Below are 72,089 nucleotides of genomic sequence, written 5' to 3' on the forward strand. Positions count from 1 at the left end.
TATTCCTTCAAACCCCAAAACACTCAAACCTTCACCGATGGTTTCCTTTATTTCCCAACTTTCCGACGAGTGCAAGAAGTGCAAGGATTTCATTGATCGGAGCTCCATCAAGACCTTATGCTTTAAAAGTGATTTGAGCACCATTCACCAAATCTTGGGGCCACTCTTTAAGGACGCAGTACCATCGTCCATCACTGCGCTCTTCAAGGCTCACTGCCTGGCCCCTTTATTGTAAGGATTTGACAGGTCAAAATGAGACCTGATAAGACCTCAGGGAGTATGGCCCACGACCAACGCAAACTGGGTGGCCTAGGTTAACCGAATAGAAAAATTCTTCGGCCAAGAATGGAAAGCTCTTGGCATACATGACGCCATCAGACTCTCGACTGTGGAGATCGCAATGGACAAGGAACTCCTTATGGCAGCACTAAGCCTCTGGTGCTCGGCCACCAACACCATGATCCTCCCTTTCGGCCCTCTTAGTCCTACCATCCTCAACATCTCTGCTATCCTCAGCATTTCCCCCTTTGGCATCCCAGTAGATGCTACCCTTCTTGGATGTCCATCGAATCTGGATTTCAAGGCGTTTTTCGACGAACGGGCCGTCAAAACGCTGAGTCAAGACGGCCAAGAGCCTTCAAGAGAAGAAGTTCAGAAGTTACATAAGAACTTCTTTAACTACAACACTCACATTCTCCACTTTGCTAGCCGAAGGGAGGCAAATCTACGGAAGGGAGAACACGAAGCCTTCCTATTTTATTTGTACAACAAGTTTATCTATTGTACCAAGTCAAACAAATCCCTGGTCGAGAACATGCCGATAGCCGAAGCCTTGGCTAGCGGTCATAACCTGTCACTCAACTCGACCGTGCTTGCTAATCTCTTGCGCTGCCTAGCTAAAGCAACCATCCATAAAATCAACCCACACCAGAATAGACCCCTTTGGGTTTTCCAACTCTGGTTTCAGGTTTACTTTGCCACTGTTCAGCCAGAGATCTCTAGTCTTCTACCTACTGAAGCACTTGGCCTTCAGCTGGCTTCTTGACCGGTACCTCCTCATGGGGCCGAAGAAGTCTTCAAATACTTCTTCAGTCTAAACGTCATTTCCGACAATGAATTTTTGATATGTTGCTGTCAAAAGTACCCCTCCTCCATCAAGCTTCCAACAACGACCTGGGACGAAGCTGAAGGTGCTGGCCTCCATCGAAACTCGGGTTTGTTCATGCTAACACGCGACCTTCTCGTTGGCTATAACGCTAGTCGAGCAAGTAGGGAGGTCTACCATCCTCACTTTACTGCTCAACAGCTCGGATATCTTCAAAGTTGCCCAATACCTCTACTTACTTCCCGATCTCGCCTAAGTCGAGGGCGCTTATCTGGCTCTTCGAAGAGGGAATGTCAGGATACAAGGAAAAAATTCCAAGACAGATGCTAGAAATTTCACCTTCGGCTAGCTGTTCCCAAATCTCTTGGTACCGACACCTTCGGCGACTGGTGGGAAGAATACACATGAGACTTCTTTGGTGCTTCGATCGAAGATGTGGTTTTGGATCGATCGAGTGTCATTTTGGATGACATGCAAGACTTCTATGCTGTGGAGCTGAAGTCGTTTAGGCAGTCGAGTGTCAAAAAAGGTGGATGTGATTGCCGCAGTTGCGGCCAGGAAAAAATCAATCGCCTCTATTAAAAAGGCGAAAACTGTTACACAAGCCTTGCAAAGCAAACGACTTCGCCAAGAAGCTGATACGACATGTGAAGCTCCTCGACCCCAAAAACGTGTCAAGAAATTGGCAAAGAAATGAGAACGGGAGACACATGTTATCTCTAACGAGACTACGAGAGCAACTGCTCCTAGTGTCCCTCATTCTGCCCTGTCGTTCAGGCTTCGACAGTACGACGGTCCACTCCCACTAGCCAAGCCATCTAAATTCAACCCGTCCCTGGAGTCACGGTTGAGCCACCTACCGTTCCATTGGTCGAAGAGCCTGCCGTTATGCCTGTGTTGAAGGAAACAGCCCCTTTGACCGAGAAAGATCTCCCCAAAAATCCAAACCAATCAACGGTCATCATAGAAGAGGTAAGACTATTGTTTGTAACGATCTTCTTCATTTTATCAGATTTACAAGTTCTAACAGCTTTTTACTTTAGGATGACGAGAGTGACAAGGGTGACGAAATTCCGCTAGCGAGTCGCCCTCGACCAACTAAACCTTCTTCCGCTAATCGTCCCCCTATGGTCGAGGCGACTGTTCAACCAGATCCTCCCGCAGTCGATCGTGGAAAATATCCCTGGTCGAGCCTGAAGCAACGGCGGAAACGCCGCTTCATCCACAAGATCAAAACCTCGACATTCCTCCACAATAAGTTACCTCAGCTTTTGTAAGGCTCGATCCTTTTTTCTTATTAATTTTCCTATAACACGTCTGAACCCAGGAAAATATTAAATGTCAGGTGCCCGACCATTCATTTCATTGACAGATCTACACGCCAAAGGGTGTTATCTATATTTCCTGGCCACCTCAGTGGCCGTCGAAAGTGGATAACCTCCATCGGCCGCGTGAATTAAGGAGCAACCTTAAATACTGGGCTCAGCCATTGAGCTCTCTAAGTTCAAGCAACTAACCAGAGGACATGGCCAAAGTCTCATCTTGACAGGTTTACAGCCAATTCCCCTATGCATCTCATACAATTTTCCTTTTGCTTAAAAATTTTCTTTTTCTGTGCAACCTTCGTGGGAGGTCGAGCTTAATGCTCTTCTTCACAGCACTACTAGCGCGGCTGGCTCGTCTGCTGACTCGGCCAAACTAGCGAAGACCGTGGCCGAGTCCTAAGCTTTTGCCAAGCTGCATGAGCTGCTATCTCTTTCTACCTCTCAGGTCCTTCGGTGCAAGGGCCTTAACTTTGTAGGGGAGTGCTTGAATGACCTCGCAAATTGCGGTTTCTTGAGCATGGAGAATGTCGCCTATTTGTCCGATATTCTGGAGCAGACTCGGCAACATTTTACCACTTTTGAACAAGCTCTCCGGGCCGGGACGACTTGAAGATGATGAAGACTGCGCATGAAGCCAACCGGTCAAAGGTCGAGGCAATAAAAATGAAGAAGGCACAGCTGACTGGTTTTGATCACCAAATTTCTAAGCTTCAGCGTTAAATCGCCGAGCTTCAACAATAAAGGTCGGTTGTTACTTCAAAGCTCGAAATGGATTTTGAGGCGAACAAGGCACGATTAATGACTTTCACAGCCGAAATAAAGCAGATCCAACAGCTTCAACTTAATAAAAAGACGAGGTAGGCTGAGATCATACTGAGCGAAGTAAGGTGGCTGAAGTTGAAGGCCGCTCTTGAAACCTTTCTCTTCTCGTCCCCTTAGAATTTTTAAGAGCCTTTTATAAATGTATTTGTACGTCCTTTTATGAATTCAATACAATGATATTCATTCTCGCATCTCCCACGTGACTGGATAGTATTTCTTTAAAAATTTTCCGTTGATTGGTAGTTTGTGAACTAAACCAATTTGGTCTTTAAGGTGGTATACCTCATTGCCGAGAACTTTGTGGACGATGAACGGTCCTTCCCAATTCGGCGACCATTTGTCGAACCTGGGGTCTTTAATCCCTACAGGCAACACAGTTTGCCAAACCAACTTTCCCTCGCCGAACATTTTTTGTCTGACACGCTGATTATAAGACCGCTCGGCAATTTTCTTCTGTGCTACTAATAAATTACACGCATCAAGCTGAATTTCTTCCAAGTCTTCAAACTCTTGTCTCATGGCTTGACTGTATTCGGCACTGAACAAACTACTTTGCTCGATCACTCGTAATGAGTTTATACTTAGCTCGACTGGTAACATAGTGTCGTGTCCGTAAGTAAGCGCGTAAAGAGTTGCTCCGGTGGCGGATCGGGGTGAAGTTCAATAGGCCCATAATGCTTCACTTAGCTTTAAATGCCACATCCCAAACCTTTCTCTTACTGTTTTTTCACGAATGCCGATCAATACCTTATTGCTTACTTCAGCCTGCCCATTCGCTTGTGAGTAATACGGCGTAGACTGCTAAAGTCGAATTTTTAGGTTCACCGTAAAGATTGTGCCATTGTCAATTATGATCGTTTCTGGTACGCCGAATCGAGTCACAATATTTTCTTCTACAAAACTGCAGACTTCCTGGATGTTAATTCGGCGTATGATCTTGCTTCGACCCACTTTGTGAAGTAATCGGTTGCCACTAATATCCATGCATGTTTTGCCAATTACGTCCATTACCCATCCTCTAAACGGCATGGTTTGGTAACCGAATGAAGTAATTTAACTGGGACTTTCTATGTAGGCCCATGAATCTGACATTGTATGCATCCTCGGGAGTATTTGATGCAACCCTTCAATATACTCAGCCAGAAATAGCTATATCGACGAAGCAACCAATGCATCTTATGCCCGGATTGGTGAGCTCCACAGATCCCTTTGTGTACCTCAGCCATTGCTTGGGCAGCCTCCTATGGGCCGAGGCACAATAATAGTAACCCATCCTTACCCTTTCAATATAATTCATTCTAGTATGACACGTAATTCGTGGTGTGAACCCTCGTCCTCCAGTCGTGTTTATCATTAGGGTTATCGAGATGTCATAAAATCGCCTTTCTCCAATCTTCCTGTAGTGTCTCGACAACACATACTTCTACGGGGTCTCCTCGCTCTAGTAACGATGGTAAAGACATCACTCTCATGTGTATTTTATCACGTGATTGCGCTGGAGTACTTGTTGATTGACCAAGGCTGGGAAAGATCGCAATTCTGTGGGTGTTACCCAGCCTAACTTGCCCCCTGTGAGTTGTGCTCCGGAGGCTATTTGGGCAAGTTTGTCTACATCAATGTTTCGAACACACGAAATGTGCTCAAATTTAATCCGCTCAAATGACTCGGCCAAATAGGTGGCAACCATGTGATAGGGCGCCAAAGTACAACTTATGCAACGAAAAATGTCGTTTAGTTGGTTAATCACGAGTTCGGAATCACCAAGGACGACAACACGGGTTGCTCGTAAGTCGTGGAGGATATGAAGGCTGATAAACTCGTCAGCTGCCAAGATGTACAGTTTGAGAAGCCTACCGCGGTGAGGTGGTATTAGTACTAGCGGCGTGGTAAAAGAGACCTTGATTTGCGTGAAAGCCGCTTGATGTTCTTCACGCCACTCAAACTTATTGAAGTCCCTAAGTTTCAAAAGGCTAGAGAATGCTTTCATTTTGCCTACCGAATTAGCTATGAAACGGCGGAGAAAATTTATCTTCCTGAGTAACAACTGGAGTTGCTTCTTGGTCGTCGAGGGTGAAGCAGTAATAATTACACGGGCTTTATTTTTGTCAACCTCAATGCCATGATGATGCACAAGAAAACCCAAGAAATTACCGGCCGATACACCGAAAGCGCATTTGGCCGGGTTCATTTTTAGATTATGCTGACGCATACAAAGGAATGCTTGCCGAAGATTATCTAGATGCATTCAGCGGCTTTATGATTTTACAACCACATCATCGATATAGACTTCTACGACCGTTCCGATTAAATCATGGAATATCGTATTCATAGCTCGGTTGTATGTAGCGCCCGCGTTCTTAAGGCCGAATGGCATGACGACCCATTCGTATATGCCAAGTGCCCGGGCAACGAAAATTGATCTTGTGAACGTCAGCCTCAACGATAAAGATCTAATTGTAACCGACATGGCCATCCATAAAGGACAACATTTCATAATTGGCTGCGGCATCAATTTATAAATCTAAGATCGGCATCATGTATTCATCCTTGGGAGTTGCCAGATTCAAATTAGGGAAATCGATGCAGATGCGTAGGGCCCCATTTTTCTTTAGCACCGAGATGATATTGGCCAACCATTCGACGTACCGAGCGGTCCGAATAAACCCAGCTTTTAAAAGCTGAACTAATTCGTCCTTTATGCCGAGCTGTACTTCAGTCGAGAATCGACGGGGTAGTTGTCTGACAGGCTTATAACCAACTTTGATGCATAACTCATGTTCGACAAAGTTTTGGTCGAGGCCTGGCATCTTATGATAATTCCACGCGAAACAATCTTTAAACTCATTGAGTAATTTACTAAGCTCGAACTTCATGGGAGGTGGCAACAACGCACTAATAAACAACAATCGAGGTTCATCGGCTGTGCCAACATTTATTTCTTCTAATGGGTCTTTGACTTGGGGCCGATTATCTTCGAGCTCGGCCGGTGCGGCCTGAACTTTGTCTAGCGATAAAACTAGGCCGTTATCCGCTTCGGCCAAAAAATTCGATTAAGTTTATGCCCGAGTGTGGTTGCTTGGCAATGGCATACCAATAAGCTAACAGACGTTCCATAGTGGATGAAATCGCGGCTCGACGCCTTTCTTGTTTGGCGGCGTCAGTCATCGGTGTTGGTAATTAGATCTGCCAAGCCGAGGCATGCCAAATCCTAATGTACAGTCTCAGCGCCAACCTCGATGTCTTTCTGAACTGAAATTAGAGTTGGTCGTCCATCCTCGTTAAAACCCTGTAGGGTGATGTAGCCGGCATGATCGTCGTAATAACAAGCCTGAATAATGTTGGTTTCAAAAGGCTGATTGTTGGCTGGATGGACTACGATCGATTTGCCATCCCAAAAGATGAGAACTTGGTATAACGATGAAGGAATGCGACTTGTTTGATGGATCTAATCGCGGCCAAGCAATGCATTATAATCGGTCTTTGAGTCAATTATAAAGAATGCAATCACATGGTTGCGACATGCAACGCTGACTTCTAACGAGAGCACTCATTTGGTTTGAGACTTATCACCGATGAAGTTGTTCATCGTAATCCCTGATGGTATAAGCTCGTCATTGAAGCGACGTAATGTCTTTATGATGGAAATCAGCATGATGTTGACTATGGCTCTACAGTTGACAAACACTTTGGAAATGGGGTATCCTTCAATATGAGCCGTGAAGTATAACGGCTTTAGATGTTAGAGGTTAACAGAAGGAGAACGGGGAAACAACTCGGCCAAGGCTACCTTAAGTTTGTCGCCTTTACTGATTTCCCCATCTTCCTCAGTAGAGATAAAATCCACTTGTGTTGCTTCTTCGGCAACCACGTCCTCATCCAAAAAATTTGACTGGTGGGTTCTCGGTTGAAATTCAATTGGTAAGACATAGACCATGCTGATTTCCATGTGCTCGAGGACCGAATGACCCATTGGGTCTTGGTCGTCGACTTCCAAATTAGCAGATGTGGTATCAGTCTTTGGAGTGTCTTCTACAGGATTTTTTAACGCCTTGGTATGTACTTGCTCATGGGGCACGTTGACTGAACCTATTTTATTCTGGTTATCATCCTCAAGCCTATTTATTGTCGAAGAGTGATTTTGTTTTTTGTAGTGCTTGACGGGCTCGTTCTTCGTAGGCGATTCAAGCGTTCCTTGTGTCCAGGTATGCATCTAAGCACGCCACACGATTTTCCTCATTGACCGTAAGTCCGAAAATAGACATGACCGAGAAGACTTCGAAATGATATTGCAGGTGCTTAAGGTCTTCAAGTGAAAAAGGTAGCTTGGCGGTGTCTATATCTGTGTATGGGTCGACCTCAAAGCCGAGCACTCAAGCTCACGTATATACTGGAACCTAGCTTTTATTACCAGATCGGTGGTTTTATGAATAATTTGTTCAGCATCAAGGCAAGTTAGTGTTAGGTCAAAGGCTTCCTGACATGCCTTGGGCAGTCTGTACAAGTCATTGGCGGAATATTTCTTATGAAATTCCCGCATGTACTCCAAGGATTCACCTAGGAATAGAGGGTGTAGATTGTGCCAAACTTTTATTAACGGTTCCTGCGGTGGTAACGATGGAAACTTACTTTCGACTTTTTGTCTGAAATGCTCAAGACGAGCTTTCATCTCTATGGGTTGAAGAAGGAGCTTGATGCGTTTCTTGGACTCTTCAATGGTGGTTTCAAAGTCGCGATTGATTGCCTTTTTCTCTTGAAGTAATTCGGCCATAATGGTCAGCGTAGGTCGATCGTCGCTGCTTCCTACTGCCTCTTTTGGCTGCCACCGGGTAGTTGAATTAGCTTGTGCGTCTTGTTGTCGAGCCATGCAATCTATCCGCTGGCAATGACGTTTTTGAGACTTAGATAACGTTGTATACAAGCCAGTTGGAGAATTGTAACTGTACCAATGTTGGTCATATAGCTTAGGTGGCTTGAAGGTTTTTTGACCCACCGATGAACTCAAACTGCTAGAGTTACGCAAGTAATAATCCTTATTATAGAATGGTACGTCAAAGTCAGGACGTCGTCTGACTGGGGTTGGGTCTTTTGCTTGTACATGTGGGCCAAGTCTCTCAAACACTTGCCGTCGTTGGTCGGCACCGAGTTCCTTCAGTGGTTTTACTGCGGCCGTGGACGGCGGACATGAAGTTGGAGCCAGAGATGTTCTCTTTTTAGGTTCAATCCGTGTTTTACACTGGTCGCACAAAACCATTGATTCATCGGTTTCTTTGGAACTAGAACCTGACATGGGTTTAACGATGGTCGACCTTGAAGACTCTGTGGGTGGTGCATTTGAAAATAAATCAATCATGAGTCTCGGCTGACCACCTTGCTTACGAACATGCTGTACCGGGACAAATTCGGCCTTCCCTTTTCCTTTGTTTTTAGGGAGATGAGCATCCACCATACTAATTATCATCGAGGGGAAGGGATTGACGTCTACCGCCATCTATTTCTCAGGGAATTTTAACTTACCCTTCTCAATCCAACTTTGAATCGCATCACGAAACACGACGCAATTATTGGTAGCATGCTTGTTTGAATTATGGTACTTGCAATATGTTTTACCTTTCAATTCCTCGGCCTTAGGAATGTTGTGTCCTAGCCGAAGTTTTATGATCTTTGCTACCAACAACTAGTCGAAAATTGCATTGGCCTTGGCCAAAGTTTATCTATCACTATTTCAGCCACGTCCACACTAGCGTATTGGGGATCCTCGCTTTCGGGAAATGCGTAGCTAACCATGAGACTCTTGTATATCGTTCCCCAGGATGGGAACTTTGATATTTTTTTCCTCTCGGAGCAAATAATCATACTGCTCAACGTGCTGAGCAAGTTCGTACATATCTCGGATATTTTCCCCCAGGAATTTCTTTTTATATTCCACATCCAGGCTGTTTAGGGCAATTCCAACGATTTCAACTTCAGGGAGAAGTACTCGGCACCAATTCTTGGCCGACTTGAACCTTGTTAAGTATTCCATTTCATCTGAAGTTTAAGCCATCCTAGCCAACGATGAAATAGACATTTCCATCCGTGGTCGATAAAATTGTTCATGGAATTTCTCGACCAATTCCTCCCCAACTCTGGACGGAATTCGATGGGAGATTGATGTACCAAGCAAAGGCTGAACTTGTTAGTGAAAAGTTTGAATAGCCGTAGTTTATGGAAGTCGCTATTAACGTCTCCATATTGCGCAGTGAACCGAGTTACATGTTCTAACGAAGATAAGGACGATTCTCCGGCAAAAAGACTAAAGTCGGGGTTCTTGAAGCCTTTAGGGTATTCGAACTTTTCTACATAAGCTGGGTACGGATGGATGAACTTTGGGAACTTCGGCCCTTTTTTTAAGTCTGAGTCGATCATTTTTTGAACCTCGATCATGTTGATGGATGCTACTTCTACTCCCTAGTCAGGCCCATCAGATCTACTACTTGATCCGCCTCTTTTTTCCAAGTCAATTGGTTGTAGCCGAGTGGATCCTTTCTCGGCTTGTAATGGAATATTCCTAAAGGGAGGCTGACAAGGTTAGCCGATGTAGCCATCTTCGAAGGCTTTACTGACCAATAGTTCAAGCATCCTGGTTGTGTATCACTATTGCTTCATATTGCGTCAAGCAAATCATTCATTTTCTGCCTAATCGACTACTCGACCTGCCGAGATTGTTCATCAAGTCGTCATTGAAGAAACGACCTAGTTGGCGGGTTAGAACCTTCCCCATCATCTTCGTCCCAATCTTCCATTATTCCTTCAACGAAAATGCATGTCGTTTGGTTGGGAATTTCTGGGTTGCGAGGCTATCCGCCGAGACAAATTTCCTTTTCTCGGCATGTTGCACTTGTAGCCTCGGGTGGTATAACAATGAAGGGATTTTGTACCTGAGACAAATCTTGTCCAGGGCCTTGTACTGGCAAGTCGGCTGTTAACTTTCCCATGATTGTTTTCTTCTTTACAAACCTTGTCTCAATGGTCATGAACTCCGAAGGTCTAGCACAAAGTCTCACCAGGCGTGCCAAAATGCTGACCCTAAAAATGACAAAGTCTACATGGCGTGCAGGCCGAGTACCAAATAAGCTAACTACGTCCTTCGACCAAGGAGTAAAATTTGTTGATGTTGCTTTGAGCACGTTTCTGACTTCTTTATCTTGCGACTGCAGCTGAGGAAGGAACAAATCTCGGCCTTTGGATTCTCGAGCCTGAAGACAAGGCTGCTAGTTCTGTGAAGTTCATGATTCGTCAACGCCGGATTCGGTCGCAGTGATTATATTCATGAGAGTATAAGCACGTCGAATCAACACCAGACTATATGGACACAAGTATTCAAAGGTGATGCATGTCTTGATGGTGAATGTGGTTCGGCCATCAGAATGCCGAACTCTGAAACTCACTTGTGACTATCCAATCTTAAAATCACTCGGCGTTCAATGTGCCGAATGTCGTAACTCATAACACCTTACTTCGCCGAGAAGGCTAATAAAATGACCTCTGCCAATAAGGATTCGGAAACCCTTCTCGATCAAGACTTAGATAGGTAACCATTCGGCCTCGACGCAGTGCTATTTATCCAAACTGAAGTTGCTTCTTGGTCGATTGATCCTACGGCAACAGTGCTGTTTATCCAAACTGAAAATGTTCGCCAGTTGCCTCCACAGTGCTGTTTATCCAAACTAAAGATGTGTTGGCGGAAAAAGAAAACGAAAAATCTCAAGTTGTTTAAGAAGTTTGCGCAGGGCAATTGTGTATTGAATTGGAGAGGCCTTGAATTGCACACTCCATTCTCTATTTATAGCAACAAGAACAAATCCTAACCATACTCGAACTAGGACTCCTTACCCCAATCCATCTTACCTCGGCCAATCCTACTTCTATTAGGATTTTGAATTCAACCTCTTATTAGGCCATATTCACTTCCACTTTCCGGTATCCTTATCTGGCCGAGAATTCTTACTGCATCAAGACTTAACCACTTCATTCATCCGCTTCGCAATAGGGCCCACCTACTTCCTATTCATCTGGAATATTTTTTTCCAAACAGGGCTTGGCCGACTTCAGTTAGGCGGCCCATGAACCGGCTGGCTTGTAGAAATCCTCGAGCAAAACTTCTAGGCTGAGAACAATTCCATACTTGGCCCAACCCAATAATTTTAGGTCCAAACAGAATGATAGAGTGAACCCTTAAGTTTTAATATGCCATAGTTTTTAGGGTTTATGAGCTAATGGATTTTGTAAGTGCAGCCGCTATTGATTAATACGCAAAGCTGATTAGTGGCCTATATTGGGTCTCCAATATTTTTATTTTCCATTATAAGAACATATGCGGGTGCAGTTAGGGATGGGCAAAATACCCGCAGTTACCCGCCCATTTAAACTTTACGGTTATGGTTATGAGTAACTGTTTAGATAAATAAATAGTTATGGGTATAACCGTTTACCCGTGAAATTTAAATGGGTGGTTATGGGTATTAACCACGGTTATAAACGGGTAACCGTTTACCCATTTATTTTATATATGTAATGTTGAATATTTTAAAAATAAAATTTTATATATATATATATATATATATATATATATATATATGCGGCTGTTTGACGGGGATGGGAACTTGTGTTATTGACCCAACAATCACATCTCTTCAATTTGAATGTTGCATCTTTTGATTGTTGCTGAAAAGACATGATTCACGGTCAACAAGTGTAATCCTTCTCCTAACCATGTTCTCTATCAGACAAAACTTAAATCATTGCTATTGACTATAGTGCAGGGTTTATATAGCTAATTATAATATAATGTCGCTCATTATATATATTATGTTTATACTTTACATTATGGGTAAAATAACCCAAGAATACCATCCTCTAAAGAGTTTTCGTAACCCAAGAATACTTAGTAAATATTATATTACCTTCATTGGTAACAGTTAAAAATATCATCCGTAAACTATTATTTCAATTATTGGAATGGTATAAGGACTTAAAAAATTAAAATACGGAAATGTATGATGTATGTTACTTATCACGGTGTTTAATTGTCAAAAAAAAAATTATATTTTTTTTTAGTTTTCAAGTTGTTAAAAAACATGTAGACGAATGAAAAAGAGGTAATGGTAAAAATAAAAAAAATAAAAATAAAATAAAAAAGATAAATGGGTTAAAAATGATAAATGAGTAAACGGGTATTAATGATTAGGGACACCAATAAAGTTAAACAAGGCCCATGTATAAGTGCGGAAAGAAAAAAATAACTTGGGCCTTGCAGTATTGCTGTTTTTTCTGTACAGAGACGACATATTTTGCTCATAAAATGATAAATACAGAACTCATAGACAAATAACATGACACCAAGAGGAAGTTACTTGCAAACAAAGATATAAAACTATATGATAATAGCAAGTGGCCTTTTATTACAGTGATAGAAAAGTATTGTGTCCTTGCATGACGGTATGGGTTTGAATCCTGTCAGTTGCTAATCTAACATTTAACTACTAACACTATCGCTCAACTCAAGAAAAAAAAAAAAAAAAAAACTATGTGATGATAATTAATGATGTTGCAAGAGAATGCTGAGAGAGACAGTGTGGATACTTATAAGTAAGTAAATACGTGAGATGGGAACTCTCAAAACAATTGTGCAAAAAAGTGAAGAGTATCCTCATATTCTTTTTGTGGGAATCCTTGAATCCGGTACTTCTATTATTCATCGTGCAGTCAACAGTGGATAGGTATAAGTAAGTAAATACGTGAGATGGAAACTCTCAAAACAATTGTGCAAAAAGAAGTTGCTTCTGGCTTTCGTGGGTTGAATATCTGTTTCAAAGAAGTTGACCACAACCTCTAGTCCTGTGTGATAGCAAAAAGAAGTTGCTTCTGGCTTTCGTTTCGTGGGATGGATATCCGGTTCAAAGAAGTTGACCACAACTGCTAGTACTATTTGATAGTGCTATCTAGATGCTGCCATCTGGCACGGTTGGACCATTTGCACAACTTTAGGGCAGAGGAGAGGACCGTGAGCGGTTGGACCATTTGCACAACGTTAGGGAAGAGGATCGTGAGATCCTCTTTGTGGGGATCCTCGAATCCTGTACATCTATCGTTCATCATGTGATCAATTTTTGTCAGCTCTTATTCATATTTAATATTAAATATATATATTTAAAATAATTTATGACCGCATAATGAACAATGAAAGCACATGATTCAAGGATGCTCAGGATCCCCACAAAGAGGATCCGGAGGAGATCCTCTTCCCAACTTTCTTTTCTTTTTTTCTTTCTCTTTTTGTCGGAAATCCGCTACCCACGTGTAGCTGGGACAACTATACTAGTTGTCTATATAGAGCAACTCTGCATACGAGTTTTTCCCAAATATTCTCTCAGAATTCAGAGTATCTACTTACTTGGAGGATGCCAATACTTAGGAGGATGCCAATTGTTAATGTCTGGTATGTCTCCAACAATCATTTGTTCGTTTATGTTAACGTTGCAGCACCACAGGCTAACCGCCGTCACGCACACCGCAACAATATTCTAGCTTTTCTCATTCCGACAATACTGACGTTGGTCCAAATGAGATACCCTCAACAGAATCTGTTCCAAACAAACCCCACACTCACGATGATTTCCATATGGAGCGTTCTTAACTATTGCTTTGCATATTCCTTACTGGAGCTGCTACTACTATTTACGAGCAGGGACACCGCTACTTGTAGTACTAGCACATACGATATTGCAACTTGTTTGTGCCGCACGGCCATGATGGTGTTTGGTTCAGTCTCATTTGCTTCACTTTTATGGCTTCTGCTTTTCCACAGCCCCCGTTCATGGGGACCTGTGATGTATATGATTTTGTGCTTGGCTTTTCCGGCGGTGGTGCATTTGGCCCGGAAAGCAGTGCTGCCGATGCGTAACCTACTCTCTGAGCAAGGCCGGGGTCGAAGTACAAGTCTCTTGCCCCTTACCACAATGGATTTGTCTTTTGGATGATCAGAAGTACAGGTCTCTTGCCCCTTCAGAAGTACGAGTCTTTTGAATTACGATTGTATTTTGACATGGACGTTATTTGGTGTAAAATAAATCTAGCTTTGCTCTGAAAGTCACTTTTAAGTGCTGATTTTTATTTTTTATTTTTTATTTTTTTTTGTTACCCGATCCCATTTAGTGGGAAAAAGTTTTGTTGTTGTTGTATTATTTATTTGGGTAAAATACAAAAAACTACCTCAACTATTAATGTCACGACAGTTTCATACCTTATCTTTTAAAATTGACAATGTCATACCTCATCTTTAGAACTTGGTCCAATGTTATACCTTCCGTTACTTGGCCGTTTACTTTTCAATTAAATGCTGACGTGGCTTGATTTGGGGCCCACTTTCTGTTAAAAATTTAATAAAATATTATTAAAAACTAAAAATACATTAAGTCACGAAGGTTTCCTGATTCCACCTTAATGGGATCTAGGTTTTGTTTTTTTTTTTCCTCCTCCTTCCTCCTCCTTTTGCAAATTCGGGTTTTTTTTTTTTTTCTTCTTCTTCTTCTTCTTATTCTTCCTCCTCCTTCTTCCTCCTTCTTCCTCCTCCTTCTTCTTCTTCTTCTGGGTTGCAGATTCGGGTTTTTTTCTTCTTCTTTCTTCTAGGTTACAGATTCCGTTTTTCTTCTTCTTCTTCTTCTTCTTCTTCTTCTTTTCTAGGCTGCAGGAAGGGGACTAGAAGGGAGAAGAAGATGAAGATGGGGGAGAAGAGAGAGAAGAGGGGCGGGGAGATGGGGGAAAGGTACAAACAAAAGGTTTTTTTTTTTAATAACTTTTTTTTATTATTTTAATATTTAAAAATTATTAAATGATTTTTTTTTAGTTTTTAATAATATTTATTAATTTTTTTTTTATAGAAAGTGGGACTCGAATCAAATCATGTCAGCATTTAACTGAAAAGTAAATGGCCAAGTAACGGAAAGTATAACATTGGACCAAATTCTAAAGATGAGGTATGACATTGTCAATTTTAAAAGATGAGGTATGAAAGTGTCGTGACATCAATAGTTGAGGTAGTTTTTTGTCCTTTACCCTATTTATTTATTTTTTTTTGTCAATTAACGAAAGAAAGAGGTAAGTTGGAGAAAAGAGAGTGAAATAAGTGCATTGAACAATTTACAATTTAGGTAAACATTTAGTTACAGAACATCTAAGGAAAAAGATAAATACATACAATTACATGGGGATTGAAGTTGGAACACCTAAAACACTGGAGATGCAACTTGCTGCTGATTAGTGTTAACAAAAATTACAAATCATGTCTTTTGGCCGTGCAAATAATTAGTGGGCACTGTCCGAAACCCAACCTGAGACCATACTTTGGTCCACTGGTTTTGGTCCGCCGCAAGACCTTGAGACAGATTCAAATAGTTTTTCAATCTCCGGCGCACATCTGATGAAAGCTCGGTTCCAGAACTGGTATCTCGGATTCTGAAAAATTTTCAAATAGCGATTTAGAATGTCTTCAGATTGCAAAGTTTGTGGTTCTTTCGATTTTTCATTTTGGAAGGACGGGAAGTTACCTTGATAAGCTCAAGAAGAGACACCCATGGACTAGTTGCAAGGTACAGTCCAAAATTAACCCGAAGACAATCCCCAATTAAATAAAATTCCAAAAGTGACGCCCAGTCAAAAATAATAACAGCAAGTTCATAATCACAGAACCAAACAAGCATTAAATAAAATTCCAAAAGTGTCGTCCAGCCAAAGTTAGAACAGGTTAGAAGTTCATAATCACAGAACAAAAAGAACATATAATATACCACTACAACCATACAAGCTACAATTTCCTTATCATAAGAACTCGTTTCATTTCCTACCAATGACGGAGTAGTAATAAGTATGACTATGACGCTAACCTGAACGTAGGAACCTTAAGGGCCTGCAAAGCTTGAAATGCATTTTCAAATGCTGTCAATATCTGCAACATAGATAACCAACATTAGTGATAGAGGCAAAAATGACAAACCAAAGCAACAAGGGACCCCAGAAGTCCAGACCTGAAAGTTAGCACCATCAATCACAGGATCCAAAGAACCAAGGTCTAGAAGCCATTTAACAAACAATCTAAAATACGGTCTTGGATTGAAAGATGTTTTCTTCTCCTCTGCATCCTTTTGAATGAATCTCACTGTGACTGCTAAATCTGCCGAGTGTCAAACAATCAGCCAAATGAATATTTCTTTTTGAGAAAATCAGCGACAAGAATGCTTGAATAGGCAATAAAAACAAGATTCAATCAAACGAAAAATTACTTTGTACTCACCTTAGATGAGAAATAGTTTACATTGAGCCTGGAATTGTCATCTCAGAAGATAGGCAATGTGCAACAGATAGCTCCTGAAAAATGAGGAAACAGAAAATATGCTTTATAGCACTACGTATCATTCTGAAAGCAAACCAATTTAGGAATTGAGAACTCACTGTGAGGACATGGAAAAACCGGTCTGTCATATCATCCCCCTTCAGCAGACCATTTTGAAGCAACTGCAAGATAAAATGGGCACAAGCTGCATCGTTTGCACCAGGAAGTTCGCAAATCCGGTACCACTCTGCAAACAGCATAGACACCTACAGGATATCCACAGCAGTCAAACCACTTCAGAGAAACTTTGTATGTACCTGGAAAGATTTCCTTTTGTAGTCTAATAAATTATCTAAGATCTCATCCTTCTATCAACCTAAAAAAAGGTCCACTCTTTTCAAGTGCTCCGTCTCCCAATAATATGTATCAAGCAATAATGTGACAGACTATGTATAAGGAAAAAAGCAACAGGATAACAGCATTCCCACTCCCACAATGAAAAAATTAAAATAATAATAAAAAGAAACGGGCAAACAGGCATTCTTCTGTTTAAATTTGCAACTAATATTTCTGTTTAATATCCTTAACATCTAACAATGTGAGGTTTATGAATATAATTAATGTCTAAAGATACCGCTCACGGAATCCAGCAGGATCTGGTTCGAAATACTCCACATTACTGAAGTCTTCCCTACTCACCGGAGAGTGAACAGAAGGCTGTTACAGCCAAAGCAAAATATTAGTTAGCGCCGGAAATAAATACACAAAGATACTGAAGACATCTCCACCAACCTTTTTATCTTTAGATATTCTGGCCTTGTCCTCTTTTCCTACATTAATAGCAGACAGCGCACCAAGAATATAAGCAGGATTCTTTACCGTTTCAACCAGCTGCTGTAGCGACTCAGGAGATTCAGGCTTCGCAGCGAGCTGTGTAACAGAACAGGTAAACGGACTGTACTTACAATAAACACGAACAATTTTTTTTTCTTATACACAAACCTTTGCCACTGTGTCAACAAGATTATGAAGTTCTGATATAACTTTAGATTCTTCAATCACCAAAGATTGGAGAAGGGAAATTGAAAACTCTGTTGCAGGCTCTGCATATTTTAAGAATTTGGTAAGTTACAACAACTCTAGTAGTATTAATCAGTGATTCAGTATACAACACAGCTATTTTACTTACTATTTCTGCCCCCATCAATAAGTTTTGCCATTTGAACATTGTACTCTGCAAGATTTAGCAATTCACTGTGAAAGAGGCCAACAGTAACATCTTTGTTAAACTTCCGCTCCTCATCCTAATAAATACCCTGCAAGAAGTTGTAAACCAACGTATTATAATGGGAAAAGGTGAAGGCCAGAAGCCTTGGAACAATATCTATATCGGTTTTGTAAGTTTCTAACTAATATGAAGGTGACATGATTATATAGCCATTAGTACCTACAAAATAAAGCTCATCAGAAATTTAAAAAGTTTTGCTCAACTATAAAAGATGAAATATGAGCAAATATGTAAAGATCACCAAGTCAAACAAATTTACAAAGAAAATTTGGTGACCCAATATGACCCCAAATAAATAAGTAGTTCAGTTTGAAAAAGAAGATCAAGGCTTTCCAGTTAACAATAGCTATCGCTGAACAAAAGTACAAAAGCGCATACCCTACTAGTGAGCACCTTAACAACAAGCTTGCAAACATCGTGAATAGCTGCCAGCATTGCAATATGAGCACTGACATGAGTATGGTTCGATGCATTCTCGTATAAACCCTTGAAAACCTGTATCACAATTAAAAAAAGCATTGGTGCATCGGTTATCAGAGATATACAAAATTTGAGAAAATTAGAATTAGATGCCTCATTTTAGACTTTTGTAGGCTAAATATTTATGGTTTTTGAGTTTTTTATTAAGCTTTTGAAACATTTGATTAAGATACTGAAACTTGAATTACTTCAGATAAATTGAAATTATTTTACATTTAAATTTCTGCTATATATTTTAAATAATTTCAACTATATTTAAGTCTAAAAATTTAAACTTTTCAAATCTAAATGTACACCCACATCAAACGGAAACGTACCAACATTAAATAAAAACTTACCAACGTCGAACGAAAATGTACCAACCCCAAATTAAAATGTACCCAATTATAAACTATATTAAAATGAATATTCATCTTTTTGGAATGTTTAAAAATATGTTTGATTCATACACAATGCTCTAGATAGTCTTGTTTTTTTGGTAGATAAGTCTCTGTAACAACTTTTAGTTGATCGGAGATAAATCCTTATTATTGTAGATAATTCTAAATAATAACGATAAATCATATAATTTTAAATTAACAAAAAGGCTATTATCCATTGATTAATGACTTTTTCTATATAAAAAAAAAATTAATTAAAGTAATTTAAACTTTTACATTTTTAACGACTCTTTCTATATAATAAAAAAAAATTAATTGAAGTAATTCCTCATTATTAGGACAAAAAGTAATAAAACTTATGTTTTGAAAACAAACGTACCAAAAATTCAAATGTACCAAAAACTTAAATGTATCAAAAATTCAAATGAACCAAAAATTCAAATGAACCAAGTAACTAAATGTACCATTACAATCAAATGTACCAATATAACCAAATGTACCTAACAACGAATTTTGTACATTCTATTTAATTTACTAGAATAAATATTTTAATAAAAAATAAAAAAAATCTTAAATCACCATAATAAGAGATGCATAAAAATAGGAGGAAAAAAAGGGAATGCCAATGTGAATAGACTTCTAATGAAATAAAATTAAAGTACCAAAATTGTAGGGAAAATGTTTAATCAAATTTGTAAAAGGAATAAATATTTAGTTTATGACATTTAAAAACGAGGCGTCTATATCAAAACGTCCCTACAAATTTTCTTCCCAGGGTTAATCAAAGCAATTTCTTGACATCAGCAGAGAAAACTCCAAGAGCATCCAAGTCAACTACAGTGATTAACTGCTCAAACATAAATAAAAGCTTCACATGAAGGGTAGCACTGACCTTTTGAGCCACAGCCAAGGCAAGCCTGCCTCCTTGTGTATACATGTTAGCAGAAAAAAAACGTTGTACCCGCACCTTCCCTCTTCCTTCTAAATGAAAGTTGTTGAGCTATTTCTCCATCAATTGTTTGTACTGCCTGCAAACAATTATAGAGTACTTAACAACAGAATATTTCGATTTCCATTTTGCTCTCTAAATATGAACGATTTTGTTTAATTATAAAATTATTAGTTACTATTTGCTTATCTAAACTGACTTTTTAATCATTAATTACCAAAGAAAAACTCCATTAACATATAATCCTTAAAAATATTTTTCTGCCACCCGTTTTGCCAGAAAATGGTGTGAAATGTTTTCAAACACAGATTCCAGCATACTGAATTTAACCCACTATGAAGCAACAAAAAATATTTCAATAGTTGTGAGACATCTATAAAAACCTATAAAACAGGTAGGCTATACAATGAATTTTACCAGAGGAATCCCAAGAAATTTACTGTAAGAGGAAATACCTTGCAAGTTACATGAGCTAGACTTGTTGCCAAACTTGCAAACATCAAGTGAGCTGTCAATAATATTCTTGTCTCGTCGGGTTCCATGCCAACACAAGTAATGAGGAGATGTTGGATGAAATAGTTTCTATTCTGTAAAACTTTTAGTCATGAACCCCAACCAAGCCTGACCTTGATTCTCATTACAGATATATAATCCCCAACACAACCAATAGCAACAATGTAAGTAATGAAAAGAGAGCACGGTAAAAGAGATGAATCAGATCTCCATTCCGATTCCTACTTTTGACAAACAACGTATAAAAAATCTTTTGCACCATAAATATTCTCGCAACTTGGTGCCTCACATGACATGAAAACATAGAAGCAAGGCAATGTATAAAATATTGCAATGTGAATTAGGAATGAAATAGCAATCACAAACATTATCTTGAATTCTACCAGGAAGCCAATTACAGATGGAAATGTTAGTCCTAATGTTAAACCTAAGGTGCAGAAATGTTTCCTGATGTTGTACAATTTTTTTTTTTTTTTTTAAAGAAGAAACAATAACAATTTATTCAAATAAAAACATGAATTACAAAAGGGTTATTATATAAAATGGTCTCTGATATTTGTATAATCAATAGAAATGGTCTCTGAGATTGAAAATCAATAAAAATGGTCCCTAAGATTGTCCACCATCCATGATTTTGGTCCTTCCATTAAAAACTCTTTGGGCAATTTTCAAAGCTTCGTAACTCAATCAATTTTTAACTAAATTCGACCCATAATATATCAAAATGAAGATAAGAAAGTGTAGAACAAGATTATACCTATTTGGAAGCCCAATGATTGCCAAAGATGACCGGAAAATAGCCTGAAATGTGACTGGTCCGCGGGAAACCTAGAAAACTCGCCAGAAACTGGGTAAACCAAACGTCATAACTTCTTCAATACTCAACAATATCGAGTGATTCAAAACAAAAATTATACTTCTCGACGAGACAAAGATAATGGTATCTTTATTTACTACTATTTACTACTAACTCGTCGTGGTTTGGCCGGAAAACTGCTTGAAAGTAGCTAACTCGAAAATGGTAAGCCAATTCGAGCCGTTGTCCGACCAAACCACGGCAAGTTAGCCTTCAAAAAAGGTACCATTCTCTTCATCTCATCAAGAAGTATTATTTTCGTTTTTGAATCACTCAATTTGGTTGAGCATTGAAGAAGTTATGAACGTTTAAAGTTTACCCAGTTTCCGGCGAGTTTTCTAGTTTTCTCGTGGACCAATCACCTTTCAGGCTATTTTCCGGCCATCTCTGGCAACCATTAGATAAAAGTGTTTAGGGTTTGAATTGTATGGTTATTCTTCTCTCCAGGAGATAAATATATAGTTGTACAATATCGCACATAACAGGAAATAAGAATCCCAATTATACAAGGAATAAATTGTAGGATTACATTCCTAAACTAAATGGTTGACTCACGCAAACACTCCCCCTCAAGTTGCTGCATAGATATCTCCTAAGCCCAACTTGTCAAGTGAGTCTTAAAACACCTTTGTTGAAACTGCATGAGTTAACACATTTGCTAATTGTTCTTTAGACCTCACGTATGGAATATCAATCAATTTGATATCTAACTTTTCTTTGATGAAGTGTCTATCTACCTCCATATGCTTTGTACGATCATGCTGAACAGGATTATTGGCTATTTCTCTTGCAGCTTGATTGTCGCATGATAATAACATAGATCCTTAAGGCTTGAACCCAATCTCAGTGAGAAGAATCCTGAGCCATAACAATTCACAAATTCCATGTGCCATTCCTCTGTACTCTGCCTCATTCGTGGATGTAGCCACTACATTTTGCTTCTTGTGTTTCCAAGTTACTAGATTTCCTGCTACAAATGTGAAGTAGCCTGATGTAGAGCGATGATCAGTAATGTTTCCCGCCCAATCAGCATCAGCATACCTAATTACCTCCACATGTCCATGCTTCCTGAAGATCAGTTCTCTACCTAGTGCACCTTTCAGATAACTCAGTATACGCATCACTGCTGCCATGTGATCCTCACTAGGAACATGCATAAATTGACTTACAACACTAACTGTATACGCAATATCTGGACGTGTAAGTGATAGGTAAATCAATCGTCCTACCAATCTCTAATATCTTTCTTCATTGGTAGGAACTTGATCTTGGTATATCGCCAAGTGATGATTTTGTACAATGGGATTTTCAACTGGCTTACAAGCCAACATTCTAGTTTTAGAGAGAAGATTAAGAACATACTTCCGCTGAGACAAGTAAATACCATCACGAGAACAAGCAACTTCAATGCCCAAGAAGTATTTCAAGCCTCCTAGATCCTTCATCTCTAATTCTAATGAAAGATACCTCTGCAACCTTTTTATTTCTTACGTGTCATCACCAGTAACTACCATATCATCCACATAGATAATCAATAAAGTAACTTTACCTTCCATGCGTTTGATGAACAGCGTGTGGTCCACATTTCCCTGTCTATAGCCATACTTTTTCATTGCTTCAGTGAACCTTCCAAACCATGCTCTGGGTGATTGTTTGAGTTCGTAAAGAGCCTTTCGGAGTCTACATACTTTCCTATGTATACTTCTTCTTCCAGATCTCCATGCAAGAAAGTATTCTTCACATAGAACTGTTTCAAAGGCCAGTCCATGTTAGCTGCTAAAGATAAAAGGACTCGAGTAGTATTCATTTTTGCGATCGGAGCAAATGTTTCTTGGTAGTCAACTCCAAATGTCTGTGTGTACCCTTTAGCTACCAATCTTGCCTTGTATCTATCAATGGATCCATCCGCCTTGTGCTTTATGGTGAACACCCATTTACATCCCACTGGTCTCTTCCCTTTTGGTAGTGACACTACATTCCACGTTCCATTTCTTTTTAAGGCTTCCATCTCTATTCCCATGGCTTCTACCTAACGGGGATCTCGCAAAGCCTCTTGCACTTTTGTTGGAATTTTAATCCTAGCCATTTATTCACCATGGCTTTGTACTTGGGTGGTAGTCGATGAGTGGACACATATTATACAATTGCATATCTCACTTTTCCTTCCAAAGAAAACCTGTCAAGTGGTTTCCCACGGTTTTGCCTAGGAGGTAAAATATAGGAATTTTCAACAATATCTGGAGTATGAGAACGTACCTCTTGGATATCCACGGGGACATGAGTATATACTAGTGAAGGAGAATAAGGGTTATTTTCTATTTGCACAGTCTCAGTATCACTCGTGGACCCACTACCTTCTATTGAATCCATAAATGGTGTAGGCCTACTATTCAACGATGCATGAGTTATCTGTCGGTCAGGGGTTTCATGGTCAAGATCCATTGGGCTTTGGCTTGCTGTGTTGCGACCCTCTGGTGAGGCACAGTCAGGTGGGTTGCTCATAACACCTAAGTATTCAATCTCGGTCTCTCACGTACCACTAGGAGCATGCCAGCTGTCTCGTTCATATGGAACATCAAACCAACTGTAGCCTTCATCTTTACTATTCAACTCCCCCTGAAGAGTACCGTGGGTTTGATCAGAGATGAAAAACATCTCAGTTTCAGAAAATGTGACATCCAGGGTGACATATAAATGCTTAGTAGGTGGATGGTAACATTGATATCCCTTATGTTGGCTATTAAATCCAAAAAATACACAACGAACAGCACACAGATCCAATTTACTCCGTTGATTCTTGTGAAGATGCACATAAGTCACACATCCAAATATGTGAGGTGATAATTGAAGAGAAGATGGTAGAGTGACATAATCCGTCAAGGTTTCCATGGGAGTTCGGAAGTTGTGAATTCGAGAGGGCATTCGATTAAGAAGATAAACGGAATACGTAACTGCATCTGCCCAATAGGTATGAGGAGCATAAGCCCTAATTAGAAGAGCCTGTGTAGTTTCTAAGATATGTTTATTCTTACGTTGTGCCACACCATTTTGTTGAGGAGTTTAAGGACAAGTAGTCTCGTGAAGTATGCCGTGCTCTGCCAAAAATTGTGATAGTTCAGAATTAAGATATTCTCCACCATTATCGGATCTTAGGACTTTGATAGGAAGAGAAAATTGATTTTCAATCATTCGATAAAACTGTTGGAAAATTTGCTCAACGTCACTCTTCTGTTTAATGGTATAGAGCCAAGTCATTCTGGTGCAATCATCTACAAAGGTAACAAACCACCGAATATCGTGGCATGTTGCTATTGGTGAAGGACCCTATACATCAGAGTGAATTAACTCAAAGGGCAATGATCTTTTATTGAGACTCAAGTGGTAAGAACTACAATGACTTTTTGCAAGAATGCAATCTTGACACTAAAAATCAGAGTCTGAAATGCCATTAAATAAAAACTTAAGTAATTTTCTTAAATAACCAAAAGATGCATGTCCTAGTCGACGATGCCATAACCAGATTTTCTTAACCTTGTTGTTGTGACCACTGCTCACTTGGTTGACTCGTCCCAGTACCACATCATCCACATAATATAACCCTTTCCTTTTAGTACCACGCCCAATGATCGCCCGTGTTTGGATATCCTATAGTAGGCAAAAAGTGGGAAACATGAGTACAACACAATCTAATTGTTCCGTAACTTGACCAACAGAAAGTAAATGGTTCGACAATGAACGAACAAGAAGAGTGTTATGCAGAGATAGAGAAGGAGTAAGTGCAATGGAACCCGCTCTTGTAACTGGAGCAATTTCACCATTTGCTGTGATAACATTCTCCTTGGGTGGCACGGTTAAGTGGTGAAACAAGAATTCATCATATCTCTCGTAGCCCCGGAATCAATTATCTAACCAGAATCTCGTTTACTAGATGTCGTGAATGCAGTGCTAATTTTACTTGGATCATCGGATTGTTCTTGACATACACATAATTCCTACACTGGTGTTCCTGACTTCAGAAACTGGCCCCGCTTGTAGGTCAGCGTATGGTCCAGCATGTGTGACAACATGTTCTGCCAATTGCCCGACTTGGGTTTGCGCTTGATAATCAGCCATGGAAGAGACTGTTGGCACTTAGAGTCTAGCGTCTTTTGCTTCAAGACATTAGGCTTTGGTTTTCCTAGGTTTTGTTGTTTAGTAATCCTTTCTTCTTTCAGTGAGATAAGCAACAATGTCTTTTGCTTCGAGACAATTGCTGGAAGAAAAAAATAATTTCTTTTGGGTTTTAGAGATGTGGCTGGAAAAATTGTTTCTTTTGGTTTTCAGATGCAGCTGCGGTAAGGAGAAAGAGAGTTAGGTTCAAACCTACTCTGGTACCAAGATAAAAGTATTTAGGGTTTGAATTGAATGTTTATTCCTCTCTCTAGGAGGTAAATATATAGTTGTACAATATCCCACATAACAGGAAATAAGAATTCCAATTATACAAGGAATAAATTATAGGATTACATTCCTAAACTAAATGGTTGACTCATACCAACACCATTGGGCTTCCAAATGGTATAATTTTATTCTACACTTTCCTATCTTCATTTTGATATATTATGGGTCGAATTTGGTTAAGAAACGATTAAGTTACGAAGTTTTGAAAATTGCCCAAAATCGTTTTTAATGGACGTACCAAAATCATGGATGGTGGACAATCTCAAGGACCATTTCTATTGATTTTCAATCTCAGGGACCATTTCTATTGATCATGCAAATCTCAGGAACCATTTTGTATAATAACCCATTACAAAATATTGGATAAGAAATCCACCATCTAGCAAAACTAGCTAAGACCTCTCAAGTAGATCTATTTACAAGGAAGGACTATCAAAGAACCTCTGAAACTGCATGTGCAATCCCAAAGCATTGAGTTACGGGTTCATAACCACTTGAGTTGCAATATTAGATATTGGTGTGGGAAGCTGCAAAAGACCAGAGATCCAGCAAGAAGAGGATCAGGGGACGAAAATTAACTAGAAGGTAATTAATTCCTAATAGAACACATACACACACACACACACACACACAGACAAACATCACATACAACTGAGAAGAGAACTGTGACTGGGATGGAGTAGCTGGTAACAGTCCTTGAGCAGGGATCTGATCAGGAAACTTTTCATTCTCTATTAAGGGTGCCTGCTCATGGAAGGAACCTCAAAAGTGGGAACCAATGCATCCCTCTGTACTTCTTGTCATCGATGTTGTAGAATTATCAGAGAGACGAGCCAAGACCCACTTCCAACAACGCCGATATTGTCCCCAACTTGGTAATTACTACCTACACAATTTGTCAGGTGTGGGGTTTTATTACAAAAGGCCTCAATGTTAGTTGGAGTGGAGTTAGGATATTTAAACTTTTTTTCTCTCGTTAATACGGTCAATGTGGGACATTTCAATAGATGCAGCTAATGAGAGATATAGAGAGAGAAGAAATTGTAAATTTGGTGAAAATAAGCAATTGAATAGTAAAAAATAAGAGTGCTGATAAACCTACCCGCTGTCTTATTTTTTTCACCCATCTTTCAATAGTTTATTTTATGTCAATTTTAACCTCTTGTAAAATGACATATAAGAACAAGGTAAAAAACAAGTTGCTTCCAGTGATCTGCAAGCACACCCTAAATTCTTGTTTGGATTTTGTCATTCTACGTTGCTTTTGGGTGTCTCAATCACTCCCTCAAATTTTTCAAAAATGTTGAAGACACAGGTACTACTATGGGGAACCATTTGATCAAAGGCTATGCTCGGAGCAAAACTTCGCGCATAATTTGTTTAATTGTATAAATGGCTGGTGGGTTTAGAGGCAGAGGCGATGGGTTTTCCTATTCGTATGTTTTTAGTGCTCGAGGTTGGTGATAGAAGGGGAATAGGTGTTGTAACGCCTCGCCCCGAAATATTTATTTCGGAAAACAATATTGGTGATAGGCCCAAACTAAACTCTTGTTTAGTTAACTACCATTAATCACGATTCTTTACTTCAATTTCTTAATCCCTCACAAAAATTTATGACCAACATTTATTTACCAAAACATAAGGTTAAATCTCAAATTATTCACCAAATTCCTTTTCTTAGTTCAATTTCTCAACAAAAGATTTGTCTCGATTAATTAAGGCTGTATCTAACTCCTGTTAGACTGCCTACGTACCCTTGAATGAGATCAAGTCTTTCGTAGTTCACAATTCAATCCTAATCCATTTCCGATTATATTCCAAATAAACGAAATATCCAACATTAGTTATAATGATTGAAACACATCCAATGGATAACAAATTCGTATTTAGAATATCTAAATTTGAACAAAATGGCAGCATCGGCCCACTGGCCATGCTCCGCCGTGGGTGGCGGTTTCCAGCAAACGGAAACCCCAAATTCTAACCAACTCTAAAAATTACCAAATTTTACAGAAACAACTTTCATTCCTAGGCCGAAGTCCAATTCAGCCAAGAAACACCTCAAATCGCCCTCGAACCACCGAAAACCATTGATTTTGGTGTTCTTGATTCAACTCCAAAACAACTCCGACACCCCAACCAATGCATGGGCTTTGTTCTAGGCCTCAACAGGAGTCCAAAGCTGGTGGTAATTGAAGGATTTTTCAGGTTTTGACGAATCGAAGCCAAACCCGTCGCACCCACCGTGCGGTTTCTCCTAAAATCAAATCAATTTCTTTAGTTTTTCGGGTGTAAATGGGAGAGGTAATGACTAGTTTCGAAGTGAGGAGTAATTTGACACCGTCCCCGTCATCAACAATGGCTGGAATAGACAAATGGAGTTTGGTTGGGTCAACGGATCGAAAAGGGTCCGTGTTACTTTTCCTTCTCCCTCCTTTCTCTTCTCTCCTTTCCATCTCAGCCATCCATCTCTCTCTCTCTCTCTTTTCTCTTCTTTTCCTCTCATCCTAGCCACACACGTGACACGTGGCACAACTTAGTGCTCCAGATTTTCTGGAACCTTCTAAAATGAAGTAAAATTACCAAAATGTACCTAACTTTAAATGTTAATAACTCCCTTGTAATAACTCCGCTTTACGAACTGTTTACGCCTATGCGCTCACTCTACCCAAATTTAACAAGAGATAATTTCATATATATGAGTATAGAATACATCCTCATGTAATTAAGTAAAACCAACAAGGGTTATTTTCATCTTTTCCACTTAACGATAAATTTTACTATGTAAATTATAATAATTTCCAGAAACAAAACTTTTACATAACCATAAATCGATTTATTTTCGATTTTTCTCCACATATTCATATATTTAAATTTTTAGGGTATTACAGGTGCACATGAGGGTTCTAGAAAGTGGGTTCAGGGGTGGTGTTGAGTATGCACGCCGGTGTTTGATGGTATGATTGAGAGGAGTGCTGTGAGTTGGAATTCGTTACGTGCTGGCTATCTATGATGTCTGGAATTCGCTGCTTGAATGCTATGTATGGTGTCTGGATGTTGATGGTGCGCAGAGAATTTTTTATGAGATGCCAGAGAGGAATATTGTTTCATGGATCAACATGATTGTGGGGTGTGCTCAGAATGAGAGGTATACGCAGGCTTTATGACAAGTTGTTAATTAGAGATTATTTTAAGAATAATAGTGGGTGTGAAAATAACGTTTTAATTTTTTAACTTTTAAAGGTGGATAGAATTAAAATGTGGGTGAAGAAATAAGACAACGGGATGAGTCTAGTAACGCTAAAAAAGAAAGATGCTTTAGCCTTTTAAGAAGATGAAGGCTTGCAACTAATTGGGTGTTGACACCCACACTTATCAATTTATCAATGAAATTGAATTTGAATAATTTGGGCTTCAAAAAAATTGCACGGAAACCCGGAAGAAGATGAAAATTGAAGCAAACTATATGCATTGAGCAATTGAGACTCACCCAAAATATCGGAAATTAAAAGTATTAACGCATTAAGTAAAAATTAAAATTATCTCAATTTGAAGCTCATATCAGGCACATCAAACGAAACCAAGACAAACAAAAGTCATTCACTATGGAAGATTATTACAAAATCGCAGGACTCAGAAAATCTAGAAGCGAGTGGGTTCTACAGGATGAAGATTTTATGGTTTTGATTCAAATTTCAATAAATGAAAAATAAATTATAAAAAAATCATTAAAATTTAATAATGGTGACAAATGTAAATAAAATTAAAATTAGTAACTAACATATCAAGCCAAAGGTCACTGGTTAAGCTCCACACTTTGTGGCAGCGTCCGTGCATCCGCTGCTTTCTCCAGCATTCACGGTGGCGGTCGACGATGGTACTTCCACACCAGCAGTTCTCGGTGCCATATCTATTTATCAATTATTTCTCTCCGCTGTCTGTAGAATAGGAAAAATTGCTGAAGGGAACACTCGGAAATTTAGAAAAATGGTGAGTGTTATAGATTGAAGAATTTGCTTGATCGATACGGTGTGGGTTAAATTAAATTGTAAGGCTTGGGAATCAAATTGTAATAGCATTTAGTTTTATGGATTTATTTTAAAGAAGTAGTTGTTGTTGCCATCTGGCATTCACACACTATGGTGTGGGGATTTGAATTCTTTCCTGAACGAATGAAGAGGATATTCTTTATCAATCAACTTGGACCGTTCGATTTTTATTCAACGGTTATAAACAGGAAATCTCTTTAAAATTATAATAATTATAACTGTTGGATAAAAATCGAATGATCCAGGATGATTAATGAGAATGATCCCCTCCATTAACTCAGGAAAAATAGAAATATAGAAATGTATTTTTCCTGAACCAATGGTCAACCTATGATCAACCTTCTCATCAATCACACACTATGATGTGGGGATTTGGATTCTCTCCTGAACCAATGGTCAACCTTCTCATCAATCATCGTGGACGATTCGATTTTTATCCAATGGTTACAAAAAGGGAGGTAACTTTAAAGTTATAATGATTGTAGCTATTAGATAAAAATCGACCGGTCCAGGATGATTGATGAGAAGAATCCTCTTCATTAGCTCAGGAGAAATAGAAAAGTATTTTTCCTTTTACTGTTCATTGTCTTCCTCCTTGCACCGCCATAGCCATCACAATCATCGGTCAAGGTTGAACCGATCCTCGGCTGAGTCCTATTACTGGTATCTCCCACCATCTTGGTATCCCTTCCGTTTTATGCCTTGACCCAATCCAAACACTCGCATCTCCGTTATGGAATCTCGCATGTCTGCCATTGAATCCACCCCTGCTAATCTTCCCACTCTCTTCGCCGAAGCTATCGACCATGCCTTCGAAACTCGAATACCAATGTATTTCGAGCAATTCTGGCGGGAGCAAAGTGTTCGTAGAGGGAGCGATGCTTCATCGGCTTAGCACCACGCCGATAACCAAGTTTCTCGTGAAATCGATCAGATCCAGGCGCCCCGTAGCCCTCACAGCTCAACTGGAGCTCATTCCCCACGATCGGCGTGGTCTCCTCGCATCCAGATGGTGAGATCCTTCAATAGTCTCATGCTGCGAGGACTTCACTCGAGCATTGTGCAGAGAATTCGGGCTCTCTGAGTTTGAAGATGGTGTTAAAGCACTCTTCAAACTTCCCCAAACAGGTACTCTTCGTGAGTATATTACTGAGTTTAGAAAACTTGCTAATCATACCAGTGAAGTTGGTCATATTTTATTGAAGAGTTGTTTCGTTGGTGGTCTTAAGCGAGAATTGAAATTTGATGTGAAACTACTGAAACCCAAAACTTTTTGTGAAGTTATTGCTACAGATATTCAATTAGACTTCAAATTTCAGGAACTTAAGGGGGGATCCTACAAACCAGCAAACCCTACACTGCCAAAAATTCAGTTGCCAAACACCACAGTGACTACACCTTATGTTCCTAGGCTACATAATTACCCTATTAAGAAACTTTCACCTGCTGAAATTCAGTTGAAAAGGGAGAATGGAGAGTGTTGGTTTTGTAATGATAAATGGGTTAAGGGCCACAATTGTGGGTTAAAACAATTATTGATGTTGGATGTCATTGAACCAGATGAGGTTGGTGAGACTACTATTGAAGCCACTCTTGAATTCAAACAAATGCAACTTAGTTAGTGTGCCTTTTATGGCACCACTTCACACCCAACTGCTCAAACTATGAAAGCACATGGTTCTGTGAATGGTCATTCTGTTAGGATCTCATCGGATTCTGGCAGCACTCACAACTTTGTAGATTCTAGGTTGCTAAACAATGGGGCCAACAAGTACATCCCACTAAAGCATTTGAAGTGATGATTGCTGATGGTGGGAAGGTCCCAAGTTCTGGTTGTTGTAAATCTAATGCGTTGTCTTTGGGAGGGTATGATTGCATTGTTGATCTGTTTACCTCTTTGTGGTTGTGATTTAGTTCTTGGAGTCCAATGGCTTTCTACAATTAGTCCGGCCTTATGGGATTTCCAAAAGCTGATTATGGAATTCACAGGGCACCCAAAGCATTACAAACTGACAAATTCACCATCTCCAAGGCCTCTAATCCAGGATGTAGCCCTGCAACATCTCGATAAGAAGATTTGCAACTCTATTTTGGGATTCTTCCTCTGTTCACTGGAAACTCAAGGGTTACCTTTCAGTGACGTAACTCCCAAGCAACTGCAAGAATTACATTCTCTTCTTGGAGAATTTAATGAGCTTTTTGTGATACCACCCCATCCACCTCCCTCCAGGATTCATGATCACCATATCCCTCTGTTACCTAGTGACAAATGTGTTTTAATGTTTTGAAGTAATATTTATGTGGCAATGTGTGGTATGTGCAAATTTAAGAAAAAAAAATATTTTTCTTAACGGGTTGGGTCACTTTACCCGTTAGGTAAAGTGACCCAACCTGTTAAGGATCTGCTAAGATAACGGATGTAACACGACACGACCCGTTAAGATAACAAGTGTTACACAAAAACCACACAAACACGACAGACACGACCCGTTTGGCAAGCCTAGTCAGTGTAGAGAGTGATAACTTTCTTACAGCCAAGGCAAGAATCTTGCCCTTTCAAAAATGACATTTGTTGATGCACAAAATCAATGAGACTTTGGAACAACGTAAAGTGTCAAGTTTGTGACCTTCGCGAGGTTGCTCCGGTCACTTGATGATAGTCTATGTATATAATGCGAAAAGGACAAAAAGGTGAAATCATTCCGTTATGCCAAAAATGTCCTCACTTCATACACAAAGCTAACGTATAACTGCTCACAAAAACAAGGTCAAAATCCTAACATGATGCAATAAAAAGTGGAATTATATGCTGTGAACAATATGATGCAATAAAATATGTCTCTTGCATGCGCATGAGCGCGTGCAGAGAAGCTAGTAATAAGTAAAGAGATAGAGATAAGGAAGCAAACATAAGATGTACTTGATTCACCCTAAGTTTGGCTACATCCACGGAATAGAGGAGTTTTCATTAATAGCAAAGAGTTTACACAATACATAGGTTCAAGCATAATCATCATTAGTAGCTTCTAATGATGAGTTTCAGTATAGTAGTGACATTATCCCCTAATTGTATGAGAATGGTCTCCTTTTATACATGAGAGTCTCTTACTTTCTCCTTCTTTTCCGACGTTAAGATTCTAGTCCTGCAGGCCAATGAGAATGTGCCAATCTGGAAAGTTATTTGTCGTAAACCAAGGAGTAGCATCTTCTCTATAGCGGAGGCTAGTAGAGCTGGTTTATCCTCAATATTCGCTCTGAGATCTGAAACACCAAATACAATTTATATAGAGGTATTCGCTAGGTGCCTTGGAAGATGGCAATTTATAATGTCATGTATTTCTACAACAATCAGCAGTAGCTGTTGGTCAATGTTAACGTTGCAGCATCACTGACCAACCACCGTCACGCTAACCGTAACAACATTCTAGCATTCGCCATTTCGACAATCCTGACGTTGATCCAAATGAGATATCCGCAACAGGATCGTTCCAAACAAACCCCACACTCACGATTATTGCTTTGCATTTACCTTACTCGAGCTGCTACTACTGTTTACGAGCAGGGACACCGCTACTAGTAGTACTAGCACATATGATCTTGCAATTAGTTTGTGCCGCACGGGCCATGATGTTTGGTTCAGTCTCAATTGCTTCACTTTTGTGGCTTTTGCTTTTCCACCACCCCCGTTCCTGGGGACCTGTGGTGTATCTAATTTTGTGCTTGGCTTTTCCGGTGGTGCAGCATTTGGCCAGAAAAGCGGTGCTGCCGATGCGTAACCCGCTCTTTGGCCCCTCACCACAATGGATTTGTCTTTAGGATAATCAGAACGTCGAACAACTTCGTTGTTTTGACATGGAAGTTATTTGGTGTAAACCCAGCTTTGCTCTGAAAGTTACTTTAAGCGCTGATTTTTTTTTTTTTGTCAATTAAGTTCTGATCTATGCCGCTGATCTATGACCATCAATTAATGAAAGAAAGAGGCAAGTTGGAGAAAAGAGATTGAAATAAGTGCATTAAACAATTTACAATTTAGGTAAACATTTAATTACAAAACATCTAAAGTACAAGATAGATACATACAATTGCGTGGCGATTGAAGTTGGGACACCTAAAACACTGGAGATGCAATTAGCTGCTGATTAGTGTAACAAAAATTACATATCATGTCTTTTGGCCATGCAAATAATTAGTGGGCACTCTCCGACACCCAACCTGAGACCATACTTTCGTCCACTGGTTTTGGTCCCCCGCAAGACCTTGAGACAGATTCAAATAGTTTTTCAATCTCCGGCGCACATCTGATGAAAGCTCGGTTCCAGAAATGGTATCTCGGATTCTGAAAAAATTTCAACAATACCCTTGTGATTTACTCCTGGATAATTTCATGCTGAAGTAAAAAATAACGTCAACAGTTAGAAGATGCAGCTCAATCGTAATTGATATGAAAACAATCCCCCATAAATTTTTCAACAAAAAGAACGACGACTATCACAGAGCAAATATGAAGCATCTAAGTTGTCTCACCTGGTTTGATTCAGCAAACAAGCAGAAAGCAATGAAGGAAAAGTAATGGGTATGCGTGTTTGGATAACGCAGTTGGTTCGCGATCGCATTTAGGAAAAGGTAGCGCCCTTCAGTATCTAGGTCCACTATCAGAGTCTGAAAAATATCCAAACCAGCACCCACCAAATGGACTGTCAATGGAACAGTTTGGGTAGATTGGCCTGAAGCTGCTGGATAGCCTGTAAAATCAACCCAAAATATAAGCACCCGACCAAAACTGCTAGTCTTGTGTCCAAACACAAAAAAGATCAGGATCCTCTCCTGAGCTAAGGGTGAGGATCCTCCTGACCAAGCACATCGGGCCCTTGAAATTTTATCCAACGGCTACAAACAAAGACCCCTCTAAAAGTTATAATAATTGTAACCATTGGATAAAATTTCAATGGCCCGATGTGCTTGGTCAGGAGGATCCTCACCCTTAGCTCAGGAGAGGATCCTGATCCAAAAAAAAGTGGGTTTCGTGACGATTTTGTAGTGGTGAATTAAAAGGTCAATAAGACCTTAGGAAACAACCCACAAGTCACTGCAAATTCTGAAACAATTTTGAGGTATACTAGCAAAAGAGCCCGCGCATTGCTGCGGGTTTACAATTCTGTTTAGACATACTAACAACAATGTTTACATCTCTATTTACTTATATATGTACATTCATATTTACAATCCTATTTACACAAATATACTATTCAGAACTTCCGACTCTCTTCATTGAAACTTCAGAGGTTTTTTCCCCTTGCTTAGAAATTAGAATAAAACTGTAATTATTGAGGTGATTTTTTTTAATTGCTAAAAAATTGGATACTTTCTTCAGTTAGTTTTCAAATACATTTAATAAGAAATGTCAAAAACAAATATATGCTGATCTCCAAATTTAAGTACGCCATGAAGAGAAAAATAATAATTACAACTTACACATGTTAAAGCAAACAAATGAGGAGAAAGTACTCTTCAAATTGCTAATCTCACATTTTCCTCTAAGCTAACCACAATAAACTCTTTTACCACAATTCTTAGCCTGCAGGTATGAATAAAGGTTAGAATTCACATCTAATAGTAAACAGAAATATACTCTCATTCTGCTAAATTGTGAACTGAGAAAAACAAATGCATAGATGTAGGAAAAGATTTATAAGATCTTAAAAAATGTAAAAAAAAAAAGGGTAATCATCCTCTTATAAATGCTTTATTATACTTTGTACCCGACCAAACATTGCATCTATGTGTTAAAAAACATAAGGATAGAACTTGAAGTGTTCTTAAAACGGAAACCCAATGCTTGATGTTTTGAGGCTGCCAACTCATTAGTCATTGCAGCAAATTTGGAAATGAAACAACGACATCTTTCGAACCACAGATATCATGAATTCTCTATAATTGGTGCAAACTTCCCTATATAAATAATAAACACAAATGCATAATCTTGAGTACCTCGTATACAGTTCCAAAACCGCCTCAACCTATCTTATCACTCGGATGAAAATTATCCGTCACGGATCTTAATTCATTGTAGGAGAAAGCCTTGATATTTTCCAGCATATTCTCTATGCAACACACAAAACAATCAATCAATCACAATAACAATGATGATCCAACAGAATCACATGAACAAAAAAACCACAGTACGGAGGTAACAAAACCAGAAAGTGGGAACATTTAACCATGTCCGTACCATCAAGATCATGACCAAATCAACCAGAACCAGAACCAGAACCAGATTTCCTTTTCCTCTCAGCAACCAAAGCACCAAAGCAGCTGCGACGCATATTAACTTGTCCACAATAATCAAATCCTACCTTCTGGGTTCTCTCAAATGTACAGAAAAACAGCTCCCTTCTGATAAGAGAGCCCTCCCTAATCGGATTTGGACCGACCCATGTTGCCAAAATCCTATATTTCACAACCAAATAGTCACAAAAATTTCCTCAAAACACCAAAAGTTCAAACTAATAAGATTTGAAAATTCGAAACAACCCACCTTGTGGATTTGCAGATTATCAATCAAGTTTTGATGTCCTGATTCCCTTTAGCATCTGTTTCTGTCAGCAACCATGGAGAACGAGAGAGAGCTTGAAATTCTCTGTTTAAAAAATATATATATAAAAAGATGCTCTTTTATGCATTTTGGCAACATTGTTATAAATAAGATGTTGAAATTTAAGAGCATTATGTAAAAGATATTTAAAAAAATTAAAAATTTAAAAACCCCATCTATTATGATCTCTGCATACCCCTGCTGTCTCGTAGGAGAAGCTGATGAACAGTGGCAGTAGAATCAAGCAACCAAGTTATGAAATACAAATTTAAAATGTACCTATTTACTGTGTCTAATGAACCTGTGAAATCAAATAGTTAAACCCTAAAAAGCACCACTGCAAATAGCATAAGAAAATTGAAATTAACCCTAAAGAAATTGGGAGAGAATAATATGAAGGGAATACCTTTCGGCCCTTTGAGTTATTGGAAAAAAACCCAACAGAGCAAAAGCCTCCAACTCCAAAGACTGTTGTGGGATTTGGAAGGGAGCAAGAGAGAGAGAAAATATCAGAAGAAATAAAGCAAGAGAGGGGGGAACCAAAAGGGGGAAGAAGAAGCAGCAAAAGCGAAGCAGAGGAAGAAGAAATAAGGGAAAAAAAGGACTGAAATTAAGTACGCAACCATATACTTATAATAGCAACTAATCAAATAGAACTGAAAAATATGGAGGAATCATATCAGTCACACTTACAAAGTATTGAAAGATATCGAGCAACAAAGTCAGTCTCACAGCTAAGTTCAATAATAGCAGCCTTGTTCTCATTCTGAGCTAGAGCCAGCAAGCCCTCAGCAGCCATCCGAGATGACTTTTTCGACGCCAAAACCTTCCCTCTCCTCCTCAATTCCTTCTGAGCTGCCTCTGCATTTCATTAAAGAAACCAACTTTGATAAGGATTCAAAAAATATATATACACACACATAACCGATTCATATTAGCATAAACAAAAATGGGAAGAAAGGGGTTCTGACCAATATCCCAATTGCTATCAATGAGAGCAGCCTTAACGTCGCCATAATTATATGGTTCTAAAGGCATATTCACACTTCAAATAAAATCTGGCAGTTGTTTGCGCTTGTAAACAATTTCTCTTTGCAAAACTACATAAATTGTAATGACCTAAGAAATCAAAATTTGATTAGGCATTAGAAACAATGTTACCTTTAGGAGAGAAGGACACTCAACCAAATGAAAGCCCAAATTTAAAACAGCAACCGAATGAGAATCTGACATTATAAAATCCATAAGAAGCGCTTAGTGTGTCTAATTTAAAAAGCCTCTCACACATATGTAATTGTACATAGCGCGCCAGATTCACAAAAAAAAAAAACACCTTGATACCAAAGGACTGCAAAGGATTGCTTTGTCATAGAAAGTAAAAGAATAAATTGAATCAATTGAATATGCTTCTTGCCAACCAACAAAGTAAAACACAGGGCAACAACCATTTCTTTTATCCCATTTGTCCAACACCACCCGCATTTCAAACAAAAAGGAAGAGTTAAATAACTAATAACTTCAGGCACTTTCCAATTCTCAGCTAGCATGATAAAGACCGTGGATAATTTATTGTGTCCATTTTCCTTCCATCTTAAGTGACCAGAAACTGAAAATTTCTTATCAAATGTATTAATGCTGCAATATATAGGATGACGGAGAAAATTCCAGTGAAGTTTGGTTGAGGAAATTTCTTATCATCGCATACAGACAAAACAATATAACCTTAACAACAGAGGCTCCGGTAGCAAACTTTTTCCCCAATTTTTTTGAAGCATCACTAAGTTTGACACCTGAATTGTAATCAAAGAAACCGTGTTAATTATGGTAGGAACAAAATAAGATTCATTAATATGATTCATTACATGAAAATGAGAAGAAAATTGGAACTTTACACACAAAAATTAAAAGAGCCATGTTCAAAAGAGTTTTCTAATTATCTTGAGGAGAGGAGGTCACCCAACATGACCAAAAACAATATTTCGTTTCCTACAGCTATAAACATCAATTTCTATCTGACAACAAAGCTTAAATTACATGGATAATATTTATGGTTATAAACTGAAAACACAACCTGACGTGATCCATTCGTTGATAATGCACCAATTTGAAGAGCAACGACACAGGTATGGTTATATTTTCTCTCCCTCTTCACAGACAACATAAACCCATTTGTTAGTGACTCAAATAAATAACATAGAGGATGAACTAAACCTATCTGTTCATAACCCTCCAACCCAGCGACGTATCAGATGGCTTTCTTGCAAATAAGGTGAAATCAAGGGGTATTTTCTTGACTGTGGGCATTTTCGCTAATTCCAACCCACAAGTCAACTGCAAACTCTGAATTCTCAAAACAATTTTGTCCTTTAGTATAACCTAAGCGGCGTTTTCGCCAATTCAGAAACTACTTTGAATTCTCAAAATATTTTGTCCTTTAGTATAAATTAAGGGGCATTTTCGCCAATTCAGAAACTACTCTGAATTCTTTTAGAATGGCAATTTATAAATTAAGGGGCATTTTCGCCAATTCAGAAACAACTCTGAATTCTCAAACAATTCTCTGAATTCCCGTACACTTTTGTCCTTTAGAATGGCAATGTATAAATTAAGCGGCATTTTCGCCAATTCAGAAACACCACTCACACTACATATAGAGCTTTAGAATGGCCGGGTCTCTCAATTCTGAAACACCAAATACACTTGATATAGAGCTATTCGCTAGGAGGATGGCAATTTATAATGTCACGTATTTCTCCAATAATCAGCAGCAGCTGGTCTTCTATGTCAACGTTGCAGCACCACTGACCAATCACCGACACGCACACCGTAACAACATTCTTGCGTTTGCCATTTCGACAATCCTGACGTTGGTCCAAATGAGATATCCGCAACAAGATCTCTTCCAAACAAACCCCACACTCACGATGATCACCATGTCGAGCGTTCTTGCTTATTGCTTTGCTTTTACCTTACTCGAGCTGCTGCTACTATTTACGAGCAGGGACACCGCTACTAGCAGCACCAGCACATATGATCTTGCAATTTGTTGGTGTCGCACGGCCATGATGGGGTTTGGTTCAGTCTCAGTTGCTTCACTTTTGTGGCTTCTGCTTTTCCACCACCCCCGTTCATGGGGACCTGTGATGTATCTAATTTTGTGCTTGGCTTTTCCGGTGGTGCTGCATTTGGCCAGGAAAGCGGCGTTGCCCATGGATAACCTACTCTTTGAACGAGGCCGGGGTCCAAGGACAAGTCGACTCTTGCCCCTCTAACACAATGGACAGTCTTTAAGATAATCTGAAAGTCTTAACAACTTCGTTGTTTTCACATGGAAGTTCTATGGTTTAAATCCACCTTTGCTATGAAAGTTATTAAGTGCTGAATTTTTTTCCTTTTTAGCCAATTAAGTTCTGATCCATGATGTTGATCTATGGCTATCAATTAATGAAAGAAAGGGGCGAGCTTTTTTTTATTTTTTTGAGATGAAAGACTTTATTGATGAAAGATTGAAAACGTACAAAGGTAAGGATATGGTGCAAATCAAGAGCCTCAATAAAAACCTTGCCGAGAATTTCAACCCGGACCAAGAGAAAAAGAACGCCACGCACCAAGCAACATATATATCACTGCGATTCTCAAAAAGAATATAAGAGAGTACTCAGGAGGAGCTTCTCGAACCAAGTTACTTGGTTATCAAGTGTCAGACTTAACCTTGATTGAAATAAGTGCATTAAACAATTTACAATTTAGGTAAATATTTAATTACAAGAGATCTAAAATACAAAATAAATACATACAGTAGCATGGGGAATGAAGTTGGAACACCTAAAAGACTGGAGATGCAACTTGCTGCCGATTAGTGTCACAAAAAATACAAATCATGTCTTTTGGCCACACAAATAATTAGTGGGCGCTCTCCGATACCCAACCTGAGACCATACTTTCGTCCACTGGTTTTGGTCCCCCGCAAGACCTTGAGACAGATTCAAAGAGTTTTTCAATCTCTGGCGCACATCTGATGAAAGCTCGGTTCCAGAACTGGTATCTCGGATTCTGAAAATTTTAAAAACAGCAATTTCGAATTTTTCAGATTGCGAAGTTCGTGTTTCTTTCGATCTTTCATTTTGGAAGGACGGGAAGTTACCTTGATAAGCTCAATGAAGGTAATTAGAAGACCCCATGGATGAGGCCGGTTGACAATCAGACGTTCCAACAATACCCTTGTGATTTGCTCCTGGATAATTTCATGCTGAAGTAAAAGAAATAACTTCTACGGTTAGAAGATGCAGCTCAATAGTAATTGATATGAAAACAATCTAAGAACATGCATTCGGGGACGTCCCTATAATTTTTTCAACAAAAACAACAGACGACTATGATAGAGCATATATGAAGCATCTAAGTTGTCTCACCTGGTTTGATTCAGCAAACAAGTACAAAACAATGAAAGAAAAGTAATGGGTATGGGTGTTTGGATAACGCAGTTGGTTCGCGATCGCATTTAGGAAAAGGTAGCGCCCTTCAGTATCTAGGTCCACTATCAGAGTCTGAAAAATATCCAAAGCAGCACCCACCAAATAGACAGTCAGTGGAACAGTTTGGGTAGATTGCGCATGAGGTGTTCTAGCCTGAAGCTGCTGGATAGCCTGTAAAATCAACCCAAAATATAAGCACCCGATTGAGGCTGCTGGATTACATGTAAGTTTCAATACTACATAACAAGGACTGATGTTAAACAAAAAAGCATTATAACAGTTGGATCTCGTAGCACAATCCAGCATAAGAACAAGTACCTGCATCCCAACATAAAGCACAAGGGAGTTGATCAGGGGTACATTGTAACGAGTACCAGCTGAGGCAGCTTCGCTTGGTAAAAGGAGCAACTTTTGCTTCAGTTCAGTCAGAAATGAAGAACCCTGTTGCCTTGTCTGTAAAGTATTTTGAAACAATGTTTAAGCATGATAAAATATTACAAGAAGAAAACCACGATGGGAACCCAATGTGTAATTTATAAAAATTTAAAAAATATATGTTAGACAATAGAAAGTCAGAGCGAAATAGTACAAGATTATTTAACGTCAAAACAAATTAGCTGATAACAAATGAAATAGTAAAAGATTACTGGCCAAAAAGTCCGCGTACCTTGAGATACTCATCCACATCAGCTTTCATCTGCTTCGCTTTTAGAGCTGCATCAACCTCGGAAAGAATACGTGGAGACTGACTGATTTCTGCAAGCAAATCAATCTGCATATATACAGGGGACAAACCAGTCCCCACCAGATCAGTTTTCATAACGTAACAATGTTACAAATACAAAATAAATATGCAAGATCATCAGCCACCTTTAAGTTGGGAGTAGATGGATCTGGTAGCCTCATATTACGGGGAAATGCACTGAGGATGATATTTCGCATTTGAATGCAGCTTGGAGGGATTACATCACAGAAAGTAAAATGATAATCACAAAGGAACTCCGGAAAATCATGAAGTAGCACTAGAAGCACCCTAAGTGTGCCTTTATACATGAAATGAACCTACATGGATAAAAATACCAGAAAACTCTGAGACAGAGAGCACGTAAAGAAATACTGCTGCAAACAATGAAATCCAGAAGAGAAAAGAGGCAGACCGGAACTCCAAGTTCAGCATTCCTCAAAAATGGCTCCATAAATTGAAACAAATGTACCAGCAAACGTTGGACATAGGGCCAACCCTTCTGACCATTTCCAACAAGCATTTTTGGCATGAAACTCCTATGACTCACCAACTCAAGCCATGCAAAGCTGATAAAGAATTTTCTCAGAAACGGAATGCACAGTTCCAAGGAATATTAAGATCAAAGTCTATTCTTTCACATATCATCATATCTAACTTATGTACACCGAGACTAAACTAAAATGTTTACACACAAGAATGTGAATACACAAGCAACAGAGGAAAGAAGAGAGAGAAAAGAAAAAGTGATAAGCAAGAGGCAAAATTGAGGGACAAAGAGTAAGTAACAAAGTTTTGCGATTTCAAAAATATGGATCAAGAAGAAACACCCATGGAGTAGTTACAAGGGACAGTCCAAACTTAACTCAAAGCCAATCCCCAATTAAATAAAATTCCAAAAGTGTCGTCCAGTCAAAAATAGTATCAGCCTAGAAGTTCATAATCACAGAACAACATAAACATTAAACAAATTCCAAAAGTGTCGTCCAGTCAAAATTAGTAACAGGGTAGCAGTTCATAATCACATAACAAAAAGAACATATAACATACCACTACAACTGTACAAGCTACAATTTCCTATAACAACTCGTTTCATTTCCTACCAACGACGGAATAGTATGAAGTATGACTATGACACTAACCTGAACGTAGGAACCTTAAGGGGCTGCAAAGCATGAAATGCATTTGCAAATGCTGTCAATATCTGCAACATAGATAACCAACATTAGTGAAAGAGGCAAAAATGACAAACCAAAGGAGCAAGGGACCCCAGAAGTCCAGACCTGAAAGTTAGCACCATCAATCACAGGATCCAAAGAACCAAGGTCTAGAAGCCAGTTGACAAACAATCTAAAATACGGTCTTGGATTGAAAGATGTTTTCTTCTCCTCTGCATCCTTTTGAATGAATCTCACTGTGACTGCCAATATCTGCCAAGTGTCAAACAATCAGCCAAATGAATATTTCTTTTTGAGAAAATCAGCGACATGAATTATTGAATAAGCAATAAAAACAAGATTCAATCAAACGAAAAACTACTTTGTATTTGTACTCACCTTAGACAAGAGAAATAGTTTACTTGATCCCTGCTCCAACAGATAATCCATAGTTAAATTAGGTCCAGGAATCATAAAGAGCATAAAACATACATACAAAGGAATAATTACCTTCAAAATTAAGAAGACAAGTTTAGCATAAATATCAATAGCAAGGAAGGAGAGATTCTGCACTTGTTGAGGTGCTTGCGGTGAGCTTGGAATTGTCCTCTCAGAAGATAGGCAATGTGCAACAGATAGCTCCTGAAAATGAGTAACAGAAAATATGCTTTATAGCACTAAGTATCATTCTGAAAGCAAACCAATTTAGGAATTGAGAACTCACTGTGAGGACACGGAAAAACCGGTCTGTCATATCATCCCCCTTCAGCAGACCATTTTGATGCAACTGCAAGATAAAATGGGCACAAGCTGCATCGTTTGCACCAGGAAGTTCGCAAATCTGGTACCACTCTGCAAACAGCATAGACACCTACAGGATATCCACAGAAGTCAAACCATTTTAGAGAATCTTTGTATGTACCTAGAAATATTTCCTTTTGTACTCTAATAAATTATCTAAGATCTCACCCCTTTATCCACCTAAAAAAAGGTCCACTCTTTTCAAGTGCTCCGTCTCCCAATAATATGTATCAAGCAATAATGTGACAGACTATGTACAAGGAAAAAAGCAACAGGACAACAGGATTCCCACTCCCCCAATGAAAAAATTAAAATAATAATAAAAAGAAACAGGCAAACAGGCATTCTTCTGTTTAAATATTCATTGCAACTAATATTTCTGTTTAATATCCTTACCATCTAAGAATGTGAGGATTACGAATATAATTAATGTCTAAAGATACCTGCTCACGGAATCCAGCAGGATCTGGTTCGACAGACTCCACATTACTAAAGTCTTCCCTGCTCACCGGAGAGTGAACAGAAGCCTGTTACAACCAAAGCAAAGTATTAGTTAGCACCGAAAATAAATACACAAAGATACTGAAGACATCTACACCGACCTTTTTATCTTTAGATATTCTGGCTTTGTCCTCTTTTCCTACATTAATAGCAGACGGCGCACCAAGAATATAAGCAGGATTCTTTACCATTTCAACCAGCTGCTGTAGCGACTCAGGAGATCCAGGCTTTGCAGCGAGCTGTGTAACAGAACAGGTCAATGGAATGTACTTACAATAAACACAAGAACATTTTTTTTTTCTTTTACACAAACCTTTGCCAATGCGTCAACAAGATTATGAAGTTCTGATATAACTTTAGATTCTTCAATCACCAAAGATTGGAGAAGGGAAATTGAAAACTCAGTTGCAGGCTCTGCATATTTTAAGAATTTGATAAGTTACAACAACTCTAGTAGTATTAATGAATGATTCAGTATACAACACAGCTATTTTACTTACTATTTCTGCCCCCATCAATAAGTTTTGCCATTTGAACATTGTACTCTGCAAGATTTAGCAATTCACTGTGAATGAGGCCAACAGTAATATCTTTGTTAAACTTCCGCTCCTCATCCGAATAAATAACCTGCAAGAAGTTGCAAACCAACATATTCTAATGAGAAAAAGTGAAGGCCAGAAGCCTTGGAACAATATCTATATTGGTTTTGTAAGTTTCTAACTAATATGAAGGTGACGTGATTATATAGCCATTAGTACCTACAAAATAAAACTCAGAAATTTAAAAGTATTGCAACTATAAAAGATAAAATGTGAGCAAATATGTGAAGATCACCAAGGCAAACAAATTTACGAAGAAAATTTGGTGGCCCAATATGACCCCAAATAAATTAGTAGTTCAGTTTGAAAAAGAAGATAAAGGCTTTCCAGTTAACAATAGTTATCTCCGAATACAAGTACAAAAGCGCATACCCAACTAGTGAGCTCCTTAACAACAAGCTTGCAAACATCGCGAATAGCTGTCAGCATTGCAATATGAGCACTGACATGAGTATGGTTTGATGCATTTTCGTATAAACCCTTGAAAACCTGTATCACGATGAAAAGAAGCATTGGTGGATCGGTTATCGGAGATATAAATTTTCTTCCCAGGGATCTTGTCAACTGCAGTAATTAACTGTTCAAACAAATAAATAAAAGCTTCACATGAAGGGTAGCACTGACCTTTTGAGCCACAGCCAAGGCAGCCTCATCTCGACTAACACACCTGAGTATAATCTCAGGAACTTCACCAATTACTCCCTGGATAGACATAAGGTCAAAGAACATTCAACTCGTGTGAAATATGTACGCCAATGTATGCAGGTTGTACATGTAAATATGTATAATGTATGTATGAGTACAGAAATGAAAATACTATCAATCTAGTTCAAATTTAGATGATGCATATCGAGAATATCTTTCAAGTTCACAATCTGGAGGCAGTATATACCACAAGGAAGAACATATGTGATACCTGAATTTCTAACTCTCTAGCATCGTTGGTTACCAAAGCTTCAAGCTGAAATATAAACAGAACATATGTCAAGCTAAGAAAAGATACATTTTCATTAATTCATTAACACTAAAAATTAATAATAAACCAAAAAGGACATCCATAAAGAATAAATCACGAATTCATCCCCAACATAGATACGAAGAAGACAAATATCAGAAAGTCCAGGTCTCAGAAGAAAAGGCATATGAGAAAGAAAGGAGCCACATAGGTGTGATTTTCAACCTTCTGTGAAATAATCTGGTATTTATCCAATGCATCCCTCGTATTGAGAGAAGGTTCTGATATGTTGCTTGCCAGACGTTCAGTTACAGTAGATGACGGTTGTGGCTGTGAAGAAATTCCAGACTCCTAGAATCCAAATGCAATTATGAGAAAATAACAAAAATTGCAACTTACACATTATCAATCATGTAAAAATTTCAACCTGTATAGTATCAGATGACTCTACTGATTGCAGCTCTAGGGCAGAAGCAGCAGGAGGAAATGAACCAATGACAGAATCATTCTCAGAACTATGCTGGGAAACACCATCACCCGCTCCAACATTAATAGAGGATGCACTGAAGCATCACATAAAATTACAAACATTCAAGCAATTAATACTTCAAGTATATGAACAAAAGAACTAACAAACTATAAATCTAATAAAAAGAAACCTTGGATGCAGAGCCGGATTGGATTCAATCGCCTCATCCAGTGGACGAGAAACTGCATCAAATTTGCTTCCGGGGCCTGCTGAGAAGCCTGTGTTAATTTGAGCCGAGGCTGAACCAAATGTGCTATTTAGACCTGCACTTGCAGATGTAGCTGCAGTACTAGCAGGAAGAACATGTGAATTCTGGCTAGACTGGTTTTGCCAGGGAAGCCGCACAAAGTCCTATATGATAGAGGGGGTGCAAGAAGAAACAAAATTACTAATCATTCATATAAGCACCAGACTATGCTTGCCAAAATAGCAAATACCTCATAAACTCGTTGTTGAGAAATGGACAAATGACCAGGTTTTGGGCGAAGGGACTCGGGCACACTGCCTCCTTGTGTATACATGTTAGCATCAAAAAACGTTGTACCTGCACCTTCCCTCTTCCTTCTTAATGAAAGTTGTTGAGCTATTTCTCCATCAATTGTTTGTACTGCCTGCAAACATTTAGAGAGTAGTTAAAGAACAGAATATTTCCATTTCCATTTTTCTCTCTAAATATGAACGATTTTGTTTAATTATTAAATTATTAGTTACTATTTGTTTATCTAAACTGACTTTTAATCATTCCCAAAGAAAACTTCCATTAACACATAATCCTTAAATTTCTCCCTGACCCATTTACCCAGAAAATGGTATGAAAGGTTTTCAAACCCAGGCTCCAGCATACTGACTTTAACCCACTACTGAGCAACAAAAAATATTTCAATAGTTGAGTGACATCTTGCCACCATAATAATCATCACAAAAAGAACTAACACCAAACAAACAATAACATCAAATTCCAAAGCATATATATGTATTATATAAAGCATTCATCCATCGAACCAGACCTTATCAGTAGCAGACTGTTCAATGATTGCACAGCCAAGATCCAGATTGTCATTAGTAACAAGTTGTACAGCATGCTCCAGATGATCATTTGGAATATTTAATCCCTGAAGGGAATTCCGCAGCTGGGTTGATATTGAACTACGCAACGGTTCCTGCTTCAAGAAAATACAAACAGAAGATGAATACCAGGACATAAACGGTCGGTCACCAAGAAAAGGGGCCCACCAAAGAAGTTTACAGCAGGGAAGAATACATCATCAGAAGAATAATAGGAACGCCGCAATTTTTCTTTGTATCAGATACATCATGTGGCATGCGAATAGGTGTTTCAAATGTGCCCAAACTATAACATGTGTAAAAACCCATAAAACAGGTAGGCTATCAATGATTTTTGCCAAAAGAATCCCAAGAAATTTACTGTCAGTGGAAATACCTTGCAAGTTACATGAGCTAGACTTCCTGCCAAACTTGCAACCATCAAGTGAGCTGCCAGTAATATTCTTGTCTCATCGGATTCCATGGCATAATCCTGCCACCACAAGTAATGAGGAGATGTTGGATAAAATAGTTTCTTTTCTGTAAAACTTTTAGCCATGCACCCAAACCAAGCCTTACCATGAATCTTACTACAGAAATGTAATCCCCAACGCAACCCATAGCAACAATGTAAGGAATGAAAACAGAGCACAGTAAGAGAGATGAATCAGATCTACATTACGATTCTTACTTTTGACATCCAATGTATAAAGAATTTTTACAGCATAAATATTCTTGCAACTTGGTGCCTCACATGATATGAAAACAGAGGTGAGGTAAGCTTTTCCCAAATGGTTACTTTGTTGAAATTTTAATGTGGGAAGTGTGACACTAATCTTAACAATACAACAACAACAAAGCCTTTTCCCACTAAGTGGGATCGGCTATATGAATCCTAGAACGCCATTGCACTCGGTTCTACACTAATCTTAACAATAAAGAAAAAAAAAATTTAGTGACAAATATTAATGTGATACAAAAGAATCACAGCCTTAAGTCATTATTTAGAAAGAAATAAAAACACCTATAAATGTTCTATTCAAGCCTGATGGGTGTATGAGACATATTGGAGTGGCAAATGAACTTCAATGTCAACTCTTGATTGTACTGACCTCAACCCCATTAGTACAGACTAAAGCAAGAGAAGCACAGCAATATACAAAATATTGCAATGCTAATTAGAAATGAAATGGTAATCACAAACATTATCTTGAACTCCACCAACAAGCCAATTGCAGATGGAAATGCAGTATTAGTCCCAATGCTAAACCCAAAGTGCAGAAATGTTTCCTGACATTGTACATATGAAGATAGAAGAAAATCACTGAAATAGGGCCGCTATTCTTTACAGAACAGAAACATACACTTAGTACTCAAAATTTGGCATATACAAAGATAAAAGTGCTACCACAACACAGATATCAAATACGAGTAAGCACACATAACAAGATTGACTAGATGAGGAAGGGATGTCATAGAAGCTGTAGCATGCAAAATAGGGGCAAAAAGTTGGTGCCATCAAACAGCAATCAGGGACAAGAAATATTATATGAAGATGATAAGATTTAACAGAGAACACAGCATTAAAGATAAAACAATGGCCACTAGTAACGAGAATTAATACCTCAAAATATGAGTTAACTTACCTTTAAGACAAGCTCTTTAGTTGTCTGAGTAGCTATAGAAACACTGCGCTGAACGATGCCAGTTACTATCTCTTTGATAGCTCTGTCCATTGCAATTGGAACCACCCTGCAATATGAGAAAAGAAAAATGAGCAATTCTACCAAAGAACTGGCTAACACAATATGTAAGGAAGGACTATCAAAGAACCTCTGAAAATGCAAGTGCAATCCCAAAGCACTGAGTTTCGGGTTGATAACCACGTGAGTTGCAATATTAGATATTGGTGTGGGAAGCTGCAAAAGACCAGAGATCCAGCCAAGAAGAGGATCAGGGAATGAAAACTAAATAGAAGGCAATTAATTCCTAATAGACCACATACACAAAAGCATCTCATACAAAAACAAAACATTAAAGTGCATCTGACTAACAGAGAATGGTGACTGGGATGGAGTAGCTGGTAACAGTCCTTGAGCAGGAATCTGATCAGGAAACACCTTTTCATCCTCGATTAAGGTTCCCGGTGAAACATGAACAGGGGTCGCATACTAAATAGAAAATACAACAAAATGTCAAGCTAATAAGAAAAGATGTGTCACATATCTGATCACCCAAAAGGTCTGAAAATGTGTCACAAATGATCACCCAAATGATCTGAATTCCTCAACAATTGGAACAAACCTGAGATATATGTGTATGGCTTGCAGAATTAGATGGACCAACATCAACTGGTAGTTCAACTTGATTTAGTTTCACTTCGGCAACCATCTGTGGTTGGGATGCTCCAATATCTTTGTTAGAGAAATCAGGATTCCCTTCAACTTCTCTGTTCCGGTCCTTGAGTAGAGAACTTGGGGTTATCTCCTTCAAATCCACACCAAGGTTCTTAAATAGAACCTGCAATTCCAAAATAATAAGGTATAAATACAAATAAATATTATAACAATAGATACAATACTATAGAAGTCAAGCTCTTTAGTAGCAAACCAAAAAAAAAAAAAAAAACATGCGATACCTCGATGTCAAACTTCAGGTTCATTTTCAAGTTTGGCATTGAATATATCTCAGCAAGTAATCCAAGAATACCCATTGTCCAAGGATTTGGTGGCTGATATGCCAAGCTACTTTGGCATGGCTCCAGAATCTGCAGCAAAAGCATAAGATCTTCATACATCCTAGGCCAGAGAAAAAGAAAGCAAAACAACCATAACAATACCTTTGAAGTAAAGGGTATAACTGCAATCATCAACCCTTTCTCATATGCCTGCAGAGTGAGGGAGAGAAAGGAGGGTGCATTAGCATAAACCAAATGATAACCATTTAATAAGTAGCACAAGTCTATGCCACAGGGCAAGAAAGACAACATTGATCAAACTATTACCTCTATAATCAAAGATTTGGGATCTATTTCCCGAGCCCTTAAGACTTGATTCCTTCCAATTGTAAGCTTCCCAAGCCAGCTACCTAAATTTTTTAGCAACGAACGCTCTTCTGCACTTGACTTTATAAGCTCAGATCCAAGAAGAACCTGAAAGGATGTGCAGGCATTAAATAATACTGCCATATAATCATACTCTAATGTCCAAATACCTCACATGTAAAACAAGAAACCTTGAACCCAACCACAAAAGGAAAAGACATAATAAGAAAAGACAAAAAACCTTGCAGTTCTCATAAGTGGCTTGAACAATCTCCTTATTCAAACCCTTGGAATTAACTTTGTCCAGAAATTTCAGGTACAAATCATGAAAATTCGGCTCAATGCTTGCCCTGCCAAGAGGTTATGTTGATGCACAAGTTAGTAAAATCATCAAAGGAAAGTGAGATAATCTAAATACAAAAAATATATAAAAAATAAACAAAGAAAATAAAATCTAAAATTATCTTTATATACCTCAGATACAAGAAAGTGTCTTACCTTTTCATAACCATATACTGTGCAAACCAAGGATAGTACTGCTCTTTCATTATTTCGGCAAACTCCTTTGACTTAGCTTCAACATTAGCAACTGAAATATTATTAATTATAAATGATATCTTGTCCTGAATCTCTGATGCTGGAGCCTGTATGAAAGAAAAAACACCTGTAAGCATTAAACTCAGAATCTTATAACATGGAGAGCTCAAATACTTCACCCACAAACTGCAAAACTCTAACATAACATCAAGTTCAGACAATTAAGAACTTCTCAAAAGCACACAGAATAAATATGAGAAACGAAGAACAAAGAAATCCTCTCTCTATGTGCTACAGCCCCCAAGTCATAAACAAAAGATATAAATGATTATAGAGAGTAGCCATCTTTGATGTTCCTCCATCGAAGTCAAGATGATCAAAGCACATAATACTTATGCATGGGAAAAGAGGGTGAAGAAGCGAAGCACCTTGTTAATAAAGAGGAAGTCAAATTTTTTGGACCAGAAATCACATACAGACTTATTTAGTGATTACTGAAACGATGTTGTTAAAGGATACACTGGAACCACAAATCAGATCCATTGCCAAATAGAGATACCACTCACATCAAGCACACATAGGCCAATCATCCCATGAGAGCTAATATTAAGAAAATTCACAGGAGAACAAGAGAAAAGAAAACCAATCGCAATATTAAGATTGGATATTTGCAGTAGGGAAAAAAAATCATCCCACTCTGGTCCCACATAGGCCAATCAGTCCATAAGAGTTGATATGAATACTCATGTTAAAAGTTCACTAATCCAAATATAGTAACCAAGTACGGGAATAAGCTTTGTGAGACAGATACTGGTATAGAAGCTAAAAAACCAATTTGACCAAGTGAAGCTGCGTTCCACATAAGTTTTCAAAATCTGACTGCAATGTGCATATCCATGCCAGGGAGGTGCCAATAGATGGAACACAATACCTCAATAAGAGTATCTCTTTTCTCGGCAGCAGCAACTAATGTTTCAATATTCAAAGCAGAGCCAAACCCTGCATTGATATAGCATAGTTAATGTAAGTTAACATACATCAAGATAATAAATATTTAATGAAAAAGCAATGGCTTGGAGATAAAGTTGAAAATTACTGGTAGAAGTAACTCCTCGCGTAGGACGAACGAAACCAGGGGAAGGAGAAGACAACATTGCCGGAGCACTGAGTGCACTTTGTGACTGCAAGTTTTCAGTAAAAAACGTAGGAAATCAAAATTCCATGATACAATGAGCTGATAGCATCTAGTCCCAACCCCCCTTTTAAAAAATAAAACAATCATGCCTTCTGAATACGAGGAGCATCGCCTACAGGACCAACCGGAGGTTGCACAGCAGAAGATAAAGGTGGCTTTATGTCATTTGATGAATTCGAGGCTTTATGACGGTCATCAAGAGAACTTTCATGTCTCTGTTGAAGCTGGAGTGGAGAAGAATGTTGTTGCCCGTTATGTAAGATGGCAGAACCATTTAACTGCAATAATGTTTCAGCTTATAAGAAAACATAGACAACAATAGAGTAGCTCTACCAATCTGACTACACCACCTACCTCCACATTTCCTGGGGTAGCTTGACTGGGACCATGGTGATGAGCAGCAGAAGCATGGTTACTTCCATCCGAGTCTGAATGGCTTGAAGAAATCCTGGCAAGAGCCTGTTCAATGAAAGCCACAAGCTCTGAATGAGTACTCCGCAGATGGGATATTTGAAGAATATGATTGCAATACTGCGGCCACTCAATCAGACGATCCACAAACTGCTCCAAGGCCTTTGTTCCGAACACAAACATCTGCAAGTAGAGAGACCATCAGCAATATCATAATAGGAAAACCTTATGAGAGAATTCAATGAGAAAAAGTACAAACTTTTGAATCCGCAGGTTTGCGCAATGCATCTAAAACACCACGCAGAGCAATCCCAAGAGTCAGATGAGTTACGAGCTGGTGCTTGATGACAGAGCCTGAAACATGATTATGAAACAACATTGCTTACAAACATTGACAGTTGATGTAAAGTAAACAGTAAACAATAAAAAAATTCAAAAAAAAAGAAAGAGACATCCCTAGTACAAATAATGGCATATTAAAACACATAATTAAATAAAAATAAAAGAAAAGGTTTACAGAAGAAGCATATTCACAACAAATTTATAAAAACCTAAGGGAATCCACAACGAAAAAGAACATCAGATTATAAACAAACTCAAATCTTACGAGTTCCTCCACATATATACAAAAGAATGCATAAAATAACCAAAAGCACATCCAGCTAATTTATTAACAAGTGCATTCTCTGTGTATTTGTTTGTTTGGATGAAAGTGCATTCACTAGACATGAAATATAATGCCCATCAAGACCACAAAATATAAAAATATAACATACAAAAATAAAATAATATAGATTATTCTTACTGCTTCTCATACATCCTCCTTGCTACACGTACCAAAAGAATATACATAAAGAAGATATATGTGGCTCCTCTACCTACCTAAAAAATAATCCTTCATCTCAACCAGAATTATTATACTGAACTCTGTTTTAGATTATTTTTTACAATAGACAAACAATAGTTCTAAGGCAAAGCTAGATATATGTTTTGGACCTGCGTATCGTTAACAGCAAAACTTAGAACGAAACTCACCAAACAGAACTGCAGCAAGTTTGAGCTGTCTTTCAGGATACTTGGGGAAGAATCTATACTCTTCAAACAGATTTGCAATCATACATTCAAAAATTGACTGTTCCCTGTCAATTAACTCAGCACAGGCATGTTAATTAACTCTCAATTCAAAAAGTAGTGTAAAGTAGCCTCAGCAAATTCCAATATGGAGTCTATGCCCCTTCCCTTAACAGACAGGAGAATATCAAGTGCCAAAATAAAACCTACCCCTTCTAAAAGCAATCCTTTTATAACCTTTTACATCATGTCAAAAGTTTGAGTTCACTTACATAATAGTACATCCATATAGCATGTAATAAAATGAAATTATTAGAAAGCAATTTGGCCTCTCAAATGTGAGCAAAAGGTTTGAGTTGGAAGCGGTTGAGAGTCTTGAAACACAGTAAAAAAAGTAGAAACTAAGATACATATTCAGATTCTTTTCAAAGTACATCCTGACTTTGACTGATACCATAATCGTAAATGTTTAAAAAGATGAGAGAACGTGTAAGAAATATTATTAAAGTTACCAGATGAAAAAGCTTTAACAGACATACCTTTTTACAGAAGATTCCTTGAATCGGGCAAGCATTTGGACCATTGAATCAATTGTCAATTGACCAGAAAACATTTGATGGAAGTAAGAGTTTGCTTCAGCTTCAATATCATCTGCATATCCATCAGTTGAAGACTCTGTCGTGCCACCATTCGGGAGCCTTGGAATCGAATCCATAATTGTTACAGACAACCTTTCCATCTCCTCAGTAAGTTGGCTAGAGGCAACCAAGCCAACATGAGCTTTAAGAACCTAAAATAAAATACAGAGAATGAAATTCAGCATGATAGATGATGAAGCTTAACATCCTAGAAAATCGCATGCCAAGTTGTAAAACCTTCGTGAAGATAGTAGCAGTGTCCGCATAAATATTAGACACGGCACCAGAATGTTGGAAAGGTCTGGTGGAAAAATCCTGTGAACCACCAAATTGAATCTCCTTCAAGAACTTTATGCACTCCTGAAAATTTGCATTATGATTATAAGGCGGTTATATTCATGATTCTGATATTCTTGTTTCTAAACTTATAGTAAGGCCACATTACCTCAAAGAAAGTATCCTTATACAAATTCAAATTAGTACTCAACCACTTCTCAAGGTCTACAAGCTCTTTTTTAGAAGCAAGGGCTGCCAATCTGATACTTAAAGAGGAAGGGATCATCTCTAGGACAGATGACAGAATCTACAAAGCAAATAAGACATACCAGAATAAATAGCAATTCCACTAAAATTAGGCAAAACGGACCCCAATAGACACTACATAACTATATTACTTCTCAATAACGCGAACACAAGTGCAACAGACAACTGGTGAGGAGTCCACAAGCAGCTTACCTTTAGCTCTTGACAGATATCCAAAATTCTAGCTATGCTATCTGGATCACAATTGTGAGCATCCACAAATCCCCTCAGCACCAATGAGGTGTTAATATGCCAGAGGTGGTTAATCATGCCAATGCCCATGGCATTTTTTACCATCATGGGGAAAACAGTATAAGACACTTCATATTGCAGCAGGTTATAAGCAGTCTGCAATTTCAAATGTAAATTAATAAGACAAAAGCTCTAGGAGAAACCAGTGGTTTAGAACAACAAAGCACGACAAAAATTCAGAGTGGTACATTTGTATGCGCCATCCCAAGAAGCAGGACTTCAGGACAGTGTTTAAGAGGATACTCAAGCATTGATCGGACAGCAAGAGCATGACCCCTCTCAGCTAGTAGACACAGTACATCCAAAAGGTCAAGACTCAACCATGCATGATTTGCATGTCCAAGTTGAAGCTTATGGCCATGCACTGCATCAATATAGGCCTGAAAGTATGATAGATAATTCATAAAGGTCAAACAAATATAACATAAGGGAACAGAGAAAATGTATATGCTGGATAACTATTGGTTCATACCAGCTGCCTAACAGAGTGGGCAAAGGTAAACACTTCAGGTGGTGCTGACACAGCATGTTTAAGGAAGGATAGCTGACCCTCGGTGTTCTTCCAAACAGACCCGCAGATAACATGGAGGGGGAACAGCTCCTGCACAGCTCAAGTCCGGTGACCACAGATTAATAGACAGAAACATCACAATTTGCAAATGACCGACCTTAAAAAATTCAAGAACGCACCCATACCTGACAGACATGCTGATATACAGACATGAAAAAAGAGAATGCCTCCTGATTAGGAATGAAGAATCCCTCATGATCCAAATTTTCAATAACTTGTATCCAGTTAGTACCGGGAGCCTGTAATAAGCATACTAGACTATATTAGAATAGAAAAGGGTTGCAGCTTCCTTCACTAGGTAACTAGGTCACAAGACTCAAACCCAAAAATGAAAAGGAAAAGAAAAAACACACTAACTGTAAGAATAGAAGAAGTAAACTTACAAGTTGCTTGATTGTATCTACAAGGACATCAATATTCCAGGTGTTCAACATAGGCAGATCAGATAAAGTGCTGTTACCAACCGCCAACCGGAATGTTGAAAATGCATTCTGATTGTCCTCGAGACCAACATGAGTAGAGGCAATCATGCCAAGTATTTTTGAAATAGTAATCTCAGTGAGTGGTAAGAAAAGAGATAAAATCTCTTTGCACTGAGATGAATCAACTGTGCATCCATAACCTAATTCCTTCATTACATCTCCCATGCTGATTTCCTTCGCCATTTCAGCTAAAATAGCATCAAAATCATTTTCTCTGCTTTCATGCAACAAACCCACATTGCTGCAGAGAGTATAAATGCTACTGAGGACAGGATGCATCTGGCATGACAAATGGATAGAGAAAAAAAAAAGTAACAGAAAGACAATCAGAAAAATCACTGCACCTCAAAAAATTGGCATCACGGAGCTCATCTGAAAGCAATGGAGTTAAAACAGAAAAACTGTCATCTTTCAGCTGCAGTAAAGATAACATCTGCATAAAGGAATCCACATGCTTGGAAAGGCCCTCAGACCGCTGGAGGAATATAACAATGTTCTGAATTTGCTCAGACGAATTCATAGCAATAGGACTTTCACACAATTTCTGGATCTGATCCATACAGAAGTTCTTGCCTGAAATCAAAAAGTAATCAACTCTGTGTTGAAATAGGCAGCAAATGAAAAGATACTGGCAGTGGAACAGAAATTTGTACAGAAAAAATATATTATAAATCATACAGTACATCATTCATCCAAGACTTACCACATATCCTGGTGTCTAGGTTTTCAGAATCTGACAGCGCAAGAGCAATGCCAATTTTCTCCGATACAGATAGGTGTAATGCATTAGAGAAATTCTCAAGAATTCCTTCATTAATCTCTGTATTTCTTAGGCACTCACAAAACACCGTACTGAAATTAGGTCTGTCAAGGAGATTTTTGAAAATTGAGGCAAGAACTCGTTCCAATGCTGCATTCTTTAAGTCTGTTCTGTAATTAGTGAGATGATCCAGACAGGTCTGCAGCAGCAAAATGCTTCCCTCAAGTCCATATTCAGTAAACTGCCACGAAATCACAGACTATATCAGCAGGAGATCCAGTGAGGCCTCATGATTGATAAACTGTAAAAAACTGTCATTCCAGCCTACTTGTTTATCAGCAACATTAGAAATATTGAAACCTAGAAATAGATCTAGTGAATAACTCAGGATTTCAGCATTTACTCAAATTTTTAACCTTCGCACCCAGCTTAAAAATAAGATTAAATTGTAGCAATGGTCCCTTAACTTTAACTCAATTGGAGCAATGGTCCCTCAACTAAAAATCCATTACCATTGGTCCCTCAACTCATCAAAACGTGCAGCTATCGTCCCTTAACTAAAAATCCATTACCATTGGTCCCCCAACTTTAATTTAAGTGGAGAAATGGTTCCTCAACTTTAACCCAATTGGAGCAATGGTCCCTCAACTTTAACCCAATTGTAACAATGGTCCTTCCAACATAACTCATTTTGACAAAATTCTAAAGAAGTATACGAAAATGACCATAGCTACACATTTTGACGAGTTGAGGGACTCCAATTGTAGCAATGGTCCTTCCATCATAACTCATTTTGACAAAAAAGACCATAGCTACACATTCTAATGAGTTGAGGAGCCAATGGTAATGAATTTTCAGTTGAGGGACCATTGCTCCAATTTGATTAAAGTGAAGGGACTACTGTTACAATTTAATCTAAAAATACACTAACTTTATAGTGGCCAAGTGTACGAGCTACAGATCCTGCAGGCTACTTTAAAAATAAAGCAAAGAGATCTCAAGCGTAACTAGTAATTACTAATCTAGTGTGTGCTTTCAACCATTCGCTTAACCACAAAAATAAATATCTTCTACCAAAAAAAAAAACAATGTTCAAGTTTCATATATTAAAGCTGTTAGCTGAAGACACTGCCTTAAAATTGTTGTCCACAACCCAATACATGGTCGAGAAATGAATGAGTACATTAATTTGTCATGTAAATCCAATCCGCAATTATTTTACAAATAGAAAACAAAAAAAGATATCAACTTTCGCACATTCCCCTTTTCGTAACCTTCCCCACTTCTCATTCAATTCGTCATGGTACCGAATCCCCACTCAATAAACAAGTCTACACAAAACTTACAGCTGGAGTTGAAATGAGTAGTATAAATTTTCTAGCACAAACCGAGGGGACAGCTAAGTGGCACTGAGAAACGCCAGCTCCCCATCAATTTGTAAACCAATTTTTGCGCAAATTTACAAGACGGAGAAAAAACAACACATGAGTTGCTTCAGTTTCCACACTGCATTCAACCATAATACAGAGACCCAACCTACGGACCTTCAATAATATCAAACACTTCACTAAGTGATCCAAAATTAAACAAAAAGAGACAAATTTCAATCATGTTTTCCTCCTTTTCTACTCCTAGAAATGCAATTAAAGTTCGTCTTAATTCACCAAAAATCCCCAAAAAATTACAGAAAAATCGGCTTCGAATTTAGCACGCAAACAAGGCGAATCAAACCCAAATGGGAAAACAGAGGGGGAGTACCTGAGAGAGCTCTCGGAGAACGGAGTCGGAGGTGGCATCGTTGAGGCTCTGGAGTAGGAAGCGAATCTGGCTGGCGGTGGTCGGCGTAAAATTGAGCATCGCGACGACGGAAGCTAGGGTTTGCTCAGAGAGAGAGGATTACGAAGAAGAAGGGCAGTTTGGTGAATTCGGAGAAATGGTCGACAGGAGTGAGAAGCGAGAGAGTCGAGAGAGAGGGTGAGACTTGTTGGTTTGGTGGCGTCTGATCTGAAACCTGAGTGCGGATTAATATAGTGGTACGATCACCTGCGGGTTATTTTTCATTCGACTGGTGCTACCTTCTGGTGGGCCCACGTGGGTTGGGAAATAAAATATAAAGTAAGTGAACAGAAACATACAATCCAGAGATTAGGAGGTAAAATAAGTGTCTTCCATTATTATTAGACTCCTTTGTATAGAATACGTGTAACTTGGAGGAGAAGCTCGTGAACATAAATATTCACAACACTCTTTTTTGGATGATTGTGCACTAATGAAGTTATGTCCATCGTTAACGATAGTTACCTCGATAAAACTTTGTTTGGAAAATTCAATGGGACAAAACCAAAGCAAAGGAGAAAAATCTAGCACAATTTAAGAAACATTGATAAGGTCTTGGACGACATAGTGCTACCTCACTAAAAAATTGCCAAGAACAACATAATGGGATAAAAACTGGGGTCGAAGGATTATATATCCATTATAGCATATTGTTGAAGACTCTCCTTGATCAATAACTCCTTGATAAGTGACTCCCCTAATGATGGTAAGCCTTCATTTGACTAATCACCATTGTCAAGTTTGAAGTAATGAGACTTCAATTTTCAAGAAAATTGAACTTCAGTATAACTTGATCCTGGGAAGTGCAGGAGTTGACAATAGTTTTTTATATTCTTTAGGTTTTAGGATCTTCATTCAAAATCTTTGATAAAGAATTTCATGTTATTTTCATTCTCTAAGAAATTGCTTCCAAAGATAAAATCTCAAAATGGTTAGTATGCAATTTCCACATGCCATAAGTCTCACGTCTAAAGTAAAACTGTACTTATAGAAATGTGGCTGTATCTACAATGAAAATATATTACAAAGTCTTATGCCATCTTTTGTGATTTTATTTCACTTCCTCATACACTCAAAAATAACCATGGGGGTTTAAACTATGAGTTCACTAATTTCACATTTTCAGTGACTCAAAAATAGAATTGCCTCTTTATGATTTGGCCAACCCTTTACTTTGTCAACATTAATAGTAAAATGTGATTAAATCGCTCTTGATGCTATGAGTAGCTACTATAATAAAAATTATCGATTAACATCAATTTTTTATCCATTCGTTTGCGCATGCACGCTTAATTTATAAATATTTCATTGCTTGGTACAATGCATCTTCGAGGCTTCCATTGGCACATCTAGAATAAGCTTCTTAAGATGAATTATTTAGAAAATTGGATCATAACCTCCTATGGAGCGTCATTTAGATCAGGCTTGAAATCTTTAATCTCCACATTTGGGGATATCAAAGTTTAGAACCTAATATCTTTCATGCCTCAAGCATGTAACAGATTAATAGATCTGATTCATAAGACAAGAACATATATACCAACACTAATTTACGACATTCTTGAAGCTATCATTTCTCCCCTTAACGTCGCGAGTATTATCTCATCAAAGTGACAATACACAAAACTGCAGTAACTATGAGCACAACTTAAAACAAATTGACTTGAATCCCAATTTTAACGAACGAAAATTATCTTTGTCTGTATAATTCCTTATTGTTGGAAAATATATCTCAACTGAGCTGATCATAATGATGCACGTAATCAAGATGCATCTCCCAAGCAAAAATTAGCAAATAATAAAATGCACTACAAGAAAAAGGATCATTTGCGGCATATTTTTTGCAATGAAACTAGTGGGCGTCGCAAATATTTGTAATTTTCGCACAAGGTGTTGGCGCTAAAGTATATGTGACATAAATATAAATAACATCGCAACAAGCATCACAAATGTAGTATAATATGAGTTTTATGCGACACCTTGAAATTACAAGCGCCCTCCCTTTCTTTTCATTTCCCTCTCCCTCTTGGTTTCCTTCTCTCCCTCTGTAAACATTTCTCATTTCAGTTACCATCGCACATCTCCATTAAAATCCAAACCCCAATTCCTACCTTTTTCCCCAAATTTTCCAAGAAAAGAAAAATAAAACGAAACCCACTTTTTCTCGGAAAAATTTTCCAATTGCAGACGACCGCTATTGTAGCAAAAAATTCTCACAACTCTCACAATTGTACACTTCAATTCAGCCCTAAATCTAGTTGTAATCCACAATCAGTCAAGCTTTCAAAATGAGGTAATTCAACCCAATTTCGGTCAAGGTAAGCAATTGATTTTTTTCTATTGGGTATTTTTGTGATGCTTTGAGTTATTTTTAATACTCAGTTTTGTTAGATAGGTTTTCTAATTGGGTAAATTAGTTTCTATGACTACTTGTTAATTTATTAGCTCTGAATGAAATGAATTTTCATATGACATTTCTAATTTAGATGAGGAGTCATTTCTAATCACATATGAACCCTGTTTGAATATCAACAATCGTTAGCACCATTTGTAATCCCATATGAGTTATAGTTCAAATTCATTTGTAATCCATTTGTAATCCCATATGTATTGCAGGATCTTATATTGAGTTTCTATCTTTATGATTGACACCAAGTTTGAATCAAGCCGAGCAAATATTCGGTATGTTTCGGTTTTATTGTTTTATAAACAAATAAGTACTTTGATTATTAGAGAACAAAAATGAAATTTATATGCTATGTATAGGAGTGTTCTTTTTCTTTTTCTGTTTTTTTAAACTAGAAACTACATTCCTACATGCACATACACTTAATGTTTATTCGAATTACTTTAGAGCATTAAAAGTGCATGCTTTTTTCTTTCTTCATCTTTTTATAGCAACTAGGTATGGATAAAAGTTGGATTAGTTTAATAGATAGAAGATCTAATGAGTATCGGGTTGGCCTTGAAAAGTTTTTGGACTTTGTATTTGATAACAATATGGGTGACACAAGGATTTATTGTCCTTGCAAGAAATGTTACAATCGCTACTTTGTTGCAAAGGATGAGGCAATAGCACATATAATAATTGATTAATTGATGAGTTTATGTCAAATTACAAAAATTGGACTCACCATGGCAAAGCGTACCATTCAGTAAATTTCAACCAAGGCACTGCGATAGTTATGGGTGATGATATATTTCAAATGGTACATGAGACATTTGGGCATCAAAATTTTGATTCAAATTCAGGGAACGATCAACCGACAACAAATGATCAAGCCGCAGAAAATGATTAGAAAATAAATATGGTCATGGTAAAGGGCCAAATGCTGAAACTACAAATATTTTAAAATATTACAAGATATAGAATGTCCTTTGTATGCGAGGTGTAAAATGTTCACTAAGTTGTTCGGTTATAACATACAAAAATGTTTGTGGATGGATAGACATGTCAATGACAATCTTGCTAACATTACTAAAAGAAGCATTTTCCAATGAAGCAAATATACCAACTACATATTATGATGCTAAAAAAAAAACTCAAGACTTGGGTTTCACGTACAAGACATGAGATTCATGTCCCAATAATTGTATGTTATTTCGAAATGAGTATGAGAATCTTGGAGAATGTGTCATTTATCCCCAATACAGGTATAAAATGATTGAGGATAAGCCTAATGATGATTTGAATGAAGATTGGTCTAATAATGTTATGAATGAAGTGCAATCTGATAAAGTTCAGAATGTGATTAGAATAATACCAGCCACACAAATCAGATAGTTTCCATTGAAGTTAAGATTGCAAAGACTTTTTATGTCATAAAAAAATTGCTTCTCTTATGAAATGGCATGCAGAGAAGTGTAAAGATGATGATGTGTTAAGGTATCATTTAGACACAAGCATGAAGAACTTTTGATGCAAAGAGTCCAAATTTTGCCAATGAAGTTTGTAATATAAGCCTTGGTTTGGCATTGGATGATTTCAACACATTGAGAACAATGATCATACCTCACACTACGTGGCGTGTTGTCTTAATACCATATAATTCAGTAAATTCCAACCAAGGTACTGTGATAGTTGTGGGTGATGATATATTTCAAATGGTACATGAGACATTTGGGCATCAAAATTTTGATTCAAATTCAGGGAACAATCAACCGACAACAAATGATCAAGCCACAGAAAATGATTAGCAAACAAATATGGTCATGGTAAAGGGCCAAATGATGAAACTACAAATATTTTAAAATGTTACAAGATATAGAATGTCTTGTGTATCCGAGGTGTAAAATGTTCACTAAGTTGTTTGGTTATAACATACAAAAATGTTTATGGATGGATAGATAGGTCAATGACAATCTTGCTAACGTTACTGAAAGAAGCATTTTCCAGTGAAGCAAATATACCAACTACATATTATGATGCTCAAAAGAAAACTCAAGACTTGGGTTTCACGTACAAGACATGAGATTCATGTCCCAATAATTGTATGTTATTTCAAAATGAGTATGAGAATCTTGGAGAATGTGTCATTTATCACCACTATAGGTATAAAATGATTAAGGATAAGCCTAATGATGATTTGAATGAAGATTGGTCTAATAATGTTATGAATGAAGTTCAATCTGATAAAGTTCAGAATGTGATTAGAATAATACCAACCAAACAAATCAGATAGTTTCCATTGAAGCTAAGATTGCAAAGACTTTTTATGTCATAAAAAACTGCTTCACTTATGAAATGGCATGCAGAAAAGTGTAAAGATGATGATGTGTTAAGGCATCATGTAGGCACAAGCATGAAAAACTTTTGATGCAAAGAGTCCAGATTTTGCCAATAAAGTTTGTAATATAAGTCTTGGTTTGGCATTGGATGATTTCAACACATTGAGAACAATGACCATACCTCACACTACGTGGCGTGTTGTCTTAATGCCATATAATTCAGTAAATTCCAACTAAGGTACTGCGATAGTTGTGGGTGATGATATATTTCAAATGGTACATGAGACATTTGGGCATCAAAATTTTGATTCAAATTCAGGGAACAATCAACCGACAACAAATGATCAAGCCACAGAAAATGATCAGCAAACGAATATGGTCATGGTAAAGGGCCTAATGATGAAACTACAAATATTTTAAAATGTTACAAGATATAGAATGTCCTTTGTATCCAAGGTGTAAAAAGTTCACTAAGTTGTTCGGTTATAACATACAAAAATGTTTATGGATGGATAGACAGGTCAATGACAATCTTGCTAACGTTACTGAAAGAAGCATTTTCCAGTGAAGCAAATATACCAACTACATATTATGATGCTCAAAAGAAAACTCAAGACTTGGGTTTCACGTACAAGACATGAGATTCATGTCCTAATAATTGTATGTTATTTCGAAATGAGTATGAGAATCTTGGAGAATGTGTCATTTATCACCACTACAGGTATAAAATGATTAAGGATAAGCCTAATGATGATTTGAATGAAGATTGGTCTAATAATGTTATGAATGAAGTGCAATCTGATAAAGTTCAGAATGTGATTAGAATAATACCAGCCAAACAAATCAGATAGTTTCCATTGAAGCTAAGATTGCAAAGACTTTTTATGTCATAAAAAACTGCTTCGCTTATGAAATGGCATGAAGGGAAGTGTAAAGATGATGATGTGTTAAGGCATCATGTAGACACAAGCATGAAAAACTTTTGATGCAAAGAGTCCAGATTTTGCCAATGAAGTTTGTAATATATGAAGGGAAAATATGAGATTTATGTGGGATTTCTAGTGACTAGCATGCATATACAATTCAAAATTTATATACGAAAGCAACGGAAGCATGTCATACATTTTATCAAAGCTATAGTCATGCAAATCCCCTTCAAGATGCATAGGTTTATATATGATGCATCAAAAACAATTTATTGAAGAACAAAGTTTAGGAGTAGTTTTATACCTCTTGATCTAGATCTTAGACCAAGGATTGACCACCTCCAAGCTCTTTGCTCCTTGAACTCCTTGAACTCCTTGAGCCTAGCCTCCCTCCTTGCCTCCTCCACTTTGTTGAGAATGAGTGCTCCTAGGTTCTCTTCAAGTTTCCAAAGATATGAAAACCTCTAAAGATCCTCACCCACTTTGTAATGAGAAAGATGAAGGAATAAACAAAAGAGTGTATAGATGATTAGCTAAAACACTCCCTTGGTGGCCGGCCCTTTGTGTTCAAGAGAAAGAGCTTTTCTTTTTCCTTTTTGTTATATTAGAACACAAAAAACCCTTAATGATCAAAATGTTATAAAGTTCCTTTTATAGACAAAAGAAACAAGTCAACATTTTAACCTATCTCTCCCTTGGTGGCCGGCCCTTTGTGTTTGGTTTGGGCTTTGGGCTTTTAATTATTTCAAGTCATCCAATGCTTGAATAAAAGCCCAATGGGTTTTGGCCCAATGGGCCTAATTAAACCCGAACGTTTCTTTAAGCCCAAAACGATCTTTATCGCTTTTATGATTTCTTTAGACTTTCTAAATTATCAAAACACTTAATTAATCCAATTAATTATTTCCTTCATCCATTAGTTACTCACTACAAGAGTGTATTGGTGAACAATCTTTTAGGTTCTAATTAGCAAGGCAGTGAGGTGATTGGCACCAATCCAATTGATTATCCAATCACTTAGTGAATTAAAACTTACTTTTAATTCACCTTCCTTTTAATGACTACATTTAATCATCTAGAAGAACTCACAAGCCATGAGTGACATCTAACCATATATCATGGCTACCCAAAGTTATTCGGAGAACCTATTCAGTTGGAATTACAATGTAATTCGATCCTTCTCTAAAACAATACTCTCAATCACATTACTAGGGTATGGATTTATAATGTCAAACCCCTAATGTGATTATTCCTTCTTATACGATTCATTTGAGACGTATAGGAACGCTTTCCTTTATTACGCTCGATACTTCGGCCGAAGATTCCCGAATCATATCTTAGAGTATTCATCCTCTCTTATCGAGGATTAGAGATTCCTTGTTGCGCATTCACTTGCCTTCATGGCTAAGTGGCTTAACCCCAACGATGCCTTGGACACTCGTGAATGGAATGACTTTAACATAATCAAAGATTAAGTACTTAACCACAAGACAACGACGATGCCTCAGGTCAAAGGATTACTTACATTATTCCAACCATTTAGAGTTACTTGCTTGACATGTGAGTAGACCTCCATGCAAGTACTCTCGTTCGATTGTGTTCAGTGAACTCATTCCCTTAATGAGCACCTACATGCTTGTCTTAGTGTCGCTACACAAATGGGATGAGACTTTCCATCCTTCCAATTGAAGCGGACATAGTATGTACCAGTCTATGGATTGTCAGTATCCCTCCGACAATCCTTATGACCAGGAACCTTTTTGGACATGATGGTTATGAGAAGAAGGTCTCTGTAATCTAACATCATTAGGTTACTTCTTCCATCGATCCATTGTCCATGGATACACTATTTAGGACATATTTTGTTCTTTGAGATAGTCCTAATTAGTATCTTTGCCTTCCGATGTATAAGAGTCATATATATACATCAATTCATTGTCCTGAAAGGTTTCTTCCAAAGATTGACTTTCAGGGCATATTTCCAACAATATAAGCCTTGGTTTGGCATTGGATGATTTTAACACATTGAGAACAATGACCATACCTCACACTACGTGGCGTGTTGTCTTAATACCGTATAATTGTCATCATGGATGAAACAACCCGTCCCAGAGTTTTTCGAAACAAAAGGGCATTTATGTAATTTCACAAAAAATGGGATATTTTGAAATAGGTTTACTTTTGGGTCTTGTTTGGTGTGCCCAAAGGGCCCACCTTCAGTTTTTGTCTCTCGACCCAAAGCAACTCAACTCTCTCTCTCTCTCTCTTTCTCTCCCTCACTTTTCTCTCTTTCTCTCCCTCACTTTTCTCTCTTTTTCTCATCTCCCCTTTAACTTTCTCTCTGTGCTCTCCCGTCCGGCGACCCACACCACAACGGTGATGTTACCACCACCCCCACGACAAGCTTCTCAACCTCTCGACGTGGGAAGGAAACCAAACCCAGGTTCCTGACGTGAACCGTAGGTTTTAGATGACATTCCTGGCCAACTTCGGCCACCACTTGGGAAACAAAAGGTATATTCATAAACTAATATTGGTGGTCTTCAATTTGGTGGGTAGATTGTAGGTTAGGGTGGAGAATCGGAGTTGAACAGAGCTCAGGAAGCTCGAGTCTTCTTTTCCATCGAAACCAGTCTGAAATCGAGTCGACCTGACTAGGTAACCCAAAACCCGAAACCCTCTAGGCCAAGCCCAAACCCATTAAACCCAGGCCTTTGGATCGTGCAAACTCGGGTCCTCGACCCACTAAACCCAGCCCAAGTCTAATAGCCCTAAAGTCCAAACCCAAGGCCTTCGGCCCTATATGAACCCAAACCCAAACCTAGGCCCAGGCCCAACCTTGCAGCCTAAACCCATTGAACCCTTGGCCCAAAACCATCAACCCAACCCATGTGAAACCAACCCAAATCCTAAGCTGAGCGTGGGTCCACGTGTGGGCGCATATGTGTCTACCTTGGCCAGCGCATGAAGCACACACACCTTCATAGGAGGTACTGTGCTCTACCACCATCCATGGCAACGTCAATGACTTTTCTAGCGAACTTTTCGGCTACCCAAATCGGGGCGCGACCATCCGGCCGCCACCACGTGGAGGCACGTAAAGGTGCGTGTGGCAATACGTGGGGTACTCGAGGTCCCCCCTGAAGGAAGATTTGTGAAAAACATGTTCATTTAAGCAACATCAATAGCATGCAATTAACAATTAAAGGCGGAATCATGCTTGTATGCACTTAAAACAAAACATTTACCCATGAAATTCAAAGCCTAGTAGATAGGTGAACCAAGACTCAACTCAAAACAAAGTGAGTTGAGAAATCAATACCTTTGTAGATTCCTCTTTGCATAAGCAAAGGCTAATCACCCAAAGAGAGGGCCTTCATTCCTTGCATCTTAGATCCATGAATTTGGATGGATGAAAAGGTTTCTCCAAGTTCCCAAAATTGAGAACCTCTAATGATTCATCACCAAGGCATAATGAAGAAGAAATGAGTGACCTTGGAGGAGTTTGATTGCTAGATGATTTCCTCAAGGATGGCCGGCCACTTCTAGAGAGAAAAGAGAGTTTGTGTTTCTCCAATTTCCCCAAAAACAACCCTTAATGAATTTTGGCTATTAAGTCACACTTATACCTTAATTCTTTTGAGTGGCAAACTTGTAAATAAGTCAAAAACCCACTCCTTCTCTAACATGGCCGGCCTTAGGGATTTATTGGGCTATTTGGGCCTTTGTGAATCATTATTCATTAAGTTGTCATACAACTTAAGTCAATGGACTTGTCGTTCGAAGCCCATTGGGCCTTAAGGTCCAAAACTATCCCGATGTCTTTTAACGAACTTATTCGTTTGATTAATAATCATATTAATTAATCCTTGCCATAAATAATTAAACCATTTAATTATTCTTACTCATCTCCGTTGAATCTTCAATCTCTACCTTACACGGTGTACGATCCATTAGGTTCCTTTTAGCGAGGCAGTGGGCGATTCAAACTCTTTCAAATCGATTGTGAATTGAAACTTACTTTCAATTCTCCCGTTAGTGATAATACACTTTTAGGGCTTCCACAAACCATGGTTGACGCCTAGCAGCATGTCATGGTTACCCAAGCTAATCAGAAGAGGTGGAGAACCTATTCAGTTTTAGGATTACAAATGCAATACGGTCTTTCTCTAATACAATACTCTTGACCACATTGTTTGGTTTGATAGTTTATTCATGTCTACTATCCAATGTGAGTCTTGTGCTTATATGATTACCTTGAATGTGATTTGGAACACATTCCTAAATCTCATTCATACTTTGGCCAAAGATTCAAAATCATATCATAGAGTATTCTCCCTCAAACAGTTTGAAGGTTAGAGATCCCTTGTTGCGCATTCACTTGCCTCCATGGCTAAGTGGCTTAACCCCAACGATGCCTTGGACACCCTCCTGATGGAGTGACTTTGACATAATCAAAGATTAAGGACCTAACCACAAGACAACTGTGATGCCTCAGGTCAAAAGACTAATTTGCATTATCCCAACCATGAGTTCTCATGTGACATGAATATGAGAACTCTTCGTTGATCGTGTTCAGTGAACTCATTCTCTATTGAGCACCTACGTACTTGTCTTGATGTCACACACACCAATGACTCGAGACTAGTCACTCTCCCTGAGAGAAGACATAGCACGTACTGATCTTAACGGACTGTTAATGCCCAATTGACAATCCTATGATCAGGAACGTTTAGGATGTGTCAACGAAAGAATGGTCTCATGAATCTAACTTTTTTAGATCGCATTCTTCCAATCACATATTCCTTGGACTTATCGTTTAAGCATATAACATTTATATGAGACGGCTCAAACAATAATGTTTGCCCTTAATATTAAACTAGATTAGTTTAACATGTGAAATGTCCATAAAGTATCATCATATGATTGGTTTTAGGGCACATTTCCAACACCCCCTTATGTTTTTTGACATCCTGAATTTGTTTATGACGTTCGTTTTATGAAATTCAATAGTTATGGTAGATCTTTATTAATTGGACCCTTTATGTGCTTAGGTGCGATTATTAGCAGCGTTTTCGTCCCTCCTATTTCACACAGCTCTTGACGACAAAGTATCTTTGAGTGGACCCCTTCCAAAATGCATGTTTTAATTGCTAGAAATGCATACATGAAAAGCATGATTTAATGGTTACGTTTTATGAAACGTTTATGAGTAAATTGGATTTACGTTTATTGATATTTCACGCTTTGTGAATTATCATGCTTTATCGACTTTACGTTCTTCGTGGTATATATGATTGATGACTATATACTATGAACATGATTTATGATATGATGTTTGAGTTACTGAGCTCTGTTGAGATATATATACTTATACTTTGGAAATATTATGTTCAATGAGTTTTGTGCTTATCTAGTGGTCACTATATGCCTACGGGCAAATGTTATCTATATATGGCTTCGGTCGGGTAATTTAGGGGCCTACGGGTCGAATGATATCTATATATGGCTTCGATTGGGTGATGTAAGGGCCTATGGGTTGAATGAAGGCCTTCAGGTGAATGAAGAGTTTTATATGCCTACGGGCGATACTGATACCACTATTTAACACACTATTTATGATATATATTTTATGAAGGTTTTATGACATGTTAGGGTTCTCGGAAAACCTATTACATATTATACTATTGAGTTTTCATAAATTTTGGGGGTCAGTACGTTGTTGAATAACTGTTTTAGTATTACTTATATATCAACTTAGTCCACTCATGTTTTGTTTTGCACCCTTCTCAGGACTTAGAATCCCGGCGTCAAGGCACTTCTGCATCGGCATCTTCGAGTCCTCTTGGTGTGGGGCCCATCCTTTTGTTCATTCAATTTTATATTATTCCTTTTTAGTGTCTCAGTTTAGTTGTATGCTCTGAACACGTTCCTCAATTGCATATTCACTATAGTTAAATTGATAGCTTTTATTTATGTTCGTTACTTTTCATGCATCCTAATATGGCTTCATCACCTTCTAGTGTCAGCTAGCACGTGCCTATTCTGGTGTTTGGTCAATATCAGGGTCGGGCGTGTCAATGGATATGCATGAAGCAGCCTTTCTATATATTATATGTGCTCACAGATGGCTCGAGAGCACCTAGTAATAAGATTGATGTATATTTACAACCATTGATTGAGGAGTTAAAAGGAATTGTGGCATGAAAGTGTACATACTTATGATGCCTTGAGCAATTAGATGTTCTAACTACATGCTGCAATGTTTTGGACTTTTGTGACTTTCCTACATATGGAAATTTATCGGATTGGAGCACTAAAGGTGGGAAAGCATGTCCTTCTTGCTAGACCTGACATTTTGGACTCGACCCGTTAATATTAGTATTTGGGTGGATGCTTAATGGGTAAACCCGTTAACAACCTGTTAAATAATGAGTCACTTTGGGTCAACCCGTTAGACCCGTTAGTTGAGGATGTTTTAGTAATTTCAGTAAAGTCTTAACAACAAAAAATAAACTATGCAAATAATAATAATAATAATAATAGTTGTTAACGGTGACCTGTTAGCTTAATGGGTCGGGTTAGGGTGACCCGTTAAACTTAACGGGATAGGTTTGGGTGACCCGTTAACTTAACGGGTCAGACTGAACCAGACCTAAACGCAACAAATCCGACCCGTTTACAGGTCTACTTCTTGCAATAAGAACACAAGATCTCGTTGGCTGACTAATAGAAGAAATTATTGCTACACAGGTCACCTTAGGTACTTAGCCATAAGTCATAAGTTTCGAAAAGATAAGGCATCTTTTGATGGCACACAAGAATGAGGACTTGCACCACCTAAATTTCTGGTACTGATGTGAAAAGACAGTTACAAAGGATACTCACAGAGTGTAAAAAGGAAGGCATTCGAAAAAGGAAAATAGATGAACTTAAGAATAAAAATGATCGATCATTATGGAAGAATAAAAGTATTTATGTTTTTTAGTTACTGTATTGAGAACATAATTTGGTTCATCATAATCTGGATGTCATGCATATTGAAAAGATTTTTTCTGAAAATATACAGTAGACATTGTTAGGTGTTGCTAAAATGACTAAGGATAATTTGAAATCACAACTTGATTTGCAAGAGCTGAGCATCAAAAAACCATTACACCCCCAAGAACGAGGTAAGAGTAAAGGTTTACCTACCTCCTGCTTATTTTACTACGCATAAAGAAAATAAAGATGTGTTCATAAAAGTATTGAAGGAAGTAAAAATTCTAGACTGTTGAAGCTTCCTACCTATTGCTTTTTTTACTATGAATAAAGAAAATAAAGATGTGTTCCTAAAAGTATTGAAGAAAGTAAAGGTTCTAGACGGCTAAGCTTCAAATATTTCTCGTCGTGTAAACGTAAAGGAGCGTAGTCTTTGGAGTCTTAAAAGCCATGACCACCATATACTAATGCAACAATTACTTCCTGTAGCTGCACATAGAGCTTTGCCTAAAACTGTTGTTGAGGTATTAATCGAGTTGACCTATTTCTTTAGACAACTTTGCTCAAAAGTGAACATGTTATCTGATTTTGAACATGTTCAAGATCAGATTGTCCATGCACTTTGTCATTTGGAGAAGATCTTTCCACTGTCTTTCTTTGATGTAATGGAACAATTGTTTATCCATCTAGCTGAGGAAGCATTAATTGTTGGAGCTATTCAATTTTATGGCTGTATACTATTGAGAGGTTCGTAAATATGCTAATGTAATTTTAATTTCATCTTAATCAAATATGTTTATTTTTTTTTAATATAACTTACCAGATTTTATTTTAATTACATTGTTTTGTAGGTATTTATTAACACTTCAAAATTATGTGTGTAATCATGCGCACCCTGAGGCCTTAATTGCTGAGGGGTACTTAATGGAAGAATGCATGAATTTTTGTGCACGATACTTAAAATGAAGTTAAAACCAAACTTGATGGATTAGTTTGTAATTTACCCGTAATCGGAATTGAATTCCTATTACAGGATACATATTTGTTTATGTAATCTTAGGAAATCAAAATACATGTGAGGTTCACGCGCATTAAGGAATCCAACTCC

At 38.1% G+C, this 72,089-nt stretch overlaps 1 protein-coding gene and 2 long non-coding RNA genes across 7 annotated transcripts; 1 reads left to right on the forward strand and 2 right to left on the reverse strand.

Moving 5' to 3' along the window:
• Positions 1-15,579: 15,579 nt before the first annotated feature.
• On the reverse strand, positions 15,580-58,520 carry LOC103940468 (CCR4-NOT transcription complex subunit 1). 5 transcript variants are annotated; one of them, XM_048566833.1, is made up of 51 exons: positions 58,269-58,520; positions 56,454-56,751; positions 56,095-56,323; positions 55,652-55,991; positions 55,394-55,507; positions 55,170-55,298; positions 54,886-55,077; positions 54,599-54,793; positions 54,309-54,446; positions 54,101-54,223; positions 53,765-54,015; positions 53,190-53,293; positions 52,414-52,508; positions 52,098-52,337; positions 51,833-52,021; positions 51,645-51,729; positions 51,480-51,547; positions 50,510-50,655; positions 50,253-50,361; positions 49,973-50,119; positions 49,808-49,855; positions 49,607-49,735; positions 49,273-49,488; positions 49,023-49,139; positions 48,802-48,887; positions 48,615-48,720; positions 47,366-47,461; positions 46,932-47,084; positions 46,362-46,535; positions 46,055-46,275; positions 45,823-45,958; positions 45,621-45,746; positions 45,357-45,401; positions 45,065-45,142; positions 44,813-44,929; positions 44,342-44,468; positions 44,155-44,255; positions 43,943-44,080; positions 43,784-43,867; positions 43,264-43,410; positions 43,050-43,181; positions 42,939-42,968; positions 42,666-42,812; positions 42,525-42,586; positions 41,798-41,951; positions 41,511-41,702; positions 41,308-41,412; positions 40,959-41,093; positions 40,578-40,811; positions 40,310-40,414; positions 15,580-15,744 (listed from the first exon to the last, which is right to left on the reverse strand). In XM_048566833.1, the coding sequence occupies exons 1-51, from the start codon at positions 58,365-58,367 to the stop codon at positions 15,595-15,597; spliced, it is 7,182 nt and encodes a 2,393-aa protein (XP_048422790.1). In that variant the 5' UTR covers positions 58,368-58,520; the 3' UTR covers positions 15,580-15,594. The 5 variants fall into 5 exon arrangements, with proteins under 5 accessions (XP_048422790.1, XP_048422791.1, XP_009348858.2 ...); XM_009350583.3 differs by lacking the exon at positions 15,580-15,744 and adding an exon at positions 39,852-40,218 and having other exon boundaries at positions 58,269-58,519; XM_048566834.1 differs by lacking the exons at positions 15,580-15,744; positions 40,310-40,414 and adding an exon at positions 33,559-33,960.
• On the forward strand, positions 30,112-31,880 carry LOC125469473. Its single transcript, XR_007251758.1, has 2 exons — positions 30,112-30,701; positions 31,488-31,880. It is a non-coding gene; the product is annotated as an uncharacterized LOC125469473 (long non-coding RNA).
• On the reverse strand, positions 34,940-38,372 carry LOC103940469. Its single transcript, XR_007251757.1, has 9 exons — positions 38,237-38,372; positions 37,888-37,955; positions 37,137-37,284; positions 36,859-37,026; positions 36,572-36,633; positions 36,109-36,210; positions 35,803-36,020; positions 35,562-35,674; positions 34,940-35,148 (listed from the first exon to the last, which is right to left on the reverse strand). It is a non-coding gene; the product is annotated as an uncharacterized LOC103940469 (long non-coding RNA).
• Positions 58,521-72,089: the final 13,569 nt, after the last annotated feature.

Source organism: the organism of the source record quoted next, unplaced genomic scaffold (assembly GCF_019419815.1).
Source record: "Pyrus x bretschneideri cultivar Hongxiangsu unplaced genomic scaffold, Pyrus_bretschneideri_v1 Contig43, whole genome shotgun sequence".
In the NCBI taxonomy this organism is placed as follows: Eukaryota; Viridiplantae; Streptophyta; class Magnoliopsida; order Rosales; family Rosaceae; genus Pyrus; species Pyrus x bretschneideri.

Excerpts from the sequence above, each read along its gene's own strand:
- LOC103940468 (XM_048566831.1), bottom strand. The coding sequence starts at position 58,367 with ATGCTCAATTTTACGCCGACCACCGCCAGCCAGATTCGCTTCCTACTC. Across the intron at positions 43,868-43,942 it reads GAATATCTAAAGATAAAAAG|GCTTCTGTTCACTCTCCGGT; the intron begins GTCGGTGTAGAT and ends TGGTTGTAACAG. Across the intron at positions 41,952-42,524 it reads CTTAAGGTTCCTACGTTCAG|CTTTGCATGGCTTGAGTTGG; the intron begins GTTAGTGTCATA and ends ATTCTTTATCAG.